At 40.3% G+C, this 72,089-nt stretch overlaps 1 non-coding gene and 1 pseudogene across 1 annotated transcript; both read left to right on the top strand.

Moving 5' to 3' along the window:
* The first annotated feature begins 8,126 nt into the window (after positions 1–8,126).
* On the top strand, positions 8,127–8,201 carry Trnas-cga (transfer RNA serine (anticodon CGA)). The gene has a single exon. It is a non-coding gene; the product is annotated as a tRNA-Ser (tRNA).
* A 1,554-nt stretch (positions 8,202–9,755) lies between these two features.
* Positions 9,756–35,457, top strand: LOC126273285 (uncharacterized; annotated as a pseudogene).
* Positions 35,458–72,089: the final 36,632 nt, after the last annotated feature.

The following is a 72,089-nucleotide window of genomic DNA, read 5'->3' on the forward strand; positions in this document are numbered from 1 at the left end:
TAGCCCTGATGAACCTTCTAAGTGTTCACCCAATGAATCGCAGTCTTTGGTTTGCTCTACCCACAATAATATCAATGCGATCGTTCCAATTTTGGTTATTTGTAATTGTAATCCCTAAGTATTTAGTTGAATTTGCAGCCTTCAGATTTGTGTGACTTATCGCGTAATCGAAATTTAGCTGATTTATTTTAGTACTCATGTGAATAACTTCACACTTTTCTTTATTCAGGGTCAACTGCCACATTCCACACCATACAAATATCTAAATCATTTTGCAATTAGTTTTGGTCATCTGATGACTTTAAAAGACAGTAAATGACAGCATCATCTGCAAACAATCTAAGACAGCCACTCAGATTGCCTCCTATGTTGTTAATATAGATCAGGAACAATAGAAGGCCTATAACACTTCTTTGGCGAATGCCGGATATTATTTCTGTTTTACACGATGACTTTCTGTCTATTACTATGAACTGTGACCTTTCTGACAGGAAACCATGAATCCAGTCGCACAACTGAGGCGATACTCTGTAGGCACGCAGTTTGGTTAGAAGATGCTTGTGAGGAACGGTGTCAAAAGCCTTCTGGAAATCTAAAAATGTGGAATCAATCTGACATCCCCATGTCGATATCACTTATTACTTTATGAGTATAAAGAGTTAGTTGTGTTTCACAAGAACGATATTGTCTGAAACCTTGCAGACTATGTGTTAATAAATCGTTTTCTTCAAAGTACTTCATAATGTTCGAATACAGTATATGTTCCAAAACCCTATTGCAAATCGACGTTAGTAATATAGGCCTGTAATTCAGCGGATTACTCATACTTCCGTTTTTGGGTTATTGGTGTGACTTGCGCAATGTTCCAGTCTTTGGGTGCGGATCTTTCTGTGAGCGAGTGCTAATTGCTAAATACGGAGCTATTTTATCAGCATACTCTGGGAGGAACCTGACTGGTATACAATCTGCACCGGAGGCCTTGCCTTTATTAAGTGATTTAAGCTGCTTTGTTACACCGAGGATATCTACTTCTATGTTTCTCATCTTGGCAGTTGTTCTTGATTGGAGTTCAGGAATATTTATTTCGTCTTCTTTGGTGAAGGAGTTTCGGAAAACTGTGTTTAATAACTCTACTTTAGTGTCACTCTCATCAGTGACTTCACTGTTGTTATCGCGCAGTTAAGGTATTGGTTGCGTCTTGCCACTGGTGTGCTTTATGTATGACCTAAATCTCTTTGGGTTTTCTGCCAGATTTCGAGACAGAATTTCGTTGTGGAACTTATTTAAAACATCTCGCATTGAAGTACGGGCTATATTTCGATTGTGTAAAACTTTGCCAATCTTGGGGATTTTTCGTTTTTTTTAAAGTTTGGCGGGCTTATTTCGTTGCTTCTGCAACTGCGACCTGACCCGTTTTGTGTACCATGGGGGATCAGTACCATCACTTATTAATTTATGTGGTATATATCTCTCAATTTTTGTCGATACTATCTGTTTCAAAACATTCCACAAGTTTTATACACTTACATGATCATAACGGAAGGAGTGAATACTGTCCCATATAAAGGCGTTAAGAGCATTTTTATCAGCTTTTTTTAAAATACATAGATAAATAAATTGTGCGACCCGATGCTCATACACAATACAAAATAACGTCTAGTTTATATTACGGGTCTATGCGTAAAGCACCATTTATGCTAAGCTTGCCGCAAGATTCAGAGTTAATATCAAGAAAAAGCCTTGCACAAATTTTGACTGGTAACATATCTGTTACGAATCCTTTCGCGTTTATTAATCTCTCTTTTGACACTATTTCTGATTCATACTACAAGTAAGGAAACAAGCGGAAAATTTAAAAGAAAGCCCAATTCCCACCTCTCGGTAATAGTACACCACGTAAGATAAATCGACGAACCACAGATGATTGATTCGGACGTTTTTATTGTTGACAATCCTATAACTGTACCGACAAAATTTTAACACTGAGAGAGACGAAGAGAAACCAGACTAGTTGTCTGATAAGTAGATAGTGGAACTCAGGTGGTCTGCCATCAAGGTTGATATATTGGGAGTAGCGTCTGTCAGAAAAGGCAAGCCAATCAAAACTTGAAAATTGTAGTACTTGTTTGAGCGTAGAGTGTTACCAGAAAGTCGATATGCGTGATTGGAGAGCCTGCCTACCAGTTGATTTGTTGGACAGTGAGATATAGGATGCAGCATGTTGTTCACTAAGACGAAGTATTATACGCATTTAGGAAAGTGATGGAGCTAAGGTAATAACAGTCAAAACAGATAATTCTGACGCTGAACAGGGTAAGATGTAGGGCACGTTAGTGGTTACGTTAGATATTCCAGAAGAGTAAGATGGCTGCAGACAAAGTATAGGGTATGATAGAGCACAGGATGCCACTAAGACTGCTTTGCCTGAGAGGGTGAAACATTTGAGCGGAACGGAAAGGCCACAATTGAGAAACTATTGCTAGAGATTCAAGACTTGTTGCCTGCAACATCTGTGATGAAAGACAGGATTCCGACAGGTAACGAAGCACCACTGTAGCATAAACTACAGAATATTACAGTCGCCGGCCGGAGTGGCCGAGCGGTTCTAGGCGCTACAGTTTAGAACCGAGCGACCGCTACCGTCACAGGTTCGAATCGTGCCTCGGGCATGGATGTGTGTGATGTCCTTGGGTTAGTTAGGTTTAAGTAGTTCTAAGTTCTAGGGGACTGATGACCTCAGATGTTAAGTCCCATACTGCTCAGTGCCATTTGAACCAATATTAGTCTCTGTAGCCGATTTCGGAAGAGTTTATCAATCAGCAGCTAGCCGATAGTATAACAGAAGAGAGTAGTAGCTCTTGACGGGCAAGAATTGTAATACTGACGAAGAAGTCAACAAACGTTTCGAGGATATTTCGGTTCTGCTGCCGGAGTCATTGGGTGTGGCCATTCCACAGTGGAAGACTGTTGCAGAACAAGTAGGAGAATGCCTATGACGTTAAGGCCATCTCTCATTCTCAGGCTGCTGACGGTTGTTTGGGGTGACATCAGCATTGCAAGACGCCTGCACAGGCATCTCTTCAACGGGTCTGAAGTCAACCCTCTGTAAGCCGACGCCAGCCAGGGTCGCGGAAGTGCTGCGTGTCTGCCTCACTTGGCTAATTCCGTGACGTGTATTTGATGTTAAATAAAACATTTTCCTCGACTGGTAGTGCGTCCCTGGGCCTACTGGTTCTCACTCCGCCACTCATCCAATCAAATGCCGTACGCACTCTACCCAATGTTTAATTTCTACATTTAGTGCTGTGAAATGAACTGTAAGTAACATCGTCAGTTATCTGTATTTTAAAACGCACTAATGTTTCTTACTTAAGTCGTCGCAAGAACGTCAAAATAACAGATATCTTTGTAAATGACGATGGGATAGCTCGATAGGGGAAAGAGCTGAGGATCTGATAGAGGGAAGATATGAGGATATATACGCCACTGTGCGTAGAGTCTGCAAGACAAGTTCCTCCTCCTCGTGGCAGTGTACCGTAGGTAGTTGGTAGTGGCAGGAAAATGGGCGGATCATTTCCGTTCCCCAGAACTGTGATCTGACATAATCGCAAGACCTATAACGCTGACTTTTACGTGTTGTGGAGTTTTGGAACAGGTGTTGCCTTCGTGCATTATGACCTTTCTGGAGACCGAAAATCTCTGTAGGAATCAAAATGGATTCCTCAGACAACGATCAGGACAAATCCAGCTTGCTCTCTTCTTCCAAGAGATCCAGGTAGATGCCGTGTTCTGCCGTTTACTGCTGGAAGGTGTTCGATACAGTTCTGCTCTGATGGCTACTGAAAAATATATCAGAGTACGGAAAATAAGACCAATTGTAACAATGGGTTGAAGGGTTAGTAAGGAAGAGGATAGACTATCTCTTTCTTAAAGGACAGAGAGATCGTCGGATGTAATAATAATTTGGGGTGTATCGCAAGAGGACTGTTATTTTACGTCTAACTTGCCGTCTAAATGACTTAGTAGATGTCATGGGAAGCTTCTGGCCGATGATATAGTTTTATATGGAGAAACCGCATCAATTGATAACTAGCGAAATCCGAGAGGGCCTGCATAAAATGTACACATGATGCTGAGATTGGTTCAAATGGCTCTGAGCACTATGGGGCTCAACTTCTAAGGTCATCAGTCCCCTAGAACTTAGAACTACTTACACCTAACTAACCTAAGGACAGCACACACATCCTTGCACAAGGCAGGATTCGAACCTGCGATCGTAGCGGTCACGCGATTCCAGACTGTAGCGTCTAGAACCGCTCGGCCACCCTGGCCGGCCGCTGAGATTGGTATCTAACGCTCAACGTGAATTTACCGTATTGTGCAAGAAAAAGAAGAAATACTCACTAATAAATATTTACAGCATATCAGAACAATCAGTGGAAGAAGTCACTGAGCCGTGGCGAGGTTGTTGGCGTCGCCTTTCGAGCTCCTGTTCTCTCACCCCCCCTTCCCCCCCCCCTCCACACACCTCTCCTCTTTGGAACCGGCATGTTTCATCTTCAATTCGTGAACTTCGGTTAAGTTTTGGGTTTTGAAATCTTAACTGCTATTTTCTGATTGATACCTATAGGTCTGCTGCGAACATTAATTTCTTAGCTGATCTATTTCATCACCAGTTTGTTCCTTGAAATGGGGCTGTTGTTTGCTTTTTCTGAGTCGATACCGACCTTGGTTGTTCAACAGGATATCTTAAACTGTGTGAGCCGATGGCGTTTCCTAAGTCACAGCGATAACATGTTTCTTCTCTGCTGTGTCCGGACCCTCCGTCGTCAAGCACTACGTAGACGGTTGGTTTCTAGCGTTCCTCCGTGCCAAACGTCTTCAAGAACGAGATAAGTAACTTTCTCTTGCAATACGATCAGATGACGGTTTCGGGATACCTTCAGGGATTGCAGACGTGATCACTTTGTTAATTATATTGGCCTGGGAGATGCCTGGTTCTCAAAAATTTGCAATTACTGAGGCTGTGTAATTAAGTTCTACATCTACATCTACATCTACATCCATACTCCGCACGCCACCTGACGGTGGGTGGCGGAGGGTACCCTGAGTACCTGTATCGAGGCAGCCTAGTTTTCTTTCGGGCATTCCGCCTTCTTTGTAGAGACGATATTTTGTAGTACCGCGGGTATACCGTTTGGCTAGTGATTAGCCTTGCTGTGTTTATGTTTCTTTTGCCAATCTGTATCCAACGAAAAGGGCGCTGAAAGGCCCGTCCTTTCATTGTAACATTTCTCGGCCTCCCTATTTAGTGTGTACTTGTGCTCGTTGTATATAAACCTTCTGGTGTAACCTCTGCTGAGAAGAAAACTCAAATTCTTGGTTACTGAACTGAAGCAGTTGTTCATGAAGGCTTACTTGCTTTCCAATTGGTAGTCTTACTTAACTGTTTTCTGTTTGCTGATTTCACTTCATAAATATTTTATTATAGAAGGCCTGCCTGTTTTATATTTGGCCATTTTACTTAACTGAAGCTGTTACTTATGTTATTGAAGGCCTACCAGTTTTAAATTTGGCAGTTCTACTTAACGAAGGTGTTACATTGAAGGCCTGCCGGTTTTCTGTTTCATAATTTTTCTTAACTGAAGCTGTTAATATCAAATCACTGCCTGTTTTCTATTTCGTAATTTTATTTAACTGAAGCGGTTATTATTGAAGGTTTGCCTGTTCCCTTTTAATTAAATTAAGAACTATTTCCTAATGTTGTTTAGCTAAATCTTTTATAAATCAAGGCCTACCTGCTTCTATTGCCCTATTATTGAAATATCTTACTCAATCTGTGTTGTAATTTACTGAAGCTGTGGTTCCCAAAGGCCTACCTTGTATCAGAGGTATTTATGTCAGTAAGGTAGGAACAGGAAATGAGAGGTGATGGTACATGGACCGTAGCCTTTCGCCTTGTATACCTTTGCCCATAGTTTTTGGTTTCAGTCACTTTCAGTTAACAACTTACAGTATGTGTACTGGAAGGTTTAATGTGGAATGATCACATAATGATGATCGTAGGTGTGGCAGATGCTACATTTTTGTTCATAGGAAATATCCTGTAGTTCAGCATCAATGGAAGTAGTTTGCAGAGTCCTTGTTCGATCAGTAGTTTAATATTGCTCATCAGTAAGGATTTCCGAAACGTTAGGATTCCTAGGGGAAATCGAGAAAATTCAGATAAGAGCAGCTCGTTTTGTTACAGGTCGAATCATTAAAGGCGAAAGCGTCATGGCGATGCTGACTCAACTTCAGTAACAGACGCTACAAGAGATGCATTGAGCTTTACGGCGTGGGTCACAGTTAGAATCCCGAGAAGGAACATTGCTAGAAGCGTCTAATAATATGTTGCTTCCTTTTACGTATACCTCGCGGAAAGACCATGGAGATGAAATTAGAGAGATTCGGGCCCACACTAAAGCTTATCAATGATTATTCGTCTCGTCAATCATTCGTGATTGGAAAAGAAAAGGGAGAAGGTATAGAGTTACACAAAGTAGCTTCGCCACAAAGCGTAAATAAGATGTAGATGTAGAGGTTTTATTTAAGGTAATCACTGTACAGCCATCCTATTTAATTAGTTTTAAAATACGTACACAACTGAATATTTTAGATATTTTCGTAAGTCTGCGTTTGTACATTTTATAAATACTCTTACACTACAGACTGGTAAATGAGAAAACAGTATAGCAAAATAAAAGAAACCGCCATGGAACACTGATGTGCTTAACGAATTTCATTTGGAAAGTCCTGTTACGATGGATGTTATAATCGCATTCACTGATGTGGCGTATAAGAAGTGGCTAGTATGGCTATAACAAAACCCAATAAATGAACTGTTGTATTCATTTTGCGGAGACGAGGAATAACCACAGACATTCTCTGTGGCGTACGAAGTGGTATTCATTAGGATTTTAAGTAATTGTAATAACTAACGCGCACGCTAGAACTACAGGCAACATTTCAGTCTTTTTCCAACATCCATTTCGTTAGCAGACTAGGCACTTCACTATAAGAGATTTACTGTTAACGTATACCGCTGCAATGGTCCGGTTACGATGTATGAACATAATGTAATGCACTTCGCCATGCGCTAGTCATATACCGTAAGTTAGTTCTAAATAATGGTATCCGTTATAATACTCAGTTGATGCAACAAACTGAGCCCCTTTGTTACAACTTCACTCCCCAACGTTGGATGCATAGGCTGATCAATTGGTAAAGAGTACTACCTGTGTATGATTCACTGCACAACATCGGTTTCATTCATTTCCTTCCTCATATTGGTGAAGAAATAAAATCTATTAAAAATGAAAGATCTGAGCAGAAAAATAATAGATTGTGAACATTATAGCGCCAAAACAGTTGTAGGAGATGTCGGGAACGCCTAAGATACTATTTAGTCTCCTTTTATTTCGTGTGTAAATTCATAACAACAGTAAATACCGCTGTACTGAGGTGCGATCTGTCAGTGCTGAGTAGTAAATTTCCTGCTCTTCTATATCACACACCTGAACAGCTGAATGCGAAAGGTGTATCCGCAAGTGCCAGAGACAGCTTTGCTTATACAAACGCCCTCCGGTGAAAACACTGTCGCTGTCTTCTTCATTATTATTAGTTTGTATGTAACAACTGAGCGTAATAAGACTCACAAGGTGCGCTTCGGACTTTAACCGGACTTAGAGGTAAACATGTTCTACATTGGAGTATTTTCTGTTATTTGTCTTGCGGCATCTCAAGCACGTAATTGAAATTTCTTGTTTCAAGTTAAATTGAAATAAAAGTATTACCTTTCGCGGGCAAGAGCACTTGCCCGCGAAAGGCAAAGGTCCCAAGTTCGAGTCTCGGTCGGGCACACAGTTTTAATCTGCCAGGAAGTTTCATATCAGCGCACACTCCACTGCACAGTGAAAATCTCATTCTGGAAACATCCCCTAGGATGTGGCTAAGCCATGTCTCCGCAATATCCTTTCTTTCAGAAGTGCTAGTTCTGCATGGTTCGCAGAAGAGCTTCTGTAAAGTTTGGAAGGTAGGAGGCGGATACTGGCAGAAGTAAAGCTGTGAGTACCGGTCGTGAGTCGTGCTTCGGTAGCTCAGTTGGTAGAGCACTTGCCCTCGAAAGGCAAAGGTCCCGAGTTCGAGTCTCGGTCGGGCACACAGTTTTAATCTGCCAGGAAGTTTCATATCAGCGCACACTCCGCTGCAGAGTGAAAATCTCATTCTGGAAATAAAAGTATGTCAGAAGTATGGAGAGTTCTGTAAGAAGATTACTGAATATATGCTTGAAGTTAAGGTGCCTCTCCAGAATTAATTTACGATCTACGAAGAAATGTTATCACTGAGTGACTGATACGCTATAAAATGGGGCTGAATATAAATCGGTCGCGTGGAAGAATGTGCAATTTCTACACGGTCGTAATAATCTTACTCTGGTCGTAACTGGACAATTTAACTTGCAAATCGCATTCACTCCGCTTCAAGAACTCCGAATTTATATGTGACAGTTAACCGTTGCACTCAGGTTAGACCGTGATATATCTGCTCGGCATTAAAGCTATTTCTGTGTGTCGTACCAAAGAATTTGAGGAGACGCAGCAGTTTTCTGAGATCAACGAAAAAGGTAATTGAACTTCAATAAGTAAGTTAAAGCTGAGTGTGTCGTGTGAGTGATCAAGAGTTAAAGCTGTATCGATGGACTATGCAGTTAAATAACTCTTTCGTGCAGAATTAAAGATCGATGATTTCATCTTCACATTAGTTTAGAATTTTGCCTTTGGACATTCAGTGCAATTATTCTTCATTCATGAGACTGACTGCTGTCGCGGTCTATCTACTTCGAACTTTAAAATTTTTTTTCAGGATTAAATTGCGTGGTCTGTGTGAGTGTGTGCTGTGTAGTCCGAATTCATTAGATTAGACCACTTGCTATGCAAATCATTTGGCCTTATGCATCATATGCTCTGGGTTACAGATATATTTTAAACAAATATAAATCTATACGAAATTCGTTAAAGAGAGATAACGTAATCCATTGCTTCACACATGTGTCTAGGCGATAAACGCTTCCGTATCGGAAAAGATTCATTATGAAACCCCGTTAAACGACTGGGATGCACTCACGATTCGATAACCAGGCGGTGGGGTGAAGTGAGGGCAATGTTACGACACACACTCCTTTTAGGATAATCAGTCCGAGTTTTCTGAAAACATTACGATCCCAGGACTTCACCATTCTGGAAATCATTTGATTATCGAGACAAAGTGTTATTAGGACAAAGAATGTTTGGTTAACTTACTGCATATTTTTCTGTTAAATTCCGCAAGTAAGGCCTACGCAAACAGATATTCAACCATAGAAATACTGCTATAATGAAACTTGACTGACCATGTTTGCTTGGCCAGAAATTTTAGATAAACAGTGCTTTACTAAAACAACATGAACTCTCACAAGGGTCAATTTTAAATCAGCAAGTGTAAGAAATGTGAGTTTGTCATGTAGAATTAAGAGACTACGTTGGGTGGGAGGAAGACGACCTGGATGTACTCTTCAAATACCCTCGGTACAAATCATAAATTAGAGACACAAGATGGTGGCATACGTTTTGCAACCAGTTCGACCGATCACTTTGACCATATACAGGGTTGCAACACTTGCCTGGAGTGATGCGTCCGCAGAGAGACATTTTGCGGAGTTTGCGACACTCGCTGGGATGCCAACGAACGTGAAAGCAAGAAACCTGGTTGTGGTAAGCTGCTGTAACTTAGCCCAACGTCTAGGTCAGGTTACATTATGACACTTTGGACGCTAAAGGCTCTCAAACGACAAAAACTGGGTGAAGTGTCCTGGTCCAAGCAGAAATATTCACTCACACCATCTCCGCACAAGTGTCTGAAAATCTTTCAGAAACTCCAAAACTACACACCTATCGACAAAAGGACAGCAATAAACCGAAGATAAACCTAAGATTATTACCTACTGTTACGTTTAAATACCAATACGTCTGCCTGAAGATCTATCCATAGCCGAAGTGGAAAAGAGCGTCATAGGATCACAGTTGCGTAGGTCAACCTTCATCGTAGTAAAATGCATATTTCTGAAATTGGAAAACGATATGAAGTAACAAGTCATATGAAATTTGGTATCTAGAGAACATCGAATGTTAACATGCTCTCCTGTCTGTGCTGTACCGTCAAGGGTAACCGCAGCCATGGTCTTCAAGCTGATAATCCAGGCTGCTGCAAACGTCGTCGAACTTTTCGTACAGATGGCTGTTGCCTTGCAAACGTCCGCATCTGTTGACTCAGGGACCGAGACGTGGCTGCACGAGCCGTTACAGCCATGCGGATAAGACGACTGTCATCTCGACTGTTGGTGCTACGAGACCGTTGGGATACAGCACGGCGTTCCGTATGACCCTCCTGAACTCACCGATTCCATATTCCGCTAACAGTCATTGTATCTCGACCAACGCGAGCAACAAAGTCGCGATACGATAAACCGCAATCGCAATGGGCTACAATCCAACCTTTATCAAAGTCGGAAACGTGATGGCACGCATGTCCCCTCCTTACACGAGGCATCACAACAACGTTTCACCAGGCAACGCCGGTCATCTGCTGTTTGTGTATGAGAAATCGGTTGGAAACTTCCATCAAGTCAGTAAGCACGTTGTAGGTGTCGCCACCGGTGCTAACCTTGTGTGACTGCTCTGAATGCTAGTGATTTCCATATCACAGCATCATCTTCCTGTGGGTTAAATTTCGGGTCTGTAGTACGTTATCTTCGTGGTGTAGCAATTTTAATGGCCAGTAGTGTACGTATAAAGTTAAAGGAATTTTAAAATCTTACTAAATTTAAATTGATTAATAATACAATAACTATTGCGATACAGTCTCTGTAGAGTGCTCCAACAGGTTAACGGTCTCACTAAAAAGTGATATAAGTGAAACCACGCCGCAGAAACATTTTTAAATCGATGTATTGCACAAGTGAATAATGTGATGACCTTACAAACTTTCTGGGGTTTGAGTAAGGATCAATGTATTAACTTGAGATAGGGAACCGTAGGCCGGAAAGGAATGAGTCTAAAGTTGTACACGGAAACCATTTTGAAACCTCTGACAGTTGACTTCTTTTGCAAATTCTTTGCTTTCCGGGTTTTGGGAGGAGATAGAATGGACAAAAAAAAAGGTGAAAATGTCCAGTACACATGGCCACTAAAGTGTACAGATCAAGGGCTACGAACACTTTTTTCTCTTCGTTACTGTAAAGACACCGCTCCTACTGAACATAGCTCTTAAGCTATGCATTTTAGTGCCCATATTCCCCAGGAAATATTTTCTTATTTTGGTCCGTACCACCTACTCGATAAATACGAATAGCCAAGAGTTTGCTGTAGAAGAGGTATGGTATGAAAGGTACCAGGAAGATTTTCGCTTACAATTTTCCATTCGGTCGTTTCTGAACCTGTCCCGTATTTAAGATTGATTCATTTATTCTTGTCTATATCCCCCACACTTGTGTAAGATCATTACAGAAACTTTCTATAGATGAGCGTCGTCGTCGGTGCGATTGTTCAGCTCTTTGTCCTACTGATTAACAATACATGTCTGTTTTTGCATTTCCATTACATTTGGCGATTCAGTTTTGTGCGCAGTACTTTAACCAATTGATCTAGTGTTATTCGTAGTGTAGGTGAATCAAATATGACATAAAGTTGCTAATTTTGGTAAACTGCGAATTTTACAATGGCTTTCCGATTATATATGTATTCGCAGAAGCAGCGAACAGTGGCATTATATGCATACACAGCCTAATCTGGTTGGAGGGAACTACTTCGTTCCATTTTTTTCCATACTACCAAAGGGTTTAGTGATACTGGAACATTTACACAAAGAAAACGTATGCTATATCAAAATGCTACCGTATGTCTAGTAGAGGCAGCAATATATTCAACCATACTTCATTCAATCACTCCTGAGGGCAAGAGACACATTAAACCTTAGGATACGTTGCTCTTCAATGTCTGGGTGAAATGCCATTCGGCCAGACGGAATAAGATGAGAAGGGATCAAATTTTAATCGTGTACGTACTCCGTAAGTATGCAATAAAATTATATCTCTGAATTTACCGCTTCAGGAACACTTAATCTTTCGATAAAAAATAAAATAAAATAAAACAAAACAAAATAAAAAATTACGATCCCATTAGAAAAATGTTTAATGACGAGTTGATGTAGCCTTATGACAATAAAGTGTTCACTATTATGTGAACCTGTATAGCAAATGATGTAAGTGCAATCATCTATAGCACAATTCTAAGGCGAAATAAGGTATTTTGAAAAGAGGTTATAAAGCTGAACACCGTGTTTATTCATGCAAAGGCAAGCCTTACTCTACCTCTTGTAATGAAGTACAAGCGAATGTTCCAGTTTACTGATAATCACACAGTCATTAATTGAATCACTCCGTGGAGATCGCTGAAACATCTCTGAAAGAACAGAGAGTTTAACACGAACACAGCTTGTTTGCTGCACGGTTAATGTAACATCTGTTAGTACCTCCTTAAGACGTGGAAGACAAACAGTTTACCTAAGCTCTTCTTCAACCATGGCGATAAATGGAACCCAAATATTATCGTTTAATATCATGCCTCTGCAAGAAATTGCCCGTAAATTTTACGAAGAAGAGTTCCGAACTAGACGTTAATTAATTTACGGCTCGCGAAATGCGCCGGGAGCGGCTCAAATAATAAAGCTATGTAGAATATGTTTTTCTAACAACGGAGAAAGAGATGCTCCTTGTTACATTATTTAAGCATCGAGATACTTTAAATTTTTTTCTCTCGTTCCACTTCTTTTCCTACTGTTTTGATGCAACTCAGCGAAATTCAGTTGAGTGCTCACACGTTTCCGCTATCTTAATTTTTTATTTTAGATTTACTATTGAAATAATATCACTATACTTAACATAACATGCTGGATTTCCTTTGGTTATATAAGGTATGTGCGGTCGAAAAGGAGACAGTGCTAATGGGCAGAATTGTGGTGAAATTTATTGACAAATTGGCATTATTCACCCACCTTATATCTCATATGAACTTCTAAGCTATGGTCTTTTTCCGAGTGTGTCGATACCTTGTTCTCTGAAGTTCTGACGAGCCCGAGGATGACGTCACAGTGTGCTACGCATTTGCTCCATTACAATGGCAGGATGTAGGCTCTTTGTCCAAATTTCAGACTTGTGTGTTGCAATGGGCGAAACGATCTGGTTTCAAAAAGTGGTTCATTAATTCTTTAGAATAGTGTAGATTAGGAATTGAGTAAAAAAACTTGCACTTCATTTTTGTTATTTGGGCTGTAAAATAGCTGCAGATCGGCGAAGAGAATAGGTAACGCTTAGGTAACTCCGGGGCCAAAGTAACAGGGGTCAACAGTAACAATTTTGAATTTCGCAGGTTATATGGGTATCTGAGTTTATTGTGTGCCACCTTGCGTGCTCTGTCTGTGTACCTAAGTAGAGAGACCTCAGTGGCGAGTCGCTATTTATAGTGATAGGAGTATGTTTTTGCCCATCAAAAGTTACATTTATGCCTCTTGGCTTTCTCCACCATCATTCATTGCCGTTCAGCAATTTTAGCAAAAAATTGTATGTAGGAGTGAATTATATATAATTATCTCTGAACATTTATAATAAAGAAAGAACCGTTCCAGGAAAGTCAGGGGCCTTCATGGTAATGTTTTGTAACGAACCCGAGGACGTTTGTAACACTGGCGCTTGAGACGTTTGTAACAAGTTACTGTCGTCGCCACTACAATAAAAAAAAAACGATTTGTCAACACTTTGCGGTTTTGTAGAGAATTTTGTGAATAAACTAATTCAAGTGCAAAGAGATATCTTATTCTATATTTCAAGGATACCAAGAAATTCAATTAGAACTACTAACAGACGTGAAACACCCCAATGGAAGCGGCTATTAAAAAAATTTTCAGCTCAGGGAAAAGCATTGGAAGCGTTACAAAATGAAGGATCAAGGACACATGTCCTTATATAGACTTGTCAAAAGATTTTGTCAAACGTTATATAGACAAAGCAAATTACACAAGAATGGTTACAGCCACTAAAAGAAAACTTGAATTTCAATAGCCTGATGAAAGTTCCTCTTTGGAAGAAGACGATTATTTACATGTCGTTTGTCTGGACAAATTTGCAAATGGTTTACCGAACGAGCAGTGGGTTCAGTGTGTAGAGTTTAAGTTTAAGACACACATTTGTTGCACCATAGGACCAAAGGAAAAGCTCTTTACGAGTATCTCAACTGAAAATTTGATTAGTAGGTGGATTTTCATTCATTTACAATCATTATGTGCAATGAAGAAATTTTTATTTAAAAAGATGAAGGTTTTAAAAGCTATAATGTTAATTACTATACATTTTTAATTATCGTATGTGCTAAAATTTAATTTACGCTGAAAAATATGTTTATTCTGGATATATTACTATGTACCCATATTTTAACGTAATTACAGTGTGATTATAAAAGATGATATAAGAATAGTTTGTTGTTGAATTCATTGTAGCATATCATTTCAATTATGGAGGAAGGATGTAGGTTGCAGTAGGTACTGGGAGATGAAGAAGCCTGCACCGGATAGAGTAGCATGGAGAGCTGCAACAAACCAGTCTCAGGACTGGAGACTACTACAACAACAACATACATGTTTACACTTTCCACTGACAATTATTGTTTATGCCATCTAACACTCGTGTTTTCATAAAAATTTTATGTCCGTATTGACCATATATTACTTTTAGACCTTAAGATATTATTTTACAATCGACGCGCATACCTGTTAACCAGTTACCACGAAGCGTGGGCAATTCTAAAACTGCACTTTGATCCGAATAGATTAATAAAGGTGCGTTAAAGTAAAATTTTATCTAAAATAATACTGCACCCCTAGACAAAAGATGTTGTTCTATGTTTCCAGATAAGCTCATGGTGCTATATTTTCGAATTAGTGACAGAGGGCAAAGTGTGGAAAGTGTTACGACTGACCTCGGTCTCCCCAACTGGCACAAGCAAGGAAAAAATTTCTCAGAAGGCGAGATTTGTTAACATCGAACATAAAATCAAATGTTAGGATGATTTTATTTTTTTCAGAAGCTATTTCTCTCGGTTGTAGCGTAGCACTGAAATTAAACTTGAACAATAAATAGACAAGATGAGATTAGGAATCTCTGAAATGTGACGCTACGGAAGATTAATGAACTGGTAGATGGAGTAGCTCACTAGAGTAAACAGCTGTAGAGGGAAACTTATAACACAGCTCGAGTAAGTGAAGGGATCAGTTGATAGGACACATCCAGTGGAATTAAGGAATTGTCAAATTGGTTATTGAGAGATACGTGTGTGGGATGAGCGAGTGGTGGTAGAGGAGGTGGCGCGGATTTGGGGGAGGGGGGAGGTTAAATTTAAGAGAAAAACCATGACACAAATACATAAAATAGGTTAAAATGTTAAGTAGCAGTAGAACCGTGAAGATGGAGGGGAATGGACCGAAGATTGCAACAACAATATTCTTCGCCTTCGAACATCAAGACAGTCCTTACAATATCTCTGTTTACTGATGGGACTGAAATGAATTGGATTTTTTTTTTCAGAGATCGTGATAACATGGGGCAGCTTAAGGACCTTTGTTATTCTGTCTTTCACGGTAGGACATATATCTCACGAAATATTACAAGATTGGCGTCACTTCTGGCTTTAGTCAGACATTATGTAACGCTGCAGAGGAATAATGACGCGGAATATGAATCTTTGCCAATCCTGAAATGACTCGCTGGTCACTAAATAAAAGTATAAAATCAACTAGCTGCACCTTGTATTTTTACTGGCCGTGAAGCAGTTATTTACAACGAAATGTTAATGCTACAACTCATTATCCAACCGTGTGTGCCATCACTAAATTTAACACTAGGAGATATTAAGGCGTAGCACTTCTTGGGGCCCATCAAACAGCGAGACAGCGAAAAAACTAAAAAAAGAAAAAGACACTAGATTCTGTAGCATGAGGGAAGCTGAAAGAATACCTGTCATTTAAAACTCAATTGTTTACGTAAGAAAAACTTTTTAAGCCGACAAAGCAGCGAATAACAAAATGTGCCAGAAAAGGGGGTGAATAATTCCATGACTGTTTCCGACATGTTTAGCGTGAAAGATATCTGTCTTGATATTTATGGAGAGCCAGAAAATTTACAATAATACATCTGTATAAACAACGTTTCAAGACTTGTTTTCTGCGCATAAATAGCTCTTTCTGGCTCTTGATGCACGCGATTAGCCAATGCAGAGCTGTTCGTACGAAAAACATGGCGTGTGCTGAGGAATACGTCCATCTCTCAACATTTGTCCGTAAACATTATTGATATTGGACGAGAAATTCACATTCAAAGGAAACTGCAAGCGTTTGAACTGGAAAGGCAAGTTTGTTGATATGATAGCAATTCGTGATGTCAATACTGTGTCCCTTTTAACCCCGCCAGTGATAATGGTGGGCTGCACGTTATACCTTTCAGCTTCGTGTTCGCGGAACCTAGTCCCACTGTACAATCCAGGTGCGTACATGTTGCGTATCAGTATGACCCATCTTCAGCTCTAAATTTTTGGACTGCACCATAACAGCACTAATGAGTTCAGAAGCCCTGCAAAGTATGTAGTAGCGTCGGCCGTTGGTAGGAGAGTAACGATTGACATGTATGTGGTCACCTCACGATATACTTGAACAATAATTTCTTTCCTGATGTTTCCCGCAGATTAATTCTTTCTGGTCTATTTTTCTCTTTCTCAAAACCACTAATCGTTGCTTAAGTATAGCAGAAAGCTCCGAAAAACCTCATTAATTAGGTTACCTTCGGAGCAGCTTCACCTTTCAAGATTTATTAAGCCTTCTACATCCGTAGCCATGAGGCCATCAACGGTGTCGAGGAGGTAGTGAACAAAGAGACCGACTCTTGGTTTGGTAAAGCAGGACTCTCATTTTAGTTGTGAGGCGCAATCTTTCCCCGTTTGCTCACTGCGGCGAAGACTTCAGGCACGCGATGATCTCGTCTGCTGCACTGGCTCTCTCGATGACCAATGTCGGAAGTCGGCTGCAAGGAAGACATCCACTACACCCATTTACATTCTGTTGCAGCGGATGTCTTGCAAGTTTTGATGGAATACCTCGATCACACGCTTGTGTGACATAGAGCATTCGTCACTCGCGGTAAATTTACACTGCGTTGCTCTCGCTTATATTGCAAGAGGATGTTCCTCGTTCGCAAGGTTCAGCGTCAGTTTGAACGTCGAGTGGACAGTCCCTCCTCCGCTGAGCACGGTCGCTGCTATTCCAGAGGTCGCAATTGAAAGTTCCACATTCCTGTCCTTGAAAACAGATTCATAAGGAGTGTCTTGCCAGCACGCCAAAGTGCCTCCAAGAAGTAAAGACAACCCTTTACTTTCATTACGAAAGTCGAAATTTTAATACAAATTTGCCTTTGCTCTGGTAATAGCTGGGGCTTAGTTTGGCCGACTGAAGCCCCCTCGGCTGCCTTGTATTTGAGCTTCTCGAGCAAATCCAAGGACATATGTCCCTCGCGTTGGCAGTTGGGCATGCCGAAATCAGACAGGTGTTTCTCACGATTGGGGAATCTTCGTCCTCAATAAGTTTCAGCGCTTTGTTGAAATGTATGTCGTTGCTGGCTTGTGCGGTTCCTTGGTATCGGTTTGTGATCTCTTCCGATAATGCGCTTTTATGCTTACTCCAAAGTGTCAAGGAAAGCGATGAGCTCGCTCAGTTTTGCCAATGACTGACACAATACCGCGTCATCCATCGTAGCATCCCAGTGGCCTGCATCTTCCAGAAGGACCACGCTTCAGTTGGTTCCTGGAATCCGTCGTTTTCCAGTCCACTGACTGAAGGCCTTAATAGTGATGGCGGCCCCGGCTACGGATCAGCAACAACGACACAAATAACAATGCACCTTCATGCGTTGTCAGTCTTCGACGATGGTGCGCTATACACAGTGCTTCCATTTTTTCAATGACATGTTCCATTTGTAATTTTTTGGCACTTCTGCGTACAGAGACGTTGGGACAAAGTCATCAGTCTGGCACAGAGGAGGGTTAGGGTGGTAGTGGGCGGTGTCACAATTCGATCGCGCAAATTGGCCTTTGTGAAGTGCATGTTCGTGTCGCTGGGAAGATGCACCGCAGGATACCACACTTTCGGTTGCCTCTTGCGAAGCGGGGAGCACAATATCCACCACGCTGATTCGTTGCTGTTCACATATTGATCCTGTGCACTTCGTCTCTTGTGTCAATATTAGCATAGTCCTACTGTTGCACAATAAATATCGTCCAGCCGCTAACTTTGTTTGTGTACTTGGAAATGTACTTAACGCCTGAAAAAGTTACAAAACTCCACTTTAATGTGAACATTAAAATTATGCATCGGTAGAATGTATATACACACTTGCTTGTTTGGGTTTCTTTTAACAGCGCCCAAGGAAACATTTTGGTGTGCTTTCTGTTCTCGAAGCACTGGAACGTAGCGTTCAGCGCTCCGCAAGGACCGTGGAGCCGGCTGCCAGTGACCGGGCCACACAACTGTTTGTAAACATTGCGGTCAGGCAGCTCTGCTACTATCACGTGATCCGTGTAATTCGGCTGCAGTTTGTGTATTAACCACAGCAGCAAATGCCACTCAGTCTAATACATCGTTGGATGACTAGGGAGGGGACCTAACGTAAAAGATCATCGGTTCCTTCGGATTAGGCGAGAATGGGGAAGGGAGTCTGCCGTGCCCTTTCAAAGGAACCATCCCAAAATTTGCTTGAAGCGATTTAGAGAAATCACGGAAAACCTAAATCAGAATGGCAGGACGCGGATTTCAACCGTCCTCCTTTCGAATGCGAGTCTAGTGTGCTAACTGCTGAGCCACCTCGCTCGTTCTAATAAATGAAGCACTACGCTTCAGTGGAAACATACCCTTTAATGAGGAGAGCACCCAGCCTTTCCACTTTAACCTTGAAAAGTCTCCCTACGTTATCAAGGCGGTCTGTCTCTTTCTGCTTGCCCATTAGTTCTTCTCTAGTATCGGTTCATACTGAGTTGCTGGTGAAAGTGATGAGTTGGTGGAGGTACGTCGGACCGTTTACAAATGACGGTGGGAGGATGAAAATATGACCTAGTCCCTCCGGACTCGCACTACAGTCCATCGAAATAGCATCTTGCACGTGGATGTAGTTCTCTTCATGCAGCTTTAGTGCTATCTAACTGAGACGCACGCTCTCCATCTTCACGTACATATCCACCGAAAATTGGGTCGGAAGTACCATTCGCCACATTGGCAATTTCAAGTCCTATTTGCAAAACATCTGGTGTAACAAAAAATTACAGCAACCAGCCGCTTTTTACAACGCTATTTATTTATTTAAACAGCGCCGTTACCGGTTTAGCACCGATAGGTTTATCGTCAGACGGCTAGCTGACGTTTTACATCTCGTGTTTTGTTTCCACATCTGACGAACCTTCCTTGTGGTGATGATGCCCTACAATCAAAACAAGATACGAGACTCTTTGTTAGTTGTAGTATATACAGGGTATTACAAAAAGGAACGGCCAAACTTTCAGGAAACATTCCTCACACACAAATAAAGAAAAGATGTTATAGGGACATGTGTCCGGAAACGCTTGATTTCCATGTTAGAGCTCATTTTAGTTTCGTCAGTATGTACTGTGCTTCCTCGATTCACCACCAGTTGGCCCCATTGAAGGAAGGTAATGTTGACTTCGGTGCTTGTGTTGACATGCGACTCGTTGCTCTACAGTACTAGCATCAAGCTCATTAGTACGTAGCATCGACAGATTAGTGTTCATCACGGACGTGGTTTTGCAGTCACTGCAATGTTTACAAATGCGGAATTGGCAGATGCCCATTTGATGTATCGATTAGCATGGGGCAATAGTCGTGGCGCGGTACGTTTCTATCGAGACAGATTTCCAGAACGAAGGTGCCCCGACAGGAAGACGTTCGAAGCAATTGATCGGCGTCTAAGCGAGCACGGAACATTCCAGCCTATGACTCGCGACTGGGGAAGACCTAGAAGGACGAGGCAATTCTTCCTGCAGTTGTTCCGTAACATGTACAGCGTGTGCAGGCACTATCAGCAGCTGATTGGCCTCCACGTGTACACTTCTGCGAATGGTTCATCCCACAATGTGTCAATCCTCATTTCAGTGCCAATGTTCTCCTTACCGATGAGGCTTCATTCCAACGTGATCAAATTGTAAATTTTCACAATCAACATGTATGGGCTGACGAGAATCCGCACGCAATTGTGCAATCGCGTCATCAACACAGATTATCTGTGAACGTTTGGGCAGGCATTGTTGGTGATGTCTTGATTGGGCCCCATGTTCTTCCCCCTACGCGCAATGGAGCACGTTATCATGATTTCATACGGTATACTCTACCTGTGCTGCTAGAACATGTGCCTTTACACGTACGACACAACATGTGGTTAATGGACGATGGAGCTCATGTCTAAACATTCATGGTGGTGTCTGTTTGTTCTATATCGTGTCTCCCTACCACTTTCGCGCAACGACGCTCTGAGCGTGTTTTTTAGGGAATTGACTAGTTTGAACCTGGGTCCTGTTGCTGGTAAGGAGACGCCAGACCACACATGACATGTAGAATTCAGAAGAGTTCTGTGAGACTAGCGATGATATAACCAAATACTAAATGATTTCAGCGTCAGCTCCACTGCACTCCCTGTAAAAGAATCTTAATACTAACTAAATATAGTGGAAAGGGTTCAAGGCTTTCCTATTTTTAGTTAGCTGGTAAAATAACGTCGAAAAAGCAGTTACGTTTACCATTGGAAATTTTATTCTAGTCACAAAACATCGTTTATAAATTGCACTATTGATAAAAGGAAATGTTTTAATACAGGATGCTAAAAACCAACTGCGTTCAACAAAAATGTGAACGAATATTCCCTGAATGGGTTTCCAAGTTCTACAATCGATCGAAGGATGACCTATGCCATATCACATCTATAATCTAGGTTTAATTTAAGTTTCACAAAAGAGAAAACTATCAAAATGGTCTATAGTGACCCTCAAATATCTTTAATTACTTATTTAACTTGTCGTAAATTACAGTGGCTGATGTGGCTTCTCAATAACTATATAAAAGAAAAATCATCGCGTTTCAGATCTTTTCTTCAAGTGGCAAATGTGAACACCATGAGTTTTAATTAACGATCGACACTAGTATTACGCATAAAAGGGGTGTAACAGATGAGTCTTCTGCAGTTCTGAGTGAAGCCTTATGCGTTCAAAAATGCGGCATCACGTGCGTTCATTACCTTGTCGGTGTATAGGCACCGTCAGGGCGACAGCGGCCGGCGCACCAGCCATCCAGCTCGCCGTCTCGGAACTAACTCTCCCCTAACTTCTCCTTACTACAATTTACCGAAGTTGGTTTAAAAAAACCATCTGGCTGCGTTTCCATCTGACCAATCAGGGTCTCAATGTTAACCTTAAGCTCCGCCTACAAAAATTCTGTCTATCCAATGAGAAACGTTATACTTTTCGTGGTGGGGCAATGTTTTTAAAGTTTGAAACATAACAGAGATGCTAAAAAGTCTCACGCTATAACCTGCAACTGGTGTGGTCCTTTTAGCGTTATCGTAAGATCTATACTGTTCTTCTGGAGGGCTCTATCTTTTAACATGGGCTGGGGGGTGGTCCTTGACGTACCTGAGACGCAAAAAGTCTCACGCTAAAACTTGCGAATGGTAGTGGCCCTTTTTGTGTTATCGTAAGAGCTATACTGTTTTTCTGGAGGGCTCTAGCTTTTAACATGGGCTGTGGGGTGGTCCTTGACGTACCTGAGACGCGAAAAAGTCTTACGCTAAAACTTGCGGGCGGTAGTGGCCCTTTTTGTGTTATCGTAAGATCTATACTGTTTTTCTGGAGGGCTCTAGCTTTTAACATGGGCTGGGGGTGGTCCTTTACATAACACAGACGCGAAAAAGCCTCACGCTAAAACGTGCGGGTTGTGTAGTCGTACAGGTAGGCTGGCGGCGTGGGTGTCCAGCCCCTCCCTTATCGTAGGGCCTTCTAGCTTAACACGGTTCTGCTCTTGGCTTCTGTTCTCGTTTCTCCCCTCGCAACTGCGTCTGCCTCACGGTGGGAAGGTACGACTTGCATTTAGGCATTCTGACTTTCATTTATGAGGGCAGTTGAAAGCTCTTGTCTACGCAACCCCGGTACCAAATGTAGAGACTCTTCGTTCTCGTTTTGTGGACGGCTGTGATACAATACGCCATTCACAATACGCCATTGTGGATGCATGTATCCGCTCTAATGGAGGAAATTTTGAACATTTCCTGTAACAAAGTGTTTGAAGTCACGCTCGCACGTTCTGTTGCTGCGTGTTTCCATTCCATGATTAATGTGCTTTGAAGAGAAGTAATAAAATGAGCTATGAGCTCTAACATGGAAAGTAAGCGTTTCCGGACACATGTCCACGTAACATATTTTCTTTCTTTGTGTGTGAGGAATGTTTCCTGAAAGTTTGGCCGTACCTTTTTGTAAGACCCTGTAGATATGCACATAATATAACACACCACTCACACACTTAGAAATTTAATCACATGGAGGTATGCATACAAAGGTGGCAATATTACAACCATAACAATGCCAAAGACGTCCACTCTCAGAGGTATTTTTTTATGTATATGAATGTGGCAGGAAAAATTTTAAAAAAAGCTAATGTTACATAACTTACCATTTACACTGAAAGAGAACTGATTAAAATTAAGATCAACAAATAACACAAGGCAGTTATATAGTGTTACTGCAGAGATATTACGTAAATATTGTAGTATACATTGGGACAAAAGCAAATGATAAAGGCCAGACATAAAATAAATGGAACAACTATGGACATATTATGACATACGTTGAAAGCACAGTAGAGGGGTAGGGATGGATATTTAAATATTACAAAAGGACTTATTAGAATTTGGTATTTTAAATTTGAAAGCAGGTCCATGAAATTTTGAAGAAAGGGTGCAATGGCTCACTTGGTTTGTTCATTGAAGGGATTTTATGGTGATTTGCTTTTATGCATATATCTTTCAATTTACTCAAGCAAATTCATAAGGCTACCTTTCTCAACCTGGTACAATACTTGTAAATGATCTCCAGTGTTCTTTACTCCATGACTGTTGGTAGTTGTGTGCATGGCAAATGCGGATTTTGAAATTTTGTTCAAACGTATAACATCTATATACACTTTGAACTGTGTCTCAATGCTTCTTTCAGTTTGTCCAAATAGTAAGAGGGGAACTTCAACAGCTGAGTTTGTATATGCCAAATGTTTTGTATGGGGGAGGGGGTTGTTATCTTTCAAATTGTTAACTGCTAACTGCTGGATTTTGTTGTTTGTGTGGTAGCTTATTTTAATGTTTGTGTTTTTAAATACGTTGCTTATTTTATAGGAAATACTCCTAAATAAAGATAGTGCAACATATTTTCTTCTCTTTTCTACTGTGTTTCGTGTACATTGTACGGTTGCCTAGTGTACAGTTTTGTTGGCTGATGGTTTTAGGATTTTTTGTGATGGTTTGTCTGTCATGAGAGACCTGTATTCATAATTTGAGGCTATGGTCTTAATGATAATGATTTCTTTTTCTTTTCTAGTTAGTTCAAGAGGAATTCTGTGTAGGCAGTTCAATGTGGATCGAAACTATGCCATCTTATGCTGGTCTGAATGACAAGACAAGCGGTTCATATATACATCAGTGGAGGTTGGATTTGTATAAATCTCAAAATGATGCTTAGGGTTCTTCTTGGTGATTTTCCATCTAGAAAATTAATGCTGTTGTTGGTCATATTCAATGCTGAAATTTAATGTTTTTGTGCATGCTATACAGTTTTGTTGCTAATGTGTCTATTTCCTGATTGGTGTAATCAAAAGTTTGTATCATCAACTTATCTACTGTAGTAGACGATTTTGCTGTTGATGTGACTGTTAGCTTCAAACAATTTCTGGTGTAAGTCATTTATGTAAATATCTGCTAATATACCAGCTATGCTGCTACCTATTGCCATCACATATTTCTGTCTGTATATTTTGTTATTAAAACTGTAGTAATTGTATGACAGTATCAAAGTCAGCAGCTCAATGAGCTCACAGATCTCTGCCACACTTAGTTTCCTATATTTACTTAGATTGTTTCTGACTATATTTATGGTGTCCTCTATAGGTATGTTAGTATAAAGGTTTACTATGTCAAGTGATGCAAATCTGTTTTTGTTGGAATGTAAACACCTTTAATTTTGTCAGTGAGTTAATACATGTTATTAATGGAGAATAGGTATTAAGCAGAGCAAGCAGTTTGTTATTTAACCTATATGAAGTGCTATACCTAGCTTATTTTTATAATAAAGGATGAGGCCCCTCCAAGCCCACACCAACTTGGTGACCAAACCAAAAGTTCTACTGTCACCTATGTAAACATGTTAGTTTTTTTAATCAGGCGTCACAGGATGCGGGCTGTTATATTGTCCACGCGTCTGGGTAACATTACTCATTAACATGGTCCATCAGGAGATAGAAGTGGTCGAAAACGATTGAAGGGTAGCGGTTGTAAGGGATGAGGAAAAAAAGTGCCAAGGCAAGAGCCAAGGGAAAAAAATCTCTGCGTCAGTAGGACGGGTAGTAAGGGCAGTAGGGGCTTGCTATCTGCGACAGTGCATGCAAGGTGTGGTTGTGTTAGTTCGAGGTAGCGTGCATCGTTACTTGCGTTGTTGGAGCTTGTTGCGGCGCTTGCTGCAGTTGATGCGTCCCTGCAACAGTTCAAGGTCGTTGTAGATTAGTGGCCGATCGGTCATAGATCGGCTCACAGACGGTGTAGGGGGTGGGTGTGGCTGGTTTTAGTGCTGTGTACAGTACGGTTTCCCTGCGGTTGCCTGATTTTCGGCTGGTCGCACATCTGGATTCCCAGTAATAAATGTGTTGCAGGGGCTCGCCAGTACTGTCGTGTTAGCGTTCTATGGACCATAGATGTTTAGTTCCTAGCCAGTAATGTCTTTGGTCTGTTATGCCTCCATCATCTATGGTTGTGGTCGTAGTTACCCAGAGAAAGAATAAACGGGTTGCGCGAGTGTCTCTTGTTACTGTACAGCCGTGTGGAGAGTTTTTGGAATACCTGCAAGATGGTATCTAGCCGGTATTCCTGGTGAAGGTCCGCGATGCGTGGTTAGCGCGGAGCGTTGCTTATGATTTTGAGTACTTTGTTCTGTATGACCTGCAGACGGCGCAGGCAAGTTGGCGCAGCGTATCCCCAGACAGGGGCTGCGTACGTCATCAAGTGTCATGTACATGGACCTAGACACCCCCCTGTTCAGTGTGCTACGCCTGTTAAGCATAGGGTAGAGTTGTTTTAGCCTCCCGTTAGCTTTGTTGGTCACGTGTTGGATGTGCTCCCCCCAGAGTAGTTTCCTGTCCAGCCAGACACCGAGGTATTTGACCTTCTCGCGGAAACGTATTCGGCGTGTGTGTAGTGTTATTAGGTTGCAGTGCCGATGTTTGCGCAGTTGCTTCGGTCTTCTAGTGAACAGAACGGCCTCGCACTTGTCGACGTTTACTCTAACACGCCATTTGACCAGCCAAGGCTCCGCCGTTCTGAGTGCAGTCTGTAGTCGTGAGTTAATGTTAGACGGCTTCCAATCTTGCGCGAGGATGGCAGTGCCATCAGCGTAGATTGCTACCGTCGTGTTATGTGTAGCTGGGAGGTCGTTAATATAGAGATCGTTTGCCCTGCACGTCGGTGTTGAAACTCCTGTCCGTGAGATATGAGTGTATGAGACGCACGAGCCCGTCGGGGAACCCTGCGTCACTAAGTTTGCGTATTAGGCCGTTGTGCCATAGACGATCGAAAGCCTTTTCGGTGTCCAGGAACACCGCCCCAGTTGCCTTGTTTGTGTTGTATCCGAGTGTTATGTATTCAACGACGCAGAGGCGTTGTTGTGTTGTTGAGTGGTGATTCCTGAAACCGAACTGCTCCTGTCTCAGGGCTATACCTTTTTTTTGGTTTTGTCATCAGTCTACTGACTTGTTTGATGCGGCCCGCCACGAATTCCTCCAGTACGAAATTGGTGATCACTTGATGCCTCAGAACTTGTCCTACCAACCGATTCCTTCTTCTAGTCAAGTTGTGCCAAAAACTTCTCTTCTCCCTAATTCCACTCAATACCTCCTCATTAGTTATGTGATCTCCCCACCTAATCTTCAGCATTCTTCTGTAGCACCACATTTCGATAGCTTCTGTTCTCTTCTTGTCCAAACTTATCCTCCATTTTCACTCCCATACATGGCTACACTCCATACATAGACTACAGCCCTGTCTCACTCCCTTCCCAACCACTGCTTCCCTTTCATGTCCCTCGACTCTTATAACTGCCATTTGGTTTCTGTACAAATTGTAAATAGGCTTTCGATCCCTGAATTTTACCCCTGCCACCTTCAGAATTTGAAAGAGAGTATTCCAGTCAACATTGTCACATGTTTTCTCTAAGTCTACAATTGCTAGAAACGTAGGTTTCCGTTTCCTTAATCTTTCTTCTAAGATAAGTCGTAGAGCCAGTATTGCCTCACGTGTTCCAACATTTCTACGGAATCCAAACTGATCATCCCCGAGGTCAGCGTCTAGCAGTTTTTCCATTCGTTTGTAAAGAATTCGCGTTAGTATTTTGCAGCTGTGACTTATTAAACTGATACCTCGGTAATTTTCACATCTGTCAACACCTGCTTTCTTTGGGATTGGGATTATTATATTCTTCTTGAAGTCTAAGGGTATTTCACCTGTCTCATACATCTTGTTCACCAGATGATAGAGTTTTGTCAGGACTGGCTCTTCCAAGGCCGTCAGTAGTTCCAATGGAATGTGGTCTACTCCAGGGGCCTTGTTTCCACTCAGGTCTTTCAGTGCTCTGTCAAACTGTTCACGCAATATCGTATCTCCCATTTCATCTTCATCTACCTCCTCTTCCATTTCCACAAATATTGTCCTCAAGAACATCGCCCCTCTATAACCCTCTATATACTCCTTCCACTTTTCTGCTTTCCCTTCTTTGCTTAGAACTGGGTTTCCATCTGAGCTCTTGATATTCATGAAAGTGGTTCTCTTTTCTCCAGAGGTGTCATTAATTTTCCTGTAGGCAGTATCTATCTTACCCCTCGTGAGATAAGCCTCTACATCCTTACATGTGTCCTCTAGCCATCCCCGCTTAGCAGTTTTGCACTTCCTGTCGATCCCATTTTTGAGACGTATGTACTCCTTTTTGCCTGCCTCATTTACTGCATTTATGCATTTTCTCCTTTCACCAATTAAATTGAGTATTCCTTCTGTTACCCAAGGATTTCTACTAGCCGTCGTCTTTTTACCTACGTGATCCTCTGCTGCCTTCACTATTTCATTCCTCAAAGCTACCCATTCCTCTTCTACTGTATTTCTTTCCCCCAATTCCTGTCAATTGTTCCCTTATGCTCTCCCTGAAACTGTAAAACCTCTGATTCTGTCAGCTTATCCAGGTCACATATCCTTAAATTCTCACCTTACTGCAGTTTCTTCAGTTTTAATCTACAGTTCACAACTAATAGATTGTGGTCAGAGACCACATCTGCCCCTAGAAAGGTCTTATAATTTAAAATCTGGTTCCTAAATCTCTGTATTACCATTATATAATCTATCTGAAACCTTTTAATATCTACAGGATTCTTCCATGTATGCAACCTTCTTTAATTATTCTTGAACCAAGTGTTAGCTATGATTAAGTTAAGCTCTGTGCAACATTCTACCAGGCAGCTTCCTCTTTCATTTCTTAGCTCAAGTCCATATTCACCAACTACGTTTCCTTCTCTTCCTTTTCGTACTGTCGAATTGCAGTCTCCCTTCACTACCTGGATAACTCCTTTTATATCATCATAGATATCATCAATTTCTTCATCATCTGCAGAACTAGTTGGCATATAAACTTGTACTACTGTAATAGGTGTGGGCTTCGTGTCTGTCTTAGCCACTATAATGTGTTCAATATGCTGTTTGTAGTAGCTTACCTACACTCCTATTTTTTATTCTACATTAAACCTACTCCTGCATTACCCCTATTTGATTTTGTTTTATAACCTTGTATTCACCTGACCAAAAGTCTTGTTCCTCCTGCCACCGAATTTCACCATTTCCCACTATACCTAACTTTAACCTATCCATTTCCCTTTTTAAATTTTCTAACCTACCTGCACGATTAAGGGATCTGACATTCCATGCTCCAATCTGTAGTACGCCAGTTTTCTTTCTCTTGGTAATGACGCCCTCTTGAAAATTCCCCGACCGGAGATTCGAATGGGGGACTATTTTGCCTCCGGAATATTTTACCCAAGAGGACGCCATCGACATGTAATCATACAGTAAAGCTGTATACCCTCGGGAAAAATAAAGGCTGTAGTTTCCCCTTGCTTTCAGCTGTTCGCAGTTCCACAACAGCAAGGCCGTTTTGGTTAGTGTTACAGGACGAGATCAGTCAATCATCCAGACAGTTGCCCCTGCAACTACTGAAAACGCAGCTGCCCCTCTTCAGAAACCACACGTTTGTCTGGCCTCTCAACAGATACCCCCCATTGTGGTTGCACCTAAGTATGGCTATCTGTATCGTTGAAGCACGCAAGACTCCCCACCAACGTCAAGGTCCATGGTTCATGGGGGGGGGGGGGGGGTCATGTACTTCCCAATTTGTTAGGAGGAAGTTACTATTCTGAAGGCTTTTCTTAATTTTAGCCTCAAATTTACAGGTAAGATCAAAATCTTTTGAAGAATTTCATGGATTTGTCAACATAGTCTTTTTCATACACTATCACTCCACAATTACTTCTTAGAAATTTTGGAATTGATGCAATTTAGAACATTTAGGTTACTGTTCCTGTGTGATCTGTTGTTTTTGGAATTTTGTTGTTATTATTTTATTAGCTTTGAAGGATTGAGCATTGGTTTCCCTTGATTTAATTGAGCACCATTACAAACAAGTTTAGTAGATGCAATAAGGCTATGCAAGTTATTGACATTAAGTTTTGGCTCTATGTTATACTTTAGTCCTTTATTTGTGAGAGCAAGTTCATTATTTGTAAAATTGATATTAGTTTAGTTAATAGTTCTTTCATGAAACTCATGTTGCCTGTCATGTGAATTTTAGGAGGGGAGGTTACATTTCTTCATTTTCAGAATATCTAGCGTTTTTATGCCTGCACAATAATTTCTGCTGATCTTTTTCAGTGATGTCCTTTGTTTATTGTAAGATGTGGGTGAATTTAATGCTGGAGGGGCAATTTCCAAGTTGCAAATGTACAACTGCTTGTTGAGAAGTTCCTTCTTTTTATACAGCATTTTGGTCTCTGTCTTGAGCCACTTGATTTCACATATTGCTTTAACTGTTTTGGCGGTGTGGGTTTTAGAGTTAATCCTCACTTTTATGTAGTTTGGTGTTATCTGTGCTGATAAATATTTCTTGTTGTATATTATGTTCAGTTATCCAATGCAGCCTTTCTTCAAAATTTCATTCTCCTGCTTTCAAATTTAAAATAAAAAATAAAATAAGACCACTCTTGTAGTATTCGTAATATTTATGTATTCACATACATCCCAACCCATTTACTGTGCTTTCAACGTATGTCATAATATGTGCATAGTTGTAACATTTATTTATAAATGCCTGTCCCTTAAAATTTACTTTTGTTCCAATGCATACCATAATATTTCCGTAATATCCCTGGAGTAAGACTTTTTTTATGACTGATTGATTGATTTGCTTTTCTTAATTTTAATCAGTTCTCTTTCAGTGTAAATAGTTAGTAACGTAACATTAGCAATTTGTGAATTTCTACTGTCACATACATGCACACGATGAAATATCTCTGTGGGTGGAAGTCTTTGGCATTGTAACATTTGTAATATCGCCATTTTTGTACGCATACCTCCATGCGATGTAACTAGTAAGTGTGTGAGTGGTGTTTTACATTATTTGCATGTATATACTGAAAAAGTACATTATACAATTTTGGACGTTGCAAGATGATAAACAACCTGCACTGGAACGTAATGGCTCGGATTCTTCACTGTAAGTAATCGAAATATCTTTCATTCACTTATGTCCCTGAAAATCGTCCTGAGGCACAATTACAATTTAAAAGACTTTGCCTCACATCTTGTTTTGGTTGTAGGGCATCACCACTCCAAGGAAGTTTCGTTAGGTGGGGAGACAAAACATGAGATGTAACGTAAAACTAGCGGTCTGACGATGATCCTACCAGTTCTAAACCGGTATCGCAACTCTTTAAATAAATAAATAGCTTTGTAAAAAGTGGCTGGTTGCTGTGTAAAAGTCAACCTATATTTTGTACACAGTCACTGCCTCAATATGTAAGTTTTTGACAAAATAGCACTTCACATTTTTGCTTGGATTCAGTCACGCTGTTGCCGGATTCTTTTGAAGAATAGTGAAATAATATCCTGCTGGCTCTTTTCCAAAACCCAATGTGATACTGTAGATCATTGTAGCAGCGGTGCGTATCTACTATCCTGGCTAAGGAGTCTCCGCGTTAGTGCAGCACATTGTCCCCTGGGACAATGGGGTCGATGCCCGGGACTACAGCCGTGACCTCGGCGATGGCCAGCGCGCTGTAGCACCGCGCATTTTGCCCCCTGCCTAGCAGTTCTTGTGATCCACAAACATGCAGCTGTCCTGGAGCATGTTTTCAAGAGCTGTTTTAAACTCATGCACCAACATATCGCGACATCGAAAAACTTTTTCTATTTTCTGTACAATTGTCCATTCGGCTACGTGAATAGCTTTACATCGTTTATCACTATCCGCTTCGTCGTCTGCCATTTGCATAAATTGTGTTTGCTCGTTGGAAGCTGGTAATAGCGACCCAATTCATGGTGCTGCTTCCCCTGCATCATAAAGGTCTGTGAAAACCCAAGCATTGCCAGAATTCAAACTGCTAAAAAGGACGTCATGTCAAAATATGAATATTACTTTTTTATGCGGTTGAGAAGCCACCCTCACTCACGAGTCTCGCCAGAAAATAATTCCTTTGAAGGATCGAGCGGCGCTCTTATTCTGGGAATGGATGCATTGCCTGCAGAGCAACATATTCCCGCTGCTTCCTCACTCCATTTCAGTGTTCCTCATAATCTGCATGCCTTGTTCGTACAGTTAGTTCTAATGAGCCAATGGTTAGGGTAATGTAAAGTCAGAACCTAGGCAAAAGCAAAATTTATTTTAATAAGTCGCCACGTATTAGCTGGAAATCGTGGGTAGAGAAGAGGAAACGCATGTTTTTTCACTATAGAATAACTGGTTCCTGGTTTTATTAAAAATGTATTGCATTGAGTAATAGTACTTTTAGTACGTGTTCAAAATATTAATACTGTACGGAAAATAACGCCATTGAGATGATACCTTGTTGCCGGACACCATTTTGGATCCTCTTCTAAAAGTTACGCCTGCCTCCCTCTCAAATCTCATTCGGGACAGCTTCAATTTTCTGACGAATGGAAATCTTCAAGTCATCGATTGGGAGGTGTTTGATTTCTAATAGCCCAACAAGAGCAAGCCACAGAGCGATAGACCGGATGACTGTGGGGCCTAAGGAATATTACCATATCATGAAATGATATGTCCTGGGAACATCCGTCAGAGTACTTCCACAGGCGATCTACTCTTGTGACCTGTGGCACAATCCTGTTGAATCCACGTTTCTCTCATGCTCAGTCTACGTCTTTTAAGTTATGGACGAAGAAAGTTATTTAACATTTACACGTAGTGCATTGATGTCACAGTAACTGCGCTTCTTCCCTCTTCAGAGAAGTAAGGTCCAACAATCCCAATCTTGGAAATAACACACCACACTCTTATATTTTTGCAGTTTAGGGGCTTTTAGTGTAGTTCATGTGTGTTCTTCTACGCCCAGTACCGACAGTTCTGGCGTTAACTAACAATCCAAATGAAAATTGGCTTTGTCACTAACGTATACTGAATAATCTGCATCTCCTGTAGGAACAACTTCTATTACGACACAAAATTCTCTACACTGCATAAAATTCGTTCCGCTAAGCTACTAGACAATTATTACCTTGTATGCGTGAAATTTCAGATGATCATGTAAGATGTGATGTAGCGAACGAAGTGACATATCCAGTGATACAACTTGTTGCCTAGTGGATCGTTTCGGAATAGCCATCATCGCTCTGTGTGCGTTTTTCAGAGTTCTAACTGAACAGAGAACCCCTGGTACCTTTTTTTATCCTGGACCCAGTACTTCTCTACAATGTTGATTGGTTGGTTATTGTGGTGGGAGGGAACCAAAGAGCAAGATTATCGCACCCATCACATTAGTGGAGAATGGGGAAGGAAGTCGGCCATGCCCTTTCAAAGAAACTATCCCGGCATTTACCTGAAGCGATTTAGGGAAACCACGGAAAACCTAAATCTGGATGGCCGAATACGATTTTGAACCGACGTCATACCGAATGCGAGTGCATTGTGCTAACAACTGCGCCACCTGCTCGGTCTAAACAGTGCAACCCATTGGATTATACCGACGCGATCTTGGACTGCGTCTCGACGTCAGACATTAAACTTCCAACGAAAAGAACATTGAACCGTGTCCGCAGGATCATTGCTTGTAAAGAACTGTTCGATTATGAACACACGACGCTCTAAGCTCCAACTCTTAATGCCAACTGAAACTGCATTGTCTGAGCTATCTGTCAACGGTCTTTCAAGGCCAGTCCCCAATGGTCACCGAGTACTAGAGGTTTACTTTCACCAATAGGGAGTCAACATGCGTCTGCCCCTTCGGTTGTTCAGGAGGCGCGCACATAGGCCATGGGCGCTGCAGTCTCCTGACACTGACAAGCCACATGTTCGGCTGTCTTAAGGCCCACACAAACGCTCGTGCATGCTTCCCAATCGCGCTTGCGCTTTGACCGAATTTCGATTATGGGTGCTTGTGCAAGCCTCCAAGCGTGTCCATGATTGCCCGCGTGTGCCTAGAGTAGGGAGGCTTAAACAAGCACACAACTATCATTCGGACGCAGACTCTGGAGAGCGTGCGGTTATTTAGATTTTGTGTCGGTCTTTCTTCGTTATGATGTCGGATCGCAAAGTGTTGTAGGTATTTATTAGCTGCCACGAAAGACACCCATGTTTATGGAATATTAAAAGTAAAGAATATCACGATAAAATTAAAAGAGACGCAGCATATGAGGTGCTTCTCACAAAGTAAAAGGAAACAGAGCCATCAGCAACTAAAGATACTGTTATAAAGAAAATTAATACATTACGAACGAATTACAGAAGAGAAAAAAGGAAACGAGACAGCACTTACAAATCAGGAGCTGCACCAGACGAAGTTTACACAACTGTTCTGTGGTACTTTGATCATTTCAGCTTTTTAAATGCTCAGAAATCACCAAGATGCTCTTCTAATAATTTACTAGGCACAGAGGTGAGTGAGGTAGGTTGGCAGTGGTATTTACTTTCCGTAGCACTGTTGCGAATAAGATCTACTCCTATGCTTCTATTTGTTTATACTGTACTGCAATACACATTGTTTTCTTTTACATTTTTCTTTACTGCTAATGCACAAAATTATGTTGCCAAGGAACTTGTCCTTCATTCACAAAGTAGTTCATAAATTCCTCTGTAACATGTTTGGCATCAAGTGGAATGTTTCCTGCAGTAGACATTTGCAATGGTAGCATATTAGAATCCTCTGTTGTTAAGCCATTATGGAACAAACCACGTTCCGTGACCTCCATGTTATGAGAATCACGTGGAGTATAAGTTTGATTCCCATTAGTCTTTAGATAATTATGTAAAGCAACTGTTGCTCCTAGCACCTTCTCGATCCGGCCGACTTCCAGATTAGTAGCTAAGTGGAAAAACCTAAAACGTGCTGCCAAAATCACAAATATATTCTCAACAATGCATAATCTGTAGTTGTAAACGTTCCTTTCCATTCAGTTCAAGTCATTCTGCCGGAATGGTTTCAGCAAAGGAAATGCATCATCCCCTATAAATACATATGGTAGTTTTCGTAAACTGTTTGATACTTTGTTCTCTTTTGAATGTTGAGAGTGTTACTTTGTAGTCTCCTAAGAAATTCAGTATTCCGAAGAACTCCACCATCCGATATTCTGCCATATGTGCCAAAATCGAACAGAATCCGTCTGTAATTTACATCAGCTGTTGCAATTAGGACCATATTGTGTGTAAGTTTGTAATTGATATAAAATGATCCACTTCCAGCTGGAGGTACAATCTCTACATGCTTTTTATCTATACTTCCAAGACAGTGTGGAAAATTCCTCCTCCTTTCAAAATCCTTCGGAATGCTGGCCTATTCATCTACTGTTTTAGGAGCCTCAAAAATGAAAAACCCAATTTTAAACATATTAGCCTAAAATTATATTGTTGTAAAAATTGATGTATAGTAGTATTACCTCTATGAAACTTTGTTTTTAACCATAAACACATGTATGTGACTTCTCGTCCCACCCCCAACCACCCCCGCATGAAACATGTTTACCTACATGAAGGTAACATTTGCTCCTATTACTATATTAACATTGTAATTGGAATCTCGTTTGATTCCGAACACTGCATGCATTGTTCTTTACATTTTTAATGAAAAATATTATTTTGTAGTAATATAGCTACTTCTTTGCATTTTCAGTGTCCAATATTCTCATGTGTTCATTATTATTTTCAGAATGAAATTACCACAGTACCACTCCCCATATCGCAACGTATGGAGGAAGAGTTGGAGGTGGAAGTAGAGACTCTAATTCATTCACAGCAATATGAAATGTCCACTTTCCCATCTACTGGTGATGGAGGATCAACAGATGATTTTATTTCAAAAAGTAAAGAGAGTAGACCAAATGGTAAAAGAAGGGGTGCTGATATGGACCCTGTTCTGGAAGTTATTAGCGAACATTTCTAAAGACAAAAACAAAAGATAGATGAGGACCGCCATGAAGCTTTTGGGTAATCCGTTGCTGCTAAAATGAGAGACATATTGGACCACAAACAGAGACTGTTGGCAGAAAAAATTATAAATGATACGCTGTTCATGGCTGAATTGGGCCAGTTGAAGCTCATCCACACAGTCAGCGACGTGACTGCAGACTCCACTTTGCTGTACAGTGATTACTGTGCAACAGTGGGCAGCAGCAGTTCAAAGTTACTTGCATCATTTGCCAGTAATACCAGTGACAATCAATAAGAAATTAATGTGTAAAGTTATTCATTTTGTAATAAAAATTTAAATGAAATACTATTTTTCATTGAATAAAAGTTTATTTGTGTTTCTAGAGTACAATTTAAATTTTAACAATTTTATAAATTAGCGTTGACCTTCTGATTAGCTTTAACCCAGTCTTAAAACATTATTTTTTCTATGTGTAATGATCTTGGTAACTGCAGGCAGTGCCAAAACAAAAACCAGTGATAATGTTAAGTAAAGACAAACAGGATTATTTCAGTATTCAAGATTCCCTTTGAAATTAAAGATATTTGCAATGTACGACCTGCAATTTTCCAGTTGTATTCACTGTCATCAAAGGGCTACCAAATAAAGTAATGTAGTTGGGTACTACAACAACCATTTCAAGCCAAAACAGAAGGTACACAGACAGATGTAATCAAATACCCATAAAATAAAGTTATACTGTATGGTGTGGCACAACCATGTGAAAAAAAGCAAGAGATACACAGAAAGCTGACTGATAAAATGTTGCCATGAATGTACTGATGAAAAATAGTTTGCTATCGTATGAAATATTTTTATGTCAAGTACAAAAAATGTACAGTAATTTACCATGAATAAGTATTGCAATATTTATAGAGTAGGAACTGTAAATGCTATGGGATCTGTAAGGTATTGCCTTAAAGAAGTTAAAGTACATAAACCAAAAATACACTCAGCGCCCAGAGAAAAACTTTATAATGAGAAAACACTGTTTCACTTACCTTTAAGAAATTACTTTTGAGCACTTCATAGATAGCATGGCAGGTTTCAGGCACCATGACATTTAGTACCTGTGGTGAAATTACAAACATGTATTTGAGGTTTTCATAACTCCTTCCTGTCGCGACAAATCATAATGTTGCTGTTAGCCTTTCTTGTGCTGTTACAGCCTCCCTCATGACTGTATCCTGCTTCTTAATCAAAGGCGTCACGAGGGACAAAAGATTCAAATACGTTTCCTCATTCATCCTGAGGTAATTATGCCAATCACGAGGATATATCTTCAATTCACTCAGTAAATTTGTATGAGAAAACGATTTTCGTTTCTTAAGCCTCTCTTTACACCACATACTGCGTTTCCTCTTTTGTTTTTTCCGTAAAGATGCAAAAAAGCTGCAACAGCAAGCGCATCGTCGTCTGTGCTCGACATTTTCCAATGTAAACAAACAGATGCTTCTACGTCCGTGCTTGTGTCGTGTGGAGGCGCGAGGTAGTTGTGCACGCTTGAGCAAGCACGATTGCGCAATCGTAATTGTCAAGCATGCAGTAGCATGTGTGGAGCCTTTAGAAGCACGATGAGACACCGTGTGCTCTGCTGTGTACTATCATCGAACATATGACCGATCTGGTATCTCAGCTGCACGTCAAGATGAAACGCGTTCAGCGTTTTGCCGAACATGAAGCTGCGTCTAGGTTTCAGCCACTCGAGCATTTACCTGACGACCCACCTGCTCGATTCTCCACTTTTCTCCATGAACTGACTGTTTCTATCTCCATAGCTTGAGGTCGTTTTGAGCTCTGTGAAAGGCTCGACTGGCGTTTGCTAACCATTAGAAATCTGAACGTAATAACTAACGATAGCTACAACTACGCAACCAAATGAATGACACAGTCGTTAATCTTAACCAAATGCAAGTTAGATGAATGAAAGAGAAAACAAACTTAAAAAAGAAACAAACTATTGAGGACCTGTAAGCCCACGGAAACATCCAACTATGACTAACTCAATTCTAAGCAAGTCACTGTCCGCAAAGCAGGAAGCTAGCTAGAAAGACTCGAAATCACCGAATAATCAATGAAAAAATTGAAATCCAAAGGAAAAAAGCTAAACCTAAGTTCAAGAACCAGGATAATATCACTGAACAATTCATTTCTAGATTACAAGTTCTCAACATAAATTCTTTTGAACTACCGAGACCTTAAAAAGTTTACTAAACACACGAAACAATTACTAACCGTTTAAATCCAAATAGAAAAGCCAATTCAGAAGAACTCCGTTAAGATTACAATCTACCCGGGTCTGCCGAGTGCTATTGGCAAGTGGGGTGCACTCAGCTCTTGAAAGGCCAATTGAGCAGCTATTCGACTGACAAGTATTGGCACCTGCAACGAAAATTGACAACAGGCCTGAGAGCGGTGTACTGACCACATGCCCCTTCTATCCACAGCCGATGACGCCTAAGGGCTGAGGATAGCACGGCGGCCGATCGGTACCGCTGGGCCTTCAAGGCCTGTTCGGGCGATCTTTGGTTGTGTTACCTTATTATGGAGTTTAGTGACGATTTTATCCCACATTAATATTCCTGCTGTCTGGAATTTGTTTACGTACTTACTTCATTTGTCAAAATAAAAACTAATCTTTGCACTAAACTTCCATTCAGTTGATAGTTAATCGTCAGGATGAGATTCCAGTCGCGTTACCCATTCGGTAGGAACGGGAGTCACAGTCACATTCTTTGGGGAAAGTTTTGCCTATATGTTAATTTTGCTTGTAGGATATCACTATCCCAGAATTCTTCCAAATCCGGCCATCCGCTTCCGAGTGAATGGGTGACAAACATACTACCGCGACGCAGAAAAAAAAAAGCAAGTTCTAGTTTGGTGCAGCGAAAATTTTGTTATATTTGTACAGGCAACGACGTCATCTGTATTCACAATGGTGCCTGTTAACATCGTATACACTCCATATCGCAAAATCCAATCTGTCTAAAAGACTATCTCGCCTCTTTTTCGTACAGCATTTAAATGACACCGTTGTAATGAATCCTCAAGCGTCTCAGAAGCTGTAAATACTCCTGACGTTCAGAGGCTGAAATGCAAAGGGCTTGAATAGAAGTGTGGATTAATCATAAGCGTAGTATTAATTGGATTTAATTGTACTGTGTAGGACATACGAAGGTCACTCCAAAGGAAATGCACACTATTTTTTTTATATTCATCTTTTAATCGACATGTCTGAAAGTTTTACAGTGTGTAGATACATCGTTTAAACATTTTCATTTCTCCGCATTATTTCCATCCCTCTCAACTGCCTTACGCCATCTAGGAACCAGCGCCTGTAGATACATCCTTTAAACATTTTCATTTCTCCGCATTATTTGCATCCCTCTCTCAACTGCCTTACACCATCTTGGAACCAGCGCCTGTACACCCGCACGGTAAAATTCTGGACGAACCAGTTGGAGCCACTGTTTGGCGGCGTGCGCAAGGGAGTTATCACCTTCAAACCTTTTTCCACGAAGAGAGTCTTTCAGTTTCCCAAAGACATGATAGTCACATGGAGCCAGGTCAGGACTGTAAGGAGGGTGTTTCAGTGTTGTCCATCCGAATTCTGTGATCGCTTCCATGGTTTTCTGACTGACATGTGGCCGTGCGTTGTCGTGCAACAGCAAAACATTGCCGATGTGGTCGAACATGACTCAGTCGAGCTTGAAATTTCTTCAGTGTCGTCACATATGCATCAGAATTTATGGTGGTTCCACTTGGCATGATGTCCCCAAGGAAGAGTCCTTTGAAATTGAAAAACACCTTTGCCAAAACATGTCCAGCAGAAGGTGTGGTTTAAATTTTTTTTTCTTGGGTGAACTTGCATGATGCTACTCCATTGATTGCCTCTTCGTCTCTGGTGAGAAATGATGGAGCTATATTTCATCACATGCCACAGTTCTTCCAAGAAATTCATCTCACCCATTCTCGTAATGTTCCAAAATTTCGCTGCATACCATTTTTCTTGTTTCTTTGTGAGCTACTGTCAACATTCTGGGAATCCACCTCGCACAAACCATTTTTTATGGCAACACTTTCAGTATTCTGCAGACACTTGCACCCCCTATCCCAACGTAGCGTGACAATTCGTTCACTGTGATGCATCTGTCAGCAGTCACCAATTCGTTAACTCTCTGCACATTGTCTGGAGCGTGTGCAGTACGAGGTATGCCGCTGCGAGGACAATTGTAAATGTTGCCGTGCCCGCTTTCAGCACGTAACGTGCAAGCCCACCTACTAACAGTACTGCCATGGACAGCAGCATCTCCATACACCTTTTACAACCTCTTCTGGACGTTTCCCACTGTCTCGTTTTCACAGCACAAGAATTCTATGACAACACGTTGCTTCTTACGAACGTCAAGTGTACCAGCCATCTTGAAGACATGTTGTGGCGGCGCCACTCACGGGAATAGGTTGAACTAAGTTTCAAAAGAAGCGGGAAGGATGTATCTACACACCGTAAAACTTTCACACATGCAGAATGAAAACTGTATTTTTTAAAAAATAGTGTGCATTTCTTTTGGAGAGACTCTTGTATTAAACAATAAACACATTCTCACAAATACGATATAGCTGAAAAGACCAAGGGTAAGTAGCTTATTCTAAACGGAATTAATTTCACATATAGCGAGTTATATTCTTCAAATCAATAAATATCTTAGCAGTTCCCCTGCTGCCGTGGGAACACCATTTTCCGTCAGGTCATCGGGGTTAAGCTCTGTCGGCATAGAACAATTGGATGGGTGCCTGTGCGGCCATGCGGAGAGCTTTTGGCTAGGGTCTTCACTCATTCCTTGTGGAACCAAATAAAAGAGCTACTTGAACGAGAAGTAGTGGCTCCTGTAACGATGTAACGAATGCTGACAATAGCGTGGAAAGCGCTGACCACATGCTTAGCCTATACGCATTGAGTGACGCCAGTAGGCTAAGGAACAGGCATTGGAAATATCCAACAAAAACCGAATATTTGGTTCCCCTAAACGGATGATGAATTTGCTTTGCGGAGGCATCTCAGAGATGATCTAGTACATTATTGCAGGCACCTGAATAGGATTAATCCCAAGATCCAATTTTCCACGGAGGAGGAGGCAAACGGAAGATTAAATTTTCTTGATGTGTTAGTTTTCAAGACAGAAGGCGGTAGCTCAGGCAACCAAGTTTTGCGAAAACCTACGCACAGAGACGGTCACTTAACCCCGATTCGGACCACCACACACAACAAAAAGGTGGCATCATGAGAACGGTAGCGCATACAACAAGGAACGTCTGCGAGCGGAGCTGCTTAATGGAATTAAAACATATCATTAATATGTGGCTCATGAACCAATTCGTCCACTGAGGTAATTAAAGAAGTAATACAGCCGTGCAAAACTCGTATCCATAAACAAACGCTTTAGAAATAGAAAGCTTTCCCTCCTTTTATTAAGGGCGTTATTGACCTCACAGGAAAACATCTTGGGACCTACAAATCCACGCGGAAAATACAGAATCATCTAAAATTGAGCAAACATGCTCGCATACTGCTAGAAAAGGCAGGAAATTGTATTTCCGTGTAGTTTTGGGAGGTGTACATGGGTACTACGAAAATGACGTTCAAAAAAGAACTAGATGTGTACAGAGGAATTGTAGCACGGGGGAGACAGACAAATCAACTGTTGAGGAACAGGCTTTACTGCCAGGAGCCAACCTCATTCATTTTGGTAGAACCCAAATAATTGCAGCCGCAGTCTGATACCACTAAAGGCTACACTTACAGACCTTATCGATTTTTGTGTATTATCAGTCTTCTGACTGATTTGATGCGGCCCAATTCGAAGTCCTCTCCTGCGTTAATCTCTTCATCTCGGAGTAGCACTTGCAACCTACCTATTCAGTTGTTTGCTGTTCGTATTTCAATCTCTGTGTCCTTCAACAGTTTTTACCCTCTACAGCTCCCTCTAGTACCATGAAGATTATTCCGTGATCTCTTAACATATATCGCATCATCATGTCCCTTCTTCCTGTCAGTGTTTTCCATATATTCTATACCTCCCCGATTCTCGGGTGACCCTCGTCCTTCCTTACCTTCCCCACTTTTCAACATCTCAAATGCTTCGATTCTCTTCTTTTTCTATTTCCTCACAGTCCATGTTTTACCACCTTATAATGCTGTAATGCAAGCGTATATTCTCAGAAATTTCTTCCTGAGATTAAGACCGATGTTTGAAGTAGTAGACTTCTCCTAGCCAGGAATGCCCTTTCTGCCAATGCCAGTCTGCTTTTGACGCCCTGTCTGCTCCGTCTGTCATGTGTTATTTTGCTGCCTAGGTAGCAAAATTCCTTAACTTCATCTACTGCTTGATCACCAATCCTGATGTCAAGTATCTCGTCTTTCTCAGTTCTGCTGCTTCTCATTACTTTCATCGTTCTTTATTTTGCTATTAATCCATGTTCTGTACTCATTCGACACTTCATTCCATTCAGCGTTTCCACCAATCCTTCTTTACTTTCACTGAGGATAGCAATGTCATTACCGGATATTACCATTGATATCTTTTTATCCTGAATTTTAATCCCGCTCTTCAACCTTTCTTTTATTTGTCTCGTTGCTTCTTCGACGTATACACTTGACAGCAGGGGTGAAGTATTAAATCCCTGTCTTATACAATTTTTATCAAAGAGCTTCATTCTTGATCTTCCAGTCACATTGGTTCTTGTACACGTAGTATATTACTCGTCTTACAATAGAGATTACCCCTATTTCTCTCAGAATTACGAACAGCTTGCAACATTTGTAGAAAGCTTTTTTGTGGACTTCGTATCCTATTAAACTGACTTGATTCTTCTTTACTCTTGTTTCCATTACCAACAGCATCAGAATTGCCTCTCTGGTTCCTTTCCCTTTCTAAAAGTCAACCTAATCGTTCTTTAACACACCTTCAATTTTCTTTCCCATTCTTCTGCATTATTATTCTTGTCAGCAATTTGGATGCATGAGCTATTAAGCTTCCTGTGCGGTAATTCTCGCACTTTTCGCCCCTTGTGGGCTCGGAATTGTGTGGGTGGTGTTCTTCCGAAGGTCTGATGATGTATCGCCAATCTCATACATTCTACACATCAATGTTAAAAGTTGTTGTGTTGCTTCTTCACCCAATAACTTTAGAAATTCTGATAAAATTTATTTATCCCTTCTTCCTTATTCGATCTTTAGTTTTCAAACCCATTTTCAGTTCTGATTCTAATATTGCATCCCTAATCTCTTCTTTATCGACTTCTGCTTCGTTTTCTATCACGTCATCATCCAATTCTTCCTCCTTCGGCCTTCAGTGTGCTCTTTCCACTTACCTGCTCTCTGCTCTGCGTTTAATAGTAAAATTCTCATTACGCTCTTAACGTAACAATTCTTGCCGTTAATATCGCCGAAGGTTGGTTTGACTTTTTCTATATGCTGAGTCAGTTCTTCCGACATTTATTTCTTTTTCTATTTGGTCACATTTTTCATGCTGCCATTTCACCTTTGCTTCCCAGCACTTCCAACTTATTTCAGTGCTACTTGACTAGTATTTTTGTATTCTTGAACGTCCCTGGAGATTTTATGCTTCCTTTTCTTGTCTGTCAACTGAAATATTTCTCCTGTTACCCATGGCATTTTCGCAGTTACCTTCTTTGCAGCTATATTTTTCTTTCCAACTTCTGTGAGTCGAGCTTTTATAGATTTCCATTGCTGTTTTACTGAACTGCCTACTAAGCTATTCCTTATTGCAGTATCTATAGCCTCACAGAACTTCAATCGTATATAATTATTCCTTAGTACTTCCGTATCCCAGTTCTTTGCCCTTTTATTCTTCATGACTGGTCTCTCTCTATCGAATTCAGCCTGTTCTTTATACTAAGTTGTTATCTCAGTCTATACCTGCTTTCTTTTTTTGGTCTTTGGCACACCTTACAGTCCAGAGTCTGATTTCGGAATCTCTGCCTGACCATGATATAGTCTATATAAGTCTTCCCATTCCTTCCACCCTTTTGCAAGTATACCTTACCCTCTTGTGATTCCTTAATAGAATGTAGTCAATTTCTAGGTGAAATTAATTGCAGCACTCTTTTTCCTCTCTCTTTCCTAATACGAAGCCCATATTCTTCTGTATTCCCATCACACTTTCTTCTACTCCTTCCCCTACAACCGCTTTCCAGTCGCCCATAACTCTTCCAATTTCATTTCCCTTCACGTAGTGAATTGCCCTTTCAATATATTCAGATACCCTACCTCTTCATCATCATCGGCTCAGGACGCGGCGTATATACCTGCATTATCGTTGTTGGTGTTTGCTGTCGAGCCCCATCACTGAAATATTCACAGTAACTCACTCTCTGCGTACCTCCCTATTCATAACGAATCCTCCTCCCATTATTCCATCTTCTGCTGCCCTATACTCATCTGACTAGATACTGTTGTCTTCTTTTAGTTTCACTCCACTGACCCCTACTACATCTAGATTCAGCCTTAGCATTTCCCTTTTTAGATTTTATAGATTTCCTGCTGTGTTCAAACTTCTGGCATGCCACGTCCCGACTCTTAAACGATATCATTCCGCTGGTTATTCAATATTATCTCATGGCCACCTCCTCCTTGGTAGATAGCTCACGGAGATCCGATCTGGGGGATTAGTCTGGAATCTTTTGCCAGTGGAGATTTCATCATGACACTTTTTCAGTTACCAGCGACTTGTAATGTGAATATGCAGTATCTACCTTTAATGCAGTGGTTTCCAATGTCTTCTGCATCCCCATTCCATTGGTCATAGCTCATTTTCCGCGTTGTAGGGGCAGTTTCCCCTATGTTGGCAGATGGAGGGTAACTTCTGATGCCGGTATTTTTCCGCCGCCATTGCTAACGACTTTCATTAAAAATTTAAGCGAAGGTTGGGTTCCAATCCAGGACCGAAGACGTTCATATTACTAATCAAAGATACTACCTGTAGACCATAGATGTGAAACATGGATTTTCTTAAGCACCCCAGGATTATCAAGAAGAAAGAGGGCGTGGTGAAATTGAAAGAAACTGACTGCAGATCTCGATGCTGTAGAAGATGTGTACGAGCTTTCCACCGTGGGGTGACAGCAACAGCGGGTAATTGCAGTCTCCAACGGCCAATGGCGCCCGGGTATTTAAAACATGTAACGCTACTGAGTGGGAGCACTCGTAAACAGAATTTTTCTGCAGTCAGTACGTGTTTGGTTGTGATTGGGACATACGGAGAAGCGGCGATTCCCCTTGAAAATGTCTTCTGTGGATCGGGACGAAACGTTCGGCTTAAAAGTAAATTCCATTCGGCCACATAGTGACGTAAAAATTCGCTATACGTTACCAGTCTTTTCTGAACAGGTTTGCTTGTGTGTGTGGTAGGCATGTACATTGAACGCACCTCTTCTGCCTCTGTGTCCACCTCTACCTCCCTCTGTCTGTCCACCTCACCCTCTCATCCCTACCTTTGTTCCTCCTACTTGCCACTCTCTTTGTCTCTTGATATCCTATCTTCCTCTCCTTGTCTCTCCCTTCCACCTCCCTTTTCTTACTTCTCTTCCTTCACCTATTTCTTTTACACCTACCGACTATCCCTGTAAAATTACTATCTGCCTCAGGCATATTCCCCTCTACCCCTCTCTCCTTCCATTTCATCCTCCTCCTCACTCTGTCCATCCCCTCCTCTATCCATCTCAATTTGAACCCTGCCATGCTCATCAGCATGTGAAGCTCATGCAGTACAGTTCAATAAAGCAAGAAGCCTGTCATTCAGCGCAGGCTACACATCAGGGGATGGAGAACCATTTATTTGTCCCTGACATACAGGCCACCATCAAAGCAGGTTAAGAAAGCTCTACTCCAGCACGTCATGCCTGTCATGCAGTGTAGCCTATATGTCATGCCCAGGAGACTGTTTCTTGCCTCTGACTTGTAATCTTCCCTGCAAATCAGTTTGATTTAGCAGGTTGATATTATTTCCACACAACATCACTCACAGCAGCCTACATGCCATGGGCTGGAAAAAGAACATGCTTTTGTCTGTATCTGCGTTCCTACAGGGGCATGGAGGCTATAAACTCCGAAGTGCTGATACTCATGAGGCCTGCTATCTCGTGTCAGATTTGGTGACATCATTCAAGAGATACATATACACATATGCTCAGTTGTATATATATAACAAAACTGACAGAGAATAAATGAAACCACTGCAGAAACATGTTTTCGTATTCAAACAAGAAGAACTTGTTTTCACTCAAGGCAAATCCACATTTCCATATTATACATTCCTTCTTAACTACGAACTGGAGGTTGGGATTGAATACCATAGGGTGAAGACACCAAACGACAAATTATTAATATGAAATTCAATTTTATGTGTGTTCATTATGAATTATAAGAAAATATTTTCAAATTTTAAGTTTCATGTTACAAAGGTGGATGAAAGTCGTTCACTTATTGTTAGTATAGTGTGAGGTCAAGAACAACCAAATTTCTGCTGCTCCCATTACTTTCACCTATCTTTTATACTGTATAAGTCCATACTGTGTGATTACTAAAACATTCAAATTCATCCTCATAATCCCTAATAATAGTAATCTCAACAGCAAAACTTATTTGTATTCTCCATGTACAGGTTCAACAACAGGAAAGAAAGACATTTTTGATATTGTTGTGGCTTTCAGTCCAAAGACTGATAGAATGCTACACTCTGTTTTAGTCTACTAAAACTTAAGTCTCATCAGATCGCTTACTTTCCACAAGCCTTGGTCTGTATCTAAGAGGTTTACTCCTAAGGCTTTCCTCCAGTACGAGGTTGCCGATACCTTGGTATCTCAGGTCGATAGGACACTATCAGCTTATAAGGTCTTTAGCCAAGATGTGCTATAAACACCTTTCCCTTCACCTCGATTCACTACTTCTTCGTTAGTAACGTGATTTACCCATCTCATCTTTCTCATACTCATATACCATCACAATTCAAAAGCATCTGTTCTCTTCTTCTCTGCGCTGTTTTTCGTCCACATTTTACTTTCGCAGAGTGCTGCGCGTCAGGCAAACATGTTCATAAAAAACTTCTACACATATACATTTAAAAGTATAATTCACTAGCGACCCACCCACACATCGCGAAGTTATCTACGGCGGACGATATGTGTTGCGTAGCGCTAATGTATTTTATACGCTGAGTGAATCAGTTTATCCGCTATTGAAAACAATTTTAAAATCCCTGCAGTAATTTCAGAGGTCATCCATCAAATACAAGCAGAAAAACGCTGCGAGATACTTTAATTTGTGATATATATAGACGATAACAATTTCCCGTTTCCAGACACGTTTTTGTTGCAATGCCTATCTTAATTTTATAATTACACTACATCGGCCGTAGTCAAATGGTTGAACATATACCTAAGTTCATTCAGTGCTTTTAGTGTCTCTTTCCTGAATATATTTACGCCTTTTTTTAATCCGATCACTATTGTTTCCAGTTTCGTTGTGCATTTCCCTGCTGCTTATACTTAATTTTAAGAAAACTGCAAGCATCTTGTACAACTTTGTGTCGTCTCATGCTTCTCTGTATTGATGAATCCTATGACTGAGCTTTGATTTGATCGATTACAAAAATTGATAAAATCTTGTGATTATATTCAAATAGACTATATACTAACGGAGTCAATTAGGAGATTTGATATTTGAGATATTACACGTAGTGATAGGTCGCCACACGGGAAAGAACAGGTGCGACATGGACTTGAGGACGTGCAGCCGAAGTCTGCAGGCGTACCTCCCTCGGAGTGTGGGTATCGCGTTGCTTCGCTGGCGCCCGGGGCGCTTGCCAGCCGACTCACGCTCCGCCTCTGCAACAGAATCTCGGGCGGGCAACTCTGCTGATTGCGTTGCCAGGCAACGAGGCAGCCGCTGCCCGATACGGCGTCCGTCGCCGTCGCCGGCTCGTGTTCAGCGTAACAAGCGCCGGCGCTTAAACGGCCCCGGGTCGGGGGGATGCGAGTAACGGGGTCCCAGGCCGTAAGGAGACACCGGGAGACAGCGGCGGCTGCCTTATCCTCGGTAACTCCGTTACTCCTGCCCCTGAGTGAGTCACCCGCGCTGTAACTAGAGGGAACGGGACATGTGGTCCTTCTTCTCGTTGCCAGCTTTTAATGTTTGTAGGCAGCTTGTTGCGTCATCGCTTTCTTCATGCCCCATCTTACTGAGGATGATGTACGCTGGGGATACCGAGTCTAGACTGAAATGCTGTTTCGTTGATTTCAGTGAATTATGTTAGCGAAAGAGGAGATTGGAGAAGTAATGGTCAGGGCCAGAAAAAAATAATATTCTGACATATCCTGAAGAATAGACATCAGATATACATAATTAAAGCGATGACTGCGAATGATCTCGTCAGTGCAGATACACAATGGGCTTTAACGCTTCCGGGAAATGACGAAATGCCGCGAGTAAAGTGGATAATTAGAAACGGTCACTACATTAATTGTGTGTAAATAAGCCGAGGATTCGGGTCTGACGGGAGGCGTGCTAGCGTAGTCCGTCCATTGCGATACAACCATGTCCAGATGGCATAGTGGTCAGCACATCTCTGCTTCTGTGTGGGTTCTAATCTCTCTGATGAAGGTTCCAATAGTCCTCAAGCACAAATATTCAACTTTCCCCATTGATTTAAATCAGCGCCCACTAGCAGCAAGTGTCTATAATTCCTCCGTGTCGGAATTTGGAGTGGCCGCTAAGCCAGAATGGTGTGTGTTCTTGCGCACATATCCGAAGGAATAGACGCCACATACATTGGAATCATCATTTTGCGTAGAGCTAGTATCTGAAAACAAATTCAACAAAGTACAGAGCGACTTCAGGTACTACACTACTGGCCTTTAAAACTGTTCATCAAGAAGAAATGCAGATGATAAACGGGTATTGGTTGGACTATTATGTAATACTAGAACTGACATGTGTTACATTTTCGGGCAATTTGGGTGCATAGATCCTGAGAAATCAGTACCCAGAACAACCACCTCTGCCTGTAATAACAGCCTTGATACGCCTGGGCATTGAGTCAAACAGAGCTTGGATGGCGTGCACATCTACTGCTGCCCATGCAGCTTCAACGCCATACCACACTTCATCAAGAGTAGTTCAAATGGTTCAAATGACTCTCAGCACTATGGGACTTAACATCTGAGGTCATCAGTACCCTAGAACTTAGAACTACTTAACCCTAACTAACCTAAGGACATCACACACATCCATGCCCAAGGAAGGACTCGAACCTGCGACCGTAGCGGTCGCGCAGTACGAGGCTGAAGCGCCTAGAACCGCTCGGCCACACCGGCTGTCGCTCCTGCCTGTGATGCAGCGTCAAGGGTAAGCGCAGCCATGGTCTCCAAGATGACAGCCCACGCTGCTGCAAACGTCGTCGAACTGTTCGTGCAGTTGGTTGTTGTCCTGCAAACGTCCTCATCTGTTGACTCAGGGATCGAGACGTGGCTGCACGATCCGTTACAACCATGCGGATAAGACGCCTGTCATCTTGACTGCTAGTGATACGACACCCTTGGGATCCAGCACGGCGCCGGCCGGAATGACCGAGTGGTTCTAGGCGCTACAGTCTGGAACCGTGCGACCGCTACGGTCGCAGGTTCGAATCCTTCCTCTGGCATGGATATGTGTGATGTCCTTAATTAGGGTTTGATGACCTCAGGAGTTAAGTTCCATAATGATCAGAGCCATTTGAACCAATTTTGTACCAATATTTATGGCCGCTTCACCGCCATGGGCTAACCACAGGTCGTTGCGCATCCCTAACGTCTTAGAGGTGGGCCACTACTACGTATCTGCGATGCCACTTCTGTATTATACTTGTTTAAATCCCTTCTACGTAATACACAAACTAAGTGTAAACTACTCTACTAGAGTACAATAAAAACAAAGTAAACTTCTTTTAGCGCTGTTTTTTTTTATTCATCGACAAAATTAAACATGGTTACTAACTGAAGTAAAAGCATGTGACTATTTTCTCATAGTTGGTTACACTATTGTCAAATGTTGCAATTTTTAGTGTGGGTGAATACGGAGTCGACCACCAGACAGGAACCACGCCAAGAGATCCACCTAAACAAACTCGCATCTTGTAACAGCTAGCGGAGGCTCACCTCCTCTACTTCTTATCCGCCAATACAACTCTGACCCTGCTGAAAACAAAGGAGACAAAAGCCCTACAACTCAAACTTGGATGAGTTCTTTAGCTTTTGTCTCCTTTTTTCATTGTCCGTAGTTCTGAAGAAATACATGTTTAGCATGTTCTGATATCTTATTAAATAATTTTTTAAGTATAGGGGGCGTGGGCGATCAATAAATAATGCAACAAATTTTCGTAGAAAGTGGGTTAGTTTTTTTTTCAGGATTTCAATACGTTATATTATTCTCCATTCTTATAGCTGCGACATAATCTCCGTTCAGTGGTACGGCCTTACACCACCTTATTGACTGGGATGGCCTGTATGCACGCATGATACCACTCTTGTGGTGGACATCGGATTTAAGCATATTGCCGAATCAATAACTCCGCCATTCCTCCCTCCCCCTCCCCCACCGCAACCCCGTCATCTACGTACTGCTTCTCCCTAAATGCATTCTTCATTGGGCCCAACAGACGGAAGTCGGGAAAAGCGAGATCCAGGCTGAAGGAAAACCGGGGGGCACTCAACTCAGGACAGTACCACAACAGGGGGACGAGTGTGTTAGCATTACCAACAGAGACTCCCAGTTGTGCAGCGACATATTTGATTCGGATTCGTCGATCAACTCGAATGATAGTGCCCGCACATTCCAGCACAACAGCAGTCACAACTAAGTGAGGTCGGCCGGCACATAGGGATATCGGACATGTTTCAGCCTAGCGGCTCACCGTGCTTTTGTTCACGGCCTGGTCTCCACACACACTTTACAAACGCCTATGAATGTCTCCGAAGCTCTAATTCTCCGCCAAAAGAAACTAAGGACAGCTCTTTGCTGGAAACGCACATTCGTTACAGAACCCCTTTTGAAGGGTACGTACAACGCAGCCACCAATCGGACCTACAGGGGCTGAAGAGGGAATATTCCACGATGCCCTTTAACAAATGCCGCATTTTCCAACCGAAACTTGCTCAGAAAAATATTTTTTGCATTACTTATTGAACGCTCCTCGTATAAAATTTTTCTTGATCAGGTATTCCGGGTCTAATTACTGTCTACTAGAAGCCATTCTTCGGAGACAACCTGATAGAAGTCTGGGTACTCGCTTGTCCCCATTGAAACACCACAGCTATATTCCGTTACTGGCTTTCTTCCTACCCGGTGGAAACACACCAGGTAGGGGCCATGTCCCGCTAGGGACATGTACCGATACCACAATCTCAGCGGGTTTAAAATAGAAAATGTTTAACCTGTCTTTAACGTTGAAACACTTTTCTCCATCTTTCCACGCTTCGAATTGCGACTGCCAAGGTTCCATTGCTCTCTTTTTTATGCGTTTGACACTGTTAAACTGTATGTCCTTTATCTGTGTTAATATTTGCTCGTTCAATGTCGCCAGCCAATATACGGCTACGTTGTGACTATTAATTAAGTCCCCGGTGCCAAATCCCATTACAACGCGTTAGAGCCACATCGTCTTGAGTACTAGGGACCATCAGCATAGGGATCCTTTCTGCCGTTCCTTTAACCTGGAAGGACAAACAGGTGCACCGACAGTAATGCCCACTCAATAACATCACTGGACACAAGTTAGCCAGCACGTCGTCCTTTCAGAGGAGTCCCGATTGTGCGTACAGGATTACTATTGGCGTGTTCATGTGTGGGAGCTCCGAGTGGACTACAGATACTGGATTGCATTCGTCTAGATTGTATATAGTCCTCCACCTGGGATAATGTTAGGGACCGCCAGTAGGTACGCAGCACGATCACCTCTGTTTCGTATGATCGCTGTTTTGGACAGACGAGTTGTATTTACGATATTTTAATGTCAGTGGTGGTCCCCTAACAAAAAGAAATCCATGGCGTTATCTTTCAAGAAGATAAATCGAAACGTATGTTACCTGTTATTTCCTTACCTACCTAGATAGAGAGGGAGTTTGGCAGTTGGCAGCACATTCCTCATATCAATCGCCCACGAAAAACGTCTGGTTGCTGGCAGGAGCTACATTTCTGATGCCTTAAGGGCATTGGCGCCGCACTTGCAAAGAGGCGTTCATAATGTTTTCTTTCAACAAGATAATGCAAAACTTTATGTTACTTGTGACGACCACTTTGATACAGAGGATGTTCGACTGTTACCAGAAAGTTCTACGTGTCTCTCCAGCACTAAAAACCTCTGATCCCTGCGAGGATTTACATTTATGTTATACTAGTGCCGGTGGTGATCCCCTGTCAAAGAGGTCTCCGTGACTCTATCTTTAGACATCATTATGCAAAACCAAATGCCACCTGTGTTGTCCCCACCTACCTGGAGGAAGAGGGTCTTCCACTGCTCTCAAACTCTATAAACCACTCTTCACCGGGAGGAGCTACATTTCTGTTGCTTTTACGCCGGTTTTCACTTTTCATACAAGTCTCTGTGATGTTATCCTCTATCAAGCTAACGCAAAATCTTATGTTAATTGTGATACCCTCTCCTACCTTGAGAGAGTGAATGTCTGACAGTTCACAGCACTTTCTCCATATCACTCACACACTAAAAACATCTGGTCACTGATAAAATATTTCCGGCACATTAATGTCAGTGATGGTCTCCTCTCAAATAGGTCTCCATGATGTTATTTTCCAACAAGAAATGGAAAGTTGTAAGTTACCTCTGATGTTCTGTTGCCATCGTGATCTCCATATCTCTCAACAACTGAACATTTCTAGCCACTGGTGGGATTTATGTATCTGACACGTTAACACCAGTGGTGGTTCCCTTTCAACGAGGCCTCTGTGACTTTATCTTTCAATGGGATAATACCAAACCGTATGTTATCTGCAATGTCCTCACCCATCTCGATAGAGAGGTTGTTTGTTGCCAGCACGTTCTCCATTTCTCTCACCCACTAAAAAGCCTGGTCACTGTCACGGCTACAATATTAGCCATTTCTACGGCGGCCACGCGCTTTTCAGATACTTCTTCGATCCCCCACTCACTTTGTAATTTTCTCAAAACCATTCGTTCTTTGCAGGCGCTAAAAAAACATTACTTTTCATTTCAGTTTGTTTTATGTCATAGTTCTGAAACAGTTCTCAGCGAAATTTATCACACTTTTAGCAGTAGATATCGGAAGTTCACTGAGGCTTTTTGCAGATGATGCTGTGATGTATCGAGAGGTTGCAACAATGAAAAATTGTACTGAAATGCAGGAGGATCTGCAACGAATTGACGCATGGTGCAGGGAATGGCAATTGAATCTCAATGTAGACAAGTGTAATGTGCTGCGAATACATAGAAAGATAGATCCCTTATCATTTAGCTACAAAATAGCAGGTCAGCAACTGGAAGCAGTTAATTCCATAAAGTATCTGGGAGTAAGCATTAGGAGTGATTTAAAATGGAATGATCATATAAAGTTGATCGTCGGTAAAGCAGATGCCAAACTGAGATTCATTGGAAGAATCCTAAGAAAATGCAATCCGAAAACAAAGGAAGTAGGTCACAGTACGCTTGTTCGCCCACTGCTTGAATACTGCTCAACAGTGTGGGATCCGTACCAGATAGGGTTGATAGAAGAGATAGAGAAGATCCAACGGAGAGCAGCGAGCTTCGTTACAGGATCATTTAGTAATCGTGAAAGCGTTAAGGAGATGATAGATAAACTCCAGTGGAAGACTCTGCAGGAGAGACGCTCAGTAGCTCGGTACGGGCTTTTGTTAAAGTTCCGAGAACATACCTTCACCGAACAGTCAAGCAGTATATTGCTCCCTCCTACGTATATCTCGCGAAGAGACCATGAGGATAAAATCAGAGAGATTAGAGCCCACACAGAAGCATACCGACAATCCTTCTTTCCACGAACAATACGAGACTGGAATAGAAGAGAGAACCGATAGAGGTACTCAGGGTACCCTCCGCCACACACCGTTAGGTGGCTTGCGGAGTATGGATGTAGATGTAAACATTCATCAACATTCATCTAAATCTCAATTGGTTCGATTATCTTCTGTTGCGGTTTTGCATGTTTCACTACCATACAATGCTGTGCTCCAAACGTATGTTGTCAGAAATTTCTTCCTCAAATTAAGGCCTATATTTGATACTAGTAGGCTTGGCGGGGAGTGTCCTTATTGTCAGTGATAGTCTGCTTTTGACGTCCTCCTTGCTCAGTCTGTCATTGGTTATTTTGCTGTCTAGGTGGTAGAATTCCTTAACTTGTTCATCTGCTTCATGAATATCAATCCTGATAACTTACTAGCTGTTGTCATTTCTGCTACTCCTCTTTACTTTCGTATTTCTACGAAAAATTTTTACACCCTTTTCAATCCGGTCGTCTACTATCATTGTTCCACCTTGGCTCTTTTACATACTGTATATTACCTGTCTCCCCTTTAGCGTATCCCAATTTTTCTAAGAATCTTCAATATGTTGCACCATTTTACAGTGTCGAACGCATTTTCCAGGTCGACAAATCCTCTGAAAGTGTCTTGATTTTTCTTCAGTCTTGCTTCCATTACCAACCGCATCGTCAGAATTGCCTCTCAGGCACATTGACGTTTCCTAAAGCCAATCTGATCATTATCTAATTAAATTTTCTTTTCGATTCTTATGTATATTATTCTTGCAAGCAACTTGGATGCTTGTGCTGTCAATCCGATTGTGCAATAATTCTCGCGTATGTTGGCTCTTGTAGTTTTCGTAATTGTGTGGATCATATTTATCCGAAAGCCACATCGTGTATCGCCAAACGCATACATTATACCAACGTGAATAATCGTTTGGTTATCAATTCACGCAATGATTTTAGAACTTGTGATGGAATATTGTCTATCCGTTTTGCATCGTTTAATCTTAAGTCCCCCAAAAGTATCTTAATTTCTGATTCTAATACTGGATCCCCCTTTTCTTCTAAATCGACTTCTGTTTTTCTTCTATAACAACAGACAAATCTTCCCCTTATAGAGGCTTTCAATGTACTCTTTTCACCTGTCCGCTACCTTCTCTGTATTTAACACAATAATTCTTATTGCATTCTTAATATTACCGGTCTTGCTTTTAATTTCACAGAAGGTTGTTTTGACTTTTTTGTAAGCTGAGTCAATCCTTCCAAAACTCATTTCTTTTTCGATCTTGTCACATGTTTCATGCAGTCATTTCGCCTAAATTTCCCTCCACTTTCTGTTCATTTCACTGCTCAGTGAGTTGCAATTCTGTATTCCTGAATTTCCTTGAACATTTTTGTACTTTATTTCTATTATTAGACGTAAGATGCTCCACAATTTTTTTTATTATCTGAACAAACCATCCTGTAGTTATTAGGATCCTCTTACAAAAACCATTGCAGAACGTTACATATGGTTTGTGCACAGTATAATCAGCTTTTTGCGAAACTAAATTATCTTTGAAGAGGAGAACAAAACTGTAGTTGAAGTCTACTCTGTTCCATAGAATACTGCCTCTAGTTTACATGAAAGGTCGGAAAACCGTTTTGTTCCTTTAAAAGTAACGGGAAAAATGTGATGACGGAGCCGGCTAGAGTGGCCGAGCGGTTCTAGGCGCTTCAGCCTGGAACCACGCGACCGCTACGGTAGCAGGTTCGAATTCTGCCACGGGCATGGATGTGTGTGATGTCCTTAGGTTAATTAGCTACGGTCGCAGGTTCGAATTCTGCCACGGGCATCGATGTGTGTGATGTCCTTAGCTTAGTTAGGTTTAAGTGTTTCTAAGTTATAGGGGACTGATGACCTCAGAAGTTAAGTCCCATAGTGCTCAGAGCCATCTATATGTGATGACCCGAATTTAGTTAGTCCGAGTCACCGTGGTTGCTTGTACTGGTACAACTGAATGATGCCATGCCTCCTAGGAATTGGGTGCAGTTTCCCCTTGTCGTTATGACCTGTTTTTAAATCGTGAAGAGAAATAAAATTCTTCCATATATGTTTCTATATGGATTTTTATCATCGTCAGCACACCGCTGGTTAATGACTGCTTCGTCCAACATAAAAAAGTCACTTGATGTCATTGTACTTCAGTTTTACCAGTGGATCAGAGTTTAATACTTGCGTTTGACATTTCAGGATTCGAGGGATTAATTCTTCATACAATCATTGAAATTTCGTTTTTCGGTGATCAGGTCAGGGATGGTGTCTTTGCAAACCACTGGGCTGATATTCTGCATTCATGACGAGTTTCGAATGAGGTAGCCATTAGTAAGACTCCGAGCTGTAATCTTCCGTCCCTCCTTTCTTTCACGTGCGTCGTGGTGTTTTCAAATGTGTGTGTATGTGTGTGTGTGTGTGTGTGTGTGTGTATTTTTTGGCTGGTTGTCAGTGGGGAAATGAAAGCAAGAGGACTCATTTTTAAGACGAGCTGCTGGCTTCCACCGCTTCCGCAGGGTAAATAACGTCTCCTCCAGTAGCGGGAAGAAGCGATTTCAAAGATAAATAACGCCTTCTGCAGACGAAGTTGCACAAACAGGCGCGATAGCGCCGGCCTCTAGGCCCCCCACCCCTTCCTTCCTACCCATTTCACCGCGATGCACTCCAGCCGGCCGGCCCTGTGAGAGCCGCTGCCGTCTCTACTCCGCATCGCTTGACTGCCAGAATCCCAGTCCTCACCAAGTCGCCACGCCCGCACTTCTTTTCCTGGAAGGAACGTTTTCGGCGTTTAAATAAGGATTACCTTTGGTCAGTCAATACCAACTGCATCAGGCAGTCTATTGTGCGAGCTGCGACACCTTGTTGAAACCAGACGGATGGTTCTTTTAATTTAGTTTGGTTACCAGGATTTTTAATGATACCTCACTTAATTCTACTAACTTTATCATTTTTCCGACCTCTATTTAAGGTAACTTGCTTGTGAACGTCTGTAAAAATGGAGCCATTGTTCCTAAACATTCTGCTCTACAATTGATCACGTTAGTTCTCACATCAACTTTTTTTTTTGTTTGTAAAATCAGTAATTTACACTTTTAGAAGCCGATATATACTTGGAATCTCTGCGCTGACTACCTTACTTAGATGCTTCAAGCTTTAACTACACATTAGCAACATGTTCATCTAAAAATTATACTGCATGTGTGCAAATTCTGTCTTTTATTCTAGAAATATTTACATTTGACAATCAAAATTAGGGTTACTTTCTTATGATTAATGAGTATGTATTTGCCTTCCTGTTGAAGATCTGCAGTCTTTTTTCCTGCTTATAGTACCATGCAAAAGGAACTCAGATCTCTAGCTCTAATACATTTTTTCGTGTTTAAAATGAACGTTTCAGAAAATTTTGTTCGCGGTTTTCTATCCTTCATGGTATAAGTAGAAACTGTTAATCATGACTCAAGTTTTTGAAGATTCTTAGGCACCAATAAATTAATAGTGGTGGTCATATGGTATTGTGTGGGTGCAGGCCCTTCCTTATTTAATATGTGGTCCCAATTCTTGACTCTCGGCTTGAACAAACTACACTTTTTCAGACGACAACGTAGGCCTTTAGCTGGCAGCCCTTTAAACAACAGTTACAAATTGCTCAAGTCCTACTCCCGCGTGTGCCCTGTAACTAACAAATCGTTCAAACAACTGATACAATTAGGGATCACCTGGATAGGTTGTTCTAGACACCTTGCTGCACTAGCAACCCCAAATGACAATCTGTTATATATGTACCTGCCAAATGGCGTATTAATCGCCAGAAACAGTTTTGTGGGCACACCAACAAGTAACTGAAAATACGCATCAAGGAGATCTACTTTTAAAAACTACTGTTCTCCATCTACCAACTCCTTTTGTCTAGGAATTGAGTACAAATCAACACTTCCTTGGGCATTAATAATAGAATTAAAATCACCACAGATCCGAAGTCAAATATTCGGCTTCTGTGTAACATGAATAGTCGTCAACCTCTGACGACGCAAAGAAAGGGGAGATAGATTTTGCACTCTCTCTAGTTCCGTCTTAACGCTTCTGCACGTAGTAAACAGCACTTGGGCAGTGTTGAATGTTTGAAAGGGATGCGTACCTGAAAATCAGTAGCACAACCTAAGGTAAGAACTAACGACTGAAATTCTCACACAATGAATCAAGTTGCGTGAATTTAATTGCATTAGAAATTAGACTCACCTCCTCCCGAATTTGGAACCAAGAACTTGCGAAATCGTTGAAAGCAAGAATGCTAGTAGTTGTACAAGAATACACTACAAGCAAGGGTACTTGCCGAGCCACATTTTTGTACTTAGCATGCACTGCGATATGACTCCACGGCGCCATGGAATGGCCACTGTACATCACCCCTTTTCGCCTTGATGCACACAGCGACAGAAATCCAATGTGTCAGTAAGTTTCCCCATGAACTAGGGACACGATCGAGCTGGTATACAACTGGAAATCCGCCCTCGCCCCGTCGGCGTTGAGTTGCTGCATTATACGGTGTATCTGTGATGGCACAACGTGTCCTGGGGTTTTCATACTCTTACAGACAAGGAAATTCTTCAGGGGACCCGGCTCGTTTTTGGAACGTCGATGGCGACTCAAGCGCTTTAGTCTTTGCTTGTCTACCAATTCAGAGTGTGATGTGTCGCTAACTATCGAATCCCTTAGCATCAGGCTACCAGAAGCACGAGAGACTGGTGAACCAGATCATGACTTTGAATGATAGTCCTAATGATGACTAATAACAGAATACCGTGTCGCTGAACTACTGGTTGCACGAGATCTCGGTTAATCAGATGATGACTCCGACTGGGAGTCATCAATTGATCGAAGAATACGGCGACAACTGTCTTAATAACGTCGACATCAGAAGAATCATAGAACAGAACGTTTGCTGAGACAGTCACTTCATAGCCATTAGCATAACTCAAAGCAGGACCCGAATTATCTAAAGCCTTTGCATTAAACTCACGATCCAGAGCCAGGCGGATATTAAAGCCCTAATTAAAGGACCTAGATCAGAAGCGCCACGCTTTTGACAGGCAAAATTCACACATGTGAGCTAAAAAAAATCAGCAGATCACTCTTCGTTGGATTGTTCATTTTGCTTCATACGTTTACTTAATTCCACCCTAGGTGCAACGACTTGCGAAATTCTTGCAGCTCATCGTATAGTTTACTACTGGAAGACAGTAACAGTCCACAATGGAATTCAGAAGCATCTGTTCGAGTTGCCTTGCAGGGCAGTTTGAAAAGTCATAAATTGTCCTCCCAATTGTCACTTGTCTCGTCTAAGGATGTGAAGGTAGAGGTAATAGCACGGAAACAGAAGATGCCGCCTGTGGTTGATTCAGGAGAAACTGTAACAGCAATGTGTGCTGTTCCTGCCGTTTTAGCTGCCACAGCTTAACAAACTCAGGATCCGTGATTCGCTAAAGGAAACGGCCAGATGAGGAACTTTCCCATCGCCAGCGTTCTATCCTACGTGATGCAGGCAGAAACTGTATATTGTAATTTATTACGATGGGTACACCAACCCACAGGGAAAGGAACACTCGTCCTCATGAGTTCGCAGTAGATTTGCGTTCACGAGGTGAACGAAGCACAAACGAGACCGGGACGTACCGAAGTCGGCTTAGGAGTACAACAGTTCCAATTGGAAACCATTCGAGACCGGGAAAAAGCTAAGGTAACTTCGCTGTTTAGTGGCCCGATACGGACAGCTACGAAGTACAGCAAGGAATGACCGAGCTTGGGCCACACTCTCGGCCCAAACAGTAGCATAACGGTGCCGCCACGCATATCGTTGCGATAGCTGCCGTTCCGACGGCAGTCCGTCACTGCCGCTAGCACCTGTGTCGTGTCCACGTCCGTGTAGATTGATATTTTTGTTGTATTTTATGGATCTATAGACAGCATGAGGATGTGTTCTGGGTTTTCAAATGGTGTACTGAAATGTCCAGTAAAACTGAAATCGCCTTGTGTGTGTTTTGTAGTGTAGTAATATGTTGGTAAAGAGCTGTAGGAGATTTCCTGTTGTGTACTCTTGAGTCCGATGAGAGTCGCCGTGTTAATTTGCAGGTACGTTTGCCAAGATCCCCAGCGCCTTTCCTACTCCACATCGACGTAGTGTAGCTGAAACTTTCTATAATTATTAGAATGACTAGACCGAGTAATATATCCCTACGAGTCTCACATAATTAATTATCAGAGATGAACACTCATTTATTTCTTCCTTGAATACCTCTTTTACTCTTGCTATCGATTTATAATACGGAATATTCACAAGTTCCCTTCATCTAGTCTTTGTCAGAGAAAGAACCAAATCGGAGTCATTAATATTTTATTCAAGAACGGAGATAGTAAAAGTCAGAGAAAATCCAATGATAATGTTAGAGTTTGTTATGCGTGGAATAACGTCTTACAACATTGCAGCCCAGTCAGCAATCGTGACAATCGAATATATAAGAAACTATCAGCCCCGATTGCGATAATGAAACCATTACCGCAATCGAGGCTGATACTTTCAAATGGCTCTGAGCAGTATGAGACTTATCTTCTGAGGTATCAGTCCCCTAGAACTTAGAACTACTTAAAGCTAACTAACCTAAGGACATCACGCACAGCCATGCCCGAGACAAGATTCGAACCTGCGACCGTAGCGGTCGCCCGGTTCCAGAATGTATCTCCCAGAACCGCTCGTCCACCCCGGGCGGCGCTGGTAGTTTCTTATATATTAGTAACGTCTTTGATTCGTACATACAGACCAGTTACTGACACAGTTATTTCCGTAATGAAATGTGATATTACATGAGATAGGTTCCGAACCACTGTCGGATTTGGAATTGAGGAAATTCAACTCAAAGCTATATTTTATCTACGACTGTCGTCTGTTGTTCCTAACACATTCAAGTTGCACAATCTTCGTGGTTTACATGTTTCTCATTTTCTCTCTTCCTTTTCTTGTTGCTCCTTGTTATTCTGGCGAATTTTGTTGCCTCTTGGACCCACTTTTGAGCTTCGTTCACTCTCATGTAAGCAATCCCAGCATATATTCCTAGCAACTCCATAAATTCATACCTCCTAATTACCCCCCATTAAAAGAAATAAACAAATTACAATCATAGTAACTTTCGAGAATAACAAAATAGCAACAACTCAAGCTACAGAAAAGTTTAGAAGGATACACCGCTCAAAAACGACAGATAGACAAAGGAAACGTAAGAGACCGTGAAGCGTATCATCTGATGGTGCTACCAACAGTTGTATACAACATGTTTCTCGAATAGGAGTCTAATGACAATAGCGAAATCAGCGAAAACATGGGTGTGGATTCACTCTGGGAGATCTTTAAACTGATTTTCAAACAGCCTCCTGACGCCCAATTCAGCTCTTTTAACTGTTCCGGCGTAACGTCAACTGTGGCACGCCGGGGAAGAACGGAAGAGCAGAGACGGCTGTGAGACGCTGTGTGCTAATAGAATGCACACCGTCCCTTCTCTAGAGCGACACTGAGACAGGTGCGGCCTCTACACGGAGAGATCATCGCCATCAGTTTCTCGTGCGTGTGCCGCCGTGTTTGTGTTAGTGTTCACCGTCACACTCCTACATTCACGTGTGCCGTCGAATCATCAGTGTTTGTGCGCCTTGCAAACGTGTTTCAGTGTAATTTTCATCGAGTGTGAACGGCTCCGTGTTTTGTATTGTTGTATGTCTACTGTTTTTTACCCGTCGCTCTAAGTATTATGTATCTTCTTACTGTTTTTTATCATTGGACAATCGAAGGCTGAAGAGCAGCGTACGGTACTGCTGCCAGCCTACATAAGAATCTATATAGGCCTGAAAAATACAATAAAGGAAAGAAAAACTACGCTCGGCCCGAGTTGAAGACGAGCCGTCCTTCAAACAGTGACTTATGAACTCTATTGTTTTGCTTGCATTGAAATTGTATATACCGAAGGATATTGATTATTTGCGTATCGCCATTTGCTTGCGACACACCTTTGTGACTATGCTAAGTTAAGTATTGTCATTTGTCTTACTGTAATAAACTTCATTAATACGATGTGCCTCAATTTCTGTCTAGCGCTGCGAGAAAGCAGGCTTCCTAGATAACCCATATTAGACGTGTGGGCCAAAAACAACGTTAACCACCATGTTTTTCAAATAACTCTAAACAGTGATGCAACGCGAGAACCAAGAATCACAGTTTTAAAGCGGATTCACAGGTAAGTTATCTTAAAACATCTTTAAGCGATATTCGTATAAACTGTCACCGAGTGACGCCAGTGAAGACCGCTGGCTAGTAGGATAGATCTTGTTCCCACGTGGCCTTTGTGGTGTACATGTGGCCCAACAGTTATTATTATTATTTAATCAAACGTGTAATATACTCTGTTTCCATGCAGATTCAGTATTAAATAAGGACTGTTATATTCTAGTGGACCAAATGGATACCTTCAAGTATTTATTTATTGCCCGAATGTTGAGAAATGTAGGCAGTTTGCTAGAGAGACACGTTTACTATCTACAGACTATGTGAAGCCTTTCGGTAACGTAAATAGCGAGAATCTGTGGAAAATAACGAAGAAAGGAGGGATACTTCTTTGCATCATAAAGGTAGAAGAAAGAGATTTGTTTTAGACCAATTTTGAGGACGTGCTAAGGCAATAGAGAGTATTTTATTTATATTTATGACTCAATGAAAGTAACTATTCTACAAGATTACTCTTTCCTGATGACAAAATTGTGACAGCTTATGGTGACAATATTCTTCAAACGGCAGGACATATTTTATCCACAACAGTTAAATTATACATTCTGCTTTTATATATTTAGGAGAAAGAAAAGTTGTGGCTTTCAGGGCCAGTAGCTGATTGCCTGGATAGCAGTAATAAGTTAGCAGAACGTATGAAGAATAAAATCCTGCGACTTCCTATAATGAAGAAAACAAAGATTTGATTACATTAAAAGAATGAGCTACAGCAACTTCTGAACTAAAGATATTAACCAGGATGATACTAACACGATGTAGTCCATAAAACCAAGAAATCTGTATATTTGTTTCACACATAGTTTCATAGAGTCAAAAACTTTCAATGTGTAATTTTTATTTACTGTCTGACATGCACTGGGAGCCACGCTAAGGCTTCTCGCCTCTGTGGAAACATTCCTGTTGTTAGCTTATCCAACAAGAATGGCAGTAAATACATTATTTATAGTAAATAACATTGAGTGTTGTACACCAAATGGTTCAAATGGTTCTAGGCACTATGGGACTTAATATATGAGGACATCAGTCCCCTAGAACTTAGAACTACTTCAGCCTAACTAACCTAAGAACATCACACACATCCATGCCTGAGGCAGGATTCGAACCTGCGACCATAGTGGTCGCGCGGTTCCGGACTGAAGCTCCTAGAACCTCTCGGCCACAGCGGCCGGCTGTTGTTCACCATTCCTCTATTGAACTAATGATAATGTTCCAGAATCCTTTACAAAACAAAATAGTGAAAAACGTTTAGAAGGAGGTAAATACCAACCTGCTAACTTTTTCTAGAAAAGTCTCAACGTCATCAGTCACACTACAGTTTGAGCGTGGTAACAGTCCATAGCCTACAAACAATTTGTGCAAATGCCTGTAGCCTGTAACTAAAGATTTCGTCATATGATAATTAGCTGTAGCAAATTATACCAAAAAGACCTGCTTTTCATAAATCATCATTGTGTTGCAGCACTGAAACGGTGTACTTTCATTACTCTCTAGTTCCAATATGAAAAGCAAATTTTAAACTACCAATATGTAGCTTCCTCTAAATTACTATATCAAATCGTACAAGAAACGACGCATTTTCAAGACATCCTCAATGTGCTGATGCTTTGAAACAGATATAATTCACACCATTGACATCGTAATGTAAAAACCACACCCAAATATGGAGCTCAACTCCATTAAGACCTAATACGATATGGCGACCTCTAAGTTCTGCTTCTGACGTGAAACCGATTAGTCATGTTCCTCTCCACAAGGCTAAGATCTGACATGGCAGGTCCATTCTTTCACGCCTCGAAGCGTAGTGTAACGAGGAATTCAGTGCTTTTTTGTCAGCATCTCCTCGTCCACTAACGTTTTCACATCCTGTGACACGACGCCTTAAGAGTAACTTGCTAGAAGAAATGTAATATTAAAGCTATTGCATACCGAAACTGCTCTCAAGTTTAAGACATTGGTCATGAAGAATGAACAAGCAAAGGAATGGGATACGGAAGTACTTAGGAATGATGAGGTACACCTTAAGTTCTCTAAGGCTATAGATACAGCAGTAAGGAATAGCTCAGTAGGCACTACAGTTGAAGAGGAATGGACATCTGTGAAAAGGGGCCTCACAGAAATTGGGAAGGAAGACATGGGTACAAAGAAGGTAACTGGGAAGAAAGCTTGCGTAGCGAAAGAAATACTTCAGCTGATTGATGAAAGGAGGAAGAACAAAAATGTTCTGGGAAACTCAGGAATACAGAAATACAAGTCACTGAGGAATGAACTGAATAGGAAGTGCAGGAAAGATAAGACGAAATGGCTGACATTATAGAAGAAGAAACAGGAGTCGATTTAGAAGAGACAGGGGACCCAGTATCAAAACCAGAATGTAAAAGAGCTGTGGAGGACTGAACATAAAATAATGCAGAAAGGGTTGGTATCATTCCATCAGAATTTCTGAAATCGTTGGGGGAAGTGGCAACAAACCGACTATTCACGTTGGTGTGTAGAATGTATGAACCTGGCGACATACCATCTGACTATCAAAAAACCTCATCCACTCAGTTCCGTAGATGGCTAGAGCTGACTAGTGCAAGAATTATCTCACAACCAGGTTAACAGCTCATGCATCCAGATTGCTTACAAGTATAACATACAGAATAATGGAAAAGAAAACTGAGGATGCGTTAGATGACTATCAGTTTGGCTTTAGGAAAAGTGTAGGAATGAGAGAGGCAATTCAGACATCACAGTTAATAATGGAACCAAGACTAAAGAAAAATCGAGACACGTTCATAGGATTTGTGTGCAAGAAGTTCGAAATTCGTAAAGAAACTAGCGTAAGCTACAGGGAGAGATGGGTAATATACAATATGTTCAACAGACAAAGGCGAATAATAAGACTGGACGACCAAGGACGTAGTGCCCGTATCAAAAAGGGTGTAAGACAAGGACGTATCCTTTCGCCCCTACTGTTCAATCTGCACATATAGGAAGCAGTGAAGGCCGGCCGCTGTGGCTGAGCGGTTCTAGGTGCTTCAGTCTGGAACTGCGCGACTGCTACAGTCGCAGATTCGAATCCTGCCACAGGCATGGATGTGTGTGATGTCCTTAGGTTTATTAAGTTTACGTAGTTCTAAGTTCTAGGGGACTGATGACCTCATATGTTAGGTCCCACAGTTCTGAGAGCAATTTGAACCATTTGCAGCAATGATGGAAATAAAAGAAAGGTTCATGAGTAGAACTAACATTCAAGTTGAAAAGATATCAATGATACGATTCGCTTATGGCATTGCTGTCCTGAGTGAAAGTCAAGAAGAATTATATGATCTGCCTAAAGGAATGAGGAGTCTAGTCAATACACAGCATGAATTGAGAGTAAATCGAATATAGACGAAAGTAATGAGAAGTAGCAGAAATGAGCGCAGTGATAAACTTAATATCACGATTGATTGCCATGAAGCAGATGAAGTGGGGGAATTCTGCTACCTAGGCAGTAAAATTACCAGTGATGGACGGAGTAAGGAGGACATTAAAAGAAGACTAGCAATGACAAAAAGGGTATTCCCGGTCAAGAGAAGTCTACTAATATAAAATATCGTCCTTAATTTGAGGACAAAATTTCTGAGAAGGTACATCTGGAGTACAGCATTGTATGGTATCGAAACATGGACTGTGGGAAAACTGGAATAGAAGAGAACCGAAGCATTAGAAATGTGGTGCCACAGGTGAATGTTGAAAATAAGGTGGACTGATAAGGTAAGAAATGAGGAGGTTCTACACAGAATCGCAGAGGAAAGGAACATGTGGAAAACATTGATAACGAATACATTCAGCAAATAATTGAATATGTAGCTTGAAAGTGCTATTCTTAGCTCTGAGATGAAGAGGTTAGTACAGAAGAGGAATTTGTGGTGGGTCGCATCAAACCAGTCAGGATCGGATTATGTACCGAAGGCTTGTCAGAGGTTGGTAGGTTAGTTAGCAGACAAGTGCATCGTAACCTATCCTAAGCTTAAGATAGCTATCTACAATAGAGAATAAATGGTCAATTCTAAATTATTATCTCAATTGAACGTTATAAATTTTGTTTTGTCTTAAACAGACTCCACACTTGTTCTTTCAGTACAAATATTATGTTTAAATAATACACATGATTCGTTTAACAGCCAGTGTTATACTGCGCAGGAATTATGAGCTCACTAAGTGCAGTATAAAACGATAAGTTATGTTTCCACCGAGGACTTCCACTGGATGGCTATGTGTCATCTTTCACCTACTCATCATTACTTAAAATGCCTTAGCGAGACTGTAACGCTGAAACGAGCTGAAGCCCTCCTTTCTTCCACACACTGATGCACATCGAGTAACATAGCTTGATGAAACTTGGAACTTACATAGACTGCTATAGTACTTATGGTACTGACAGGAATATGCAATGTGACAAACAGAACTGCTTCGCTTATCCATAGACTGTAAATACACTGAAGTTACAGTGATTGATGATGGTCCCCTGGACATTAAGAAAGGTGAGACATTGCTCTTATTATAGTGAGTGACCACCTGGTACAGGAATGCACGCTCTGCACCTTGCTTAAATGCTAAGCACAAGGATGGTAATCTTTTATAGCGACATGGCGTTCCATTCCTCCAACAGCTCGCTTGATGACTGCTGCATAGTCGTTGGTAGTCTCTCAAATGCATCCCACAGCGTTCATTGTTCTTTAAGTCAGTACATAAGGTAGGCCATATCATTTGCCAAATATCCTCTGGTTTATAGAGTTTTCCACCACTGCTGTTCGACGCCCAAACGCATGATCATCCATAAAAGTGAGATCAGTTTTCATGTTCATGGGTGCATTAGTGTTGACATCTGTCGCCATATGAGGATGCAGCCAGAAGAAATACTCAGAGTAAATCTGCTTTCACCTGAGTAGAGCACTGGTAAATTCCCTAGTATAATGGCAAAATCGCAAATGGTGCTGATGAATTCTGGGTGTTAACATGGTCACTGTTCTACTGTACACCATGAGATTGTGTGCCTTGGAATCCTGTTAAATGTGAGAGCAGTAGCATCCACTGCTTGATGTGGCTCCCTTTATGTCTGTTGCACAATGTAGCGGTCATCTGCTGCTCTAACTGTCATTGGTAGACAAAACGTATATACCAATAATCTGAATTACTTCCATTCCTGAAATAAAGGAGATTCATATGTTTCTGTATCTTATATTTCGCAATTCTTTATTGATAAACTTGTTATTTTTCATGAAACGAATAAACATTAATAGATACATTAATTCTACTCTAAGTTTTTGGAATATGATTATCTACTATAGTAGATTCAAAATTTTCAAAGATTTGAAGTTACTGATCAAGATCAATAACAATATTTTTATATTTTATGACTCTTTCTGAATTTTACCTGCACAATATAATGCATGTTTTATAGGACACAGAAAATATCTTTTAACTTATTTTTTTTAGATTATTACATGATTTTTATATTGTTTACATGGTAAAACAATATATGGTGATCCTCTCAATGGCACATATCTGTTAAAGAGTTGTTAAATGGTTATAAACAAACAATTTTATTTAATGTCACATCCTGATCCATATGCTTGAAAATTACCCATTCTTGACAAAATATTTCTTTTACCAAACTTAAAATTTTTAATCATATGTCTTTCATTTGAGATCCTACAGGTCTCCATCTGGAACTGAAGTTCTATAAAATGTGATTTAGTCATTATTTTGTACTCAGACAAGTCTTAGAGTTATTTTCAATCCATGAAACGTTTATTGATTGTCTTTTATAATTTTCATAATTTTCGATTTTACAGCAGTCAAGCAATGATTACGTTCAATTAAGTTTATATTATTTTCAAAATTTATTGTTTGTGATGTGTTTGGAAATGCAGTATCAACTAACTATCTCTAACCATTCTTCTGTCCCTTGGTTTCTTAAATAAATTGGTATAAAAAGGGAATAATATTTCATTATTAGTTCTAGTATTTTGTTTTGTAAACACATTGGTAGAAAATGGAACTATAACTTTCAATTGTTTAGTTTCATTATGTTGAAAAATTTCATCATTTCTGCTATTATTGTAATAATTTAATTGGTTCTAAGGCCTTCCTAATTGCAGATTTAAATTTGTGACTTGGTGTATACACTAATAAAACTATTTAAATCAGTTTTATTCAGTTTACTACATCTTCTTAAATTATTTCCTTTACAGTAATCACAGAGTTGTGAGTTTCTTCATTTTGGCACTTCTATTCATATAAAATAAAATTTATAAGAGATGTCAATAAAAAGATCTCTTTTTTTAAGACTTCAGATATTTCTTATTTTATTAATATTTAGATATTAAGCATATAATGATTTTACCTCCCTCTTTTTCAGATATTCTTAAGTATATTTATTGTTTTGTGAAGGATGCTTGTAAAAGCGACTTAAGTCTCAAATATCGTGAAAACTTTTACATTTCTTTGTAGATGTATCTGTTTCTCAATTTTCATCACTATTAGTACATAGTAACATTTTCGACTGTTATTCGCTGAGAATTCGTTATAAATGATTTATATTATAATATATAGAAACGTTTTTTCCACATACACAAGTAGTTTGTGTACACTTGTAATTTTCTATATGATACTCATTATTTATACCCACCTTTTGTACACTTCTGTGAAGTAAAACGATTGATTGACTTCTCAGTGTTATACAGTATAAGTTTCATTCATATGTTTTACATCTTCTTGGTTTACATTCATACATCTTGAAATTCCATATTTAATGAAATACAAAATATAATTTGCCTAAAATTTTCAGGCTGGATACATCGTTTTTTGTGTACAGAAAAGAGAATGTAGCATTATTAATCAACATAATTTTTTATCATTTGTTTAAGACTTTCAGAGAGAAATATCTCCCCCATGCAATTCCATAAAGAAAACTGAAAATATCATTTTAATCAACATATTCTGTACAACATTCCACAGATCTTTAATCTGACACCTGAAATATTACAAATGTATATCACTGTAAATAAAAATTTAAAAATGTTTTTACATTTTAATAAAATTTAGTTCTTAATTGTCAAAAGGCGAGTCTAAATGAAATAAAAGTAAACAAATTGGAAACAACAGCCACAAAATTTAGAACTTCAAGGTTATTCCAAACTTAGAAACCAACTACTTATTGCACTTATCAACAATAAAATTAATAATGGAATGAATTATAACAAGAGTAAAGTGAAAAAATAATGCTGTTAAAGAATTAAAGTTTCAAAGCTAAAGAATTATGAATTAAATGATATCATGGACTTAGATAACAGACAACTCATTTAACTTGTTAACATTAATATTAATTGATGAATTAAAATATCATACTGTAAAATAATTAAAAGCTTAAGAACACAAAGTGGGAAATAATGTTTATGGCAATTATCAAAGGACAAATATATCACAAAATTCATTTGATTTTGAAAATTTGCAGTTTGAGGAATAATATAAATTATGTTAAACTGCAGAACAAAACAAATAAAAATAAAACTGCTAATTATATTAAAAATTACGATGAATATGAAATAGAATGGATATTTATAACAAAAGAGTATGAATTAACACAAGATTTTGTTAGAGAATTTTAAGATAAAGTGGATTGGACCTTAATAGGACATAATGAATCACCTGATGATCTTATGAGAGAATATCGAAATCAGTTACACTGGAATCATTTATATTATTATGACAAAATTTATTTGAATTTATAGAAGAAATTTAAGATAAAATAGGTTAACATCTTTAATCATAATCACAAAAATTTTCTAAATATTCTATGACAGAATTTCAAGATAAAATAAATTACAATGGAATATCTTCCAATATTTGAACTAACAACTTCATATAGATTTTCAAAATAAGTTAAGCTGGTCATATATATTAACTGATTAAAGCCAAAGGCAAGAACTCATTCTAGAATGAAAAGATATTTTATTATTTTTACACAGGAAGCCATTTATCCCTGTGAAAATTTTAAACTTCATTCACGTGGTATTTCAAGGTATATGAAATGGGTTCCTGAAAAATATAAAACTAATTTCATACAGCCTTTTATGTATTGAAATACAGAGATTAAAAGTTACATCACTGCAGATCTCAAACACAACACTGAAATTTTATTCATTATTTAAGATGATTTTCTAGTATGTAAAGGTTTACAGAATTATAATAAAATTATGTCACATGTCAAGGTTCCCTCTAATACATAATAATATTCCAGATCTTCCAAGTTTGAAGGCTTAAAATATATGATGATGAGATCCCATACTCTGAGGAACACAGCGAACGATTCAGGATACCTGCCTCACTGTACTACTTCCTCCAACAATAATAGGTATGAATGATGATGATGAAGATGACACAACAACACCCAGTCATCTCCAGGCAGGGAAAATACCTAACCCTGCCAGGAATCGAACCCAGGACCCCATGTGCAAGAAACGAGAACGCTACCACAAGAATACCACAATACAATTTGAAATATAAAATGAAATGAAATCATGATCAAGTAAATTCTTCAAAAACTACAATCCAGAATATATTAAAATAAAACCAAAGTTTAAATGAAATGCAGTGAAAATAAGTACAAGCAAATGAAATCAAATAACACCAAATAATGTAACTAAAAATACATGGATTTTAGTACCTGTTAAAACCTTCAAGAATCTCATGAGTAAAATGCCTAGGGAAATAAGAGATTATTACATTATTCTTTAAGAAACATTTATAGATTATTTCAACTATACAGCAGAATATGGATCAATTCAAGCTAAACACCTAACTATTAAATCAACAACTACAACAACAAGTTAATGAGAAAGATGATATAATTAGAGAAGTAGACCAACTGAAGATGATTGTGTGATCAGTATTTACAGTGACAATTATATGGTGGACATCCAAAGTTTTAAGATTTGTTGAGATGTGAGTACAATCCTAACTCAATGAATTTACACCAAACAGCGAAAGATATTGTGAAAATTGTCTGTCATCTGAACTATTGTAATATTATGGACGACTCTACATGAGGATGAGGACAATTATGAAGTAACAAATCTTCATCAGACTGCATAAATATAATTTTGAACTAGACTAACAATGATTATTTGGGATAAATGAATCTTGTGTACTTTGACACGTTTCATATCATTACGAAAGAATCGTGTTCATGATCCATGGAACAAGTAGTATAACTAACTAACTAACTGGTTTAAAAATGATAAATAAATGTGTATTTAAGTGAAGGAATTTTTTAATGTAGGTAGTTAATGAAAAGGAAAATATTCATTAATAAATATTAGTAGTGCCAATTCGGCAGTATCAGAGGGTATGAGGGTAAACCCACACCAGCACTTTTCAAACATAGAATTTATTATTTCTCAAAAAAAGAAAATTTCGCAATACATTCTTCATAATTAAATTTTATATATTTTTTCTAAGGGGTTTTTATATACATTTAAACATAAAATGTATTGAAATCATCTGTTTCAATCAACTGAGATTTAAAAACCTTAAATGAATCTGACATTAAAACATTTTTATTCATTTCTGTTTTTTATCATAATTTTCTTCATCTTCATTAATAAAACTATTAGCAGACTGAATATTATAATGTATACCAAACGGACTTAAAATATTAATATTTGTAAATAAAAAACCCTTGAAACAGTAAATGATGTTCTCCATTTACATACATAAAGTTGTAATAAGATTGAAATTATTTTACAAAATTTACTTAACTGTAAGTCAATTGGATTAACTTTTATTTTATCCTTTAATCTTACAGTTAGAAAATTGATTTGTGTAAAAATAGTTTTTTATTATTACTATTTGTTCAATGTATTTTCCAGATACAAATACCGTAATATCAAAATCGTAAAATTCCAACTCTCTTATTACATTCTTAACAACAACAATCATTCTCTTAAGCCAAAATCGTATACAAAATTCTGTATTAGTTGCTCATCTGTGGTCATAAAATTAAATACAATTATTTGACTATCATGTATCACATTTTCTAGTCTCTTAAATATATCTACACGGAGTGGGAAATTGTTTGAATGCTTTCCATTTTCCATTTAGGCTTGTACTACTGTTAAAATTATCTTGAAGAACCTGTGTAACATTTTCATTAAAATGGGTTTTAGTGACATAATTATCAAATTATGTTAGATACCTGTATAATCAGGTTTTCTAACCTATTCTTTTGTACATATTGTTTAGCAGAAGTGCCATAACCATCGACTAGATCCTTTATATCTACTATTCATCTGCCTTTAAAATCAATATATCCATAGCTGCTTTAAAAATCGCATGTATTTCTTTATGAAGTTGTTTAATTAAACTTTTCACTTTTGGATAAATTTTAGCATCTAATTTATTTTTAATGTTTTCTAATTTCATCCCACCATTAAT

The sequence above is a fragment of the Schistocerca gregaria genome, chromosome 5, assembly GCF_023897955.1.
Source record: "Schistocerca gregaria isolate iqSchGreg1 chromosome 5, iqSchGreg1.2, whole genome shotgun sequence".
Classification (NCBI taxonomy): Eukaryota; Metazoa; Arthropoda; class Insecta; order Orthoptera; family Acrididae; genus Schistocerca; species Schistocerca gregaria.